The sequence below is a fragment of the Monodelphis domestica genome, chromosome 4 (genome assembly GCF_027887165.1).
Source record: "Monodelphis domestica isolate mMonDom1 chromosome 4, mMonDom1.pri, whole genome shotgun sequence".
NCBI lineage: Eukaryota > Metazoa > Chordata > Mammalia > Didelphimorphia > Didelphidae > Monodelphis > Monodelphis domestica.
Window position 1 is genome coordinate 440,312,739 of NC_077230.1, and position 67,500 is coordinate 440,380,238.

A 67,500-nucleotide genomic window follows, 5' to 3' on the forward strand; every position below is an offset into this window, starting at 1 on the left:
AAGGAAGGAAGGAAGGAAGGAAGGAAGGAAGGAAGGAAGGAAGGGAGGGAGGGAGGGAGGGAGGGAGGGAGAGAAAGGGAGGGAGGGAGGGAGGGAGGAAGGAAGGAAGGAAGGAAGGAAGGAAGGAAGGAAGGAAGGAAGGAGGAAGGAAGGAGAGGGAGGGAGGGAGGAAGGAAGGAAGGAAGGAAGGAAGGAAGGAAGGAGAGGGAGGGAGGGAGGAAGGAAGGAAGGAAGGAAGGAAGGAAGGAAGGAAGGAAGGAAGGAAGGAAGGAAGAAAGAAAGAAAGAAAGAAAGAAAGAAAGAAAGAAAGAAAGAAAGAAAGAAAGAAAGAAAGAAAGAAAGAAAGAAAGAAAGAAAGAAAGAAAGAAAGAAGAAAGAAAGAAAGAAAGAAAGAAAGAAAGAAAGAAAGAAAGAAAGAAAGAAAGAAAAGAAAGAAAGAAAGAAAGAAAGAAAGGAAGGAAGGAAGGAAGGAAGGAAGGAAGGAAGGAAGGAAGGAAGGAAGGAAGGAAGGAAGGAAGGAAGGAAGGAAGGAAGGAAGGAAGGAAGAAGGGAAGAAGGGAAGAAGGGAAGGAAGGAGGGAGGGAGGGAAGGAGGGAAGGAGGGAAGAAAGGTAGAAAAAGAGCAGAAAAAGAAATAAATTATATCATTCAGACTCACTGTATCTTAATTTGGACACGGCTACAAGGCTCCATGTTGTTAACTTATTTAATTTTAGTTTCTCAGAAATGCAATTATTCTTCGGGCATGGCAAAGAATTCAAGAATTTCTCTAGCTGAGGCTGTATCAGCAGACCAATATAAAAATTACATTGTTCAACGAACCTCCTAATTTTATTCTGCTTTTTTGGGAAGTAATCTTACCACTCATAATTATCCCTGTTTTTTGTAGCTTTGGTTAAATAGCACATTTAATATGGTAGCTCCAGTGGACAAACTTCACCTTTGTAGAAATTCCCTGAGTTGCCTTTGGGACAGAGTCCCTGATGTCCAGGAAAATTCAAAGAGCCAGAGATGATAGCACTGAGGCAATTATTTCTGGATTGGGAAGGACATGTTGCCAAGTTAAGTCCTTTTAGAAGAACTGCATTTGGAATTCAAGAGACATTAATTACTGTATATATGTGAAAATATATTTTTATGACTGTAAAAATCATCATCTCTGATTCCTTACAAGGAATCGAAGCCCCATTCACCCATTACTTAAAAGCTTCCAAATGAGAAATTCAAGGGTCTTGGGAAGTTGTTTGACTCATTAGCTCTGTTGGCACAAATAGCCAATGGCTCATGTATTAGGTCTGACTGACATAGAGATGAGAGAACTTGTGAAATGTTTTCAAATGTATTTTACTTTTTGGATCACATTTTTGCCTTCTCATAAAAAAGAGGGTTACTAAGGAAATCTACCAATAAAGTAAAGATATCTGACAGATTATATGACATTTTAAACCCTTCCTCCCCATTGTACCACTAAGAAGGAAGTATTATGTCTCAGAATGTTGGGTTTGTGTGGCCATTTAGGCTTATCTTTATTCATATCCATCACTTGATCTTAAAGCAAAATAATATTTTCTTACTTTAACATAACAGATTTTTAGCTACTTTTCTTGATTTTGATGATGACAAAAAGGGTTTCTATGAATATTTCAAATCTATGGTACCTTCATTTCTTTCATTGATCTCTTTGTTTATGAAATATCAAGAATCTAGCAATGTTACACATGATCTAATTATTTTTCCTGGAAATTCTAAAATAATTTTTAAATGATTGGTCACATTAGCATCTCCAACTAAGAATTTTCCTGCTTATATCTTTGATCACTAATTGATTGAGGAATAACTTTTCTTTTTAAAATTTGACTCAGATCTCTACATATCTGAGAAATGAGGCTTTTTTCAGAAACATTTGCTATCAAATTTTCCCTCAGGTTTCTATTTAATTTCTAATTTTGCTCACACTGGTTTTGTTTGAATGAAAACAGTTTAATGTAATGTAATCAAAATTGTCCATGTTACTTCTCATAATCTTCTCTATCTCTTGTTTATAGTTTTTCCCTTATACATAGATCTGACGGGTAAAGGATTTCTGGCTTCCTTAATTTGCTAATATCACACTTTATATCTAAATCATTACCCATTTTGACCTTATCTTGGTATACAGTATCAGATATACCTAATTCTTGCAATAAGGTTTTCCAGTTTTCCCAATAGTTATTTTGTCAAATAGTGAGTTTTTGCTCCAAAGCTTGGATCTGTGGGTTTATCAGTACTAGATTTCTATGATCATTTACTATTTTGTATTGTTTACCATCACTTTATTTCTTAGCCAGTACTATATTTTTTCAATAATTATTGCTCTATATAATTTGAGATCTGTTACAGCTAGTCGATCTTCCCTCTATAAAAGTTAAAATTAAATCTCAATAATACTATATTTTAAGAGATTCATTAATGAATATTAGAAATCAAAGAATAAAGAAGATACACAATAAAGGCGTCATGCCCATGGTTGGTTACCATTTTTTATTACACCCCACTCACCACCATCAATGCTGATTCTATGTCACAGAGAGGGAGCCTCCAAAGTCCACTCTCTTCATCCTCTGTCTACAGGAAGCATGTAATGACAGGTAGTCAGTGGGCTCTTGGGATATGTAGTTCTTTTTTAGGGTAACATTTTCAATCATACACTTCACACTGTTTCATTAATTCCTTTGATTTTCTTAATCTTTTGTCCTTCCAGATACATTTTTAAAGTTATCTTTTTCTACATGAAATAATTATTGGTAGCTGGATTATGAAATTGAATGAAGTTATTTTGGTATAATAATAATTTTATTACAATGGCTTTGCCAACATTTGAATAATGAAGGTTTTCCCAGTTGCTTAGATCTCACTTAATTTGTGTGAAAAGTGTTTTGTAGTTGTGTTCCTGAAATACGTAGATTTGTCATGGCAGGTAGAACCCCATGTCCTAGCCAGGAATTTTACTTGTCTAGAGTGATTTCCAATGAAATTTCTATTCTATTCCTGATGTGGACATTGTTGATAATGTTTTATGTTGATTTATTTTATATGTTGCAATTTGGCTAAAATCAATATTGAATGCAACTAAAGGTTTAGTTGATTTTCTTGACTTCTTTAAATATATCAACATATACTTTGCAAAGAGCAATAGTTTAGTTTCCTCATTGGCTATTCTAATTCCTTAAATTTCTTTTTATCTTATTGCTATAGTAAGCATTTCTAGGATAATATTGAATAATAGTGGGTTAATGGGTATCCTTGCTTCACCCCTAATCTTATTGAGAAGGCTTTTAGCTTATTAGATAATCAATACTTACAGCACAATAGTATTCAATCACCGTCATATGCCACAATTTGTTCAGCCATTTCCCAATCAAGGGACAGCCCTTTGTTTTCCAATATTTTATCACCACAAAGAACACTGTTAAGAATATTTTTATGCAAGTCTTTTTCCTAATTATCTCTTTGGGGTACAAACCCAGCAGAGGTGTGCCTGGATCAAAAATTAGGCAGTCTTTTCTGGCCCTTCATGTAAAATTCCAAATTGCATTCCAGAATTTCAGCCACTATTTCTTCTCTTTCCTTTTGGTTTTATTGACATATTTTTCTTAAACATTTGCATCTTCCGTTCCAAATCAAAGACCATAGTAGGATTTATCCTAAATACTTGCTTTGTCTTAATTTTTCCCTTTGAGTCTATTCCTTATTATCTTAACATTTATCCTTGATACTTTTTAAATTTTTTAAATTATTTTATTGGTCTTCAGAGCATTTAGATGTTTGAGATTATGAACTAGTTATATGGTCATATGAGGGAAGTGAAGATCTGCTACTCTCAGGTGCCAGAAAACCCCAGGAGGAAAAATTCAGTCATAGCAATAAAATTGAACATTTTCAGATTTGTTCATATAGGGAATAACCGGGGTTGGGAGGGCAAGAGAAATCAATTATTGCATCAGTCAGGCTATGCTACATGCAAAGACTATCAGACATTATTCATATGTATCTATTACAAGAGACTTTGAGAATCAGCATAGCTTCTATTATGATTGTCTATGAAATTTTTGGGCAAGATATGTTGCTTCTCAAGGAAACTCTTAAATCTTATATAGGTGATGCAGAATAGCACTTGTAAATGAAGTTACTGTTACTGAGAATCCCATGTATTAAAGCTACAGAGTCTTAAAACCAACTGCACAATGACTTCCTTTTTACCTATGATAAATTAATTACCGATATGGATTCATTAATAAAGACAATCTAACCTTGGTCAGAAGCATCCACTGGAAATCATGATCACTTATTTTTTAAAGTCCTCTGAGATGTGGTCTTAGGTTCTATTTGTATTACTTTCCATTGGCCATCTCATCTTTATTAATAATTGATCCTGTTACAGAAGAAAAATGTAAAGAACTTAATTTTTAAAATGCGGGTTTCTTTTGCTAGCAATGGAGAAGGGTCCTAATACATTGGTTTTTACTATTTGACTATTCACACTCTCCAACAAAATCAAAGGAATTGTAAGTGATCACTGGAGTTATATACAGTAGTATTTTTCCCCAATCCAGATGCAGGAGAGTGGTGAAGTCTGCTAATATTCTCTCTTCCTCTAAACATTTGCAGGGCTTCTAGTTTCCACTATTACCAGCACCATGATTCCATGATATATAACTCTTTACTCATAGTAAGATATGTTGACCTAAATTCAAGGATTCAACTGAGAAACATATTTGGTTTTGTGCCATTTATAGTCATCATTCTTGATGAATAAACTCCAACAAATAAGGACATTTTAGTGAAGAGAGAAAATAACCTCTCTGATCCATTTAATACCAATAGGAATTACTCGTTGTTTGATATAGTAAATTATAATGGTATTTTTAAACAGGAAGATATTTCTTTGGACTATCCTGCTCTTTCAATTAGCCAAGAACAGAGACCATGATGTTGTTACTCTTTCAGTCTTTCAGCTCACGATTACAAATGTCATTTTTAGATCACTCAATGGTGAAAAGACCTTGAAGCTGAATACAACCCATACCTCACTAATTTTCTCACTGAAATAGAGCCTGTATTTCTCCTTCCTATTGATCATTCCATCATTTTCTCTAAGTCCAAGGAACAATCAGATAGTTTTGATTTTTCCCTTTGATTTTAGTCTCATATTTTGGGCTAAAATTTGTGCCATGTGTCCCTAAAAAAATCACTGAGTCATTATTGACCTTATTCATATATCATAAGCATTGAAGGCCAAGGCTTTAGACTAAGAAAATGCATGACCTGGAAGTCTGAAATATGGTCCAAATGATAATAATTCTGCTAATATCGATGACAGTAAAGCCAATTTCAAAGGATTTTTAACAATTATGAATAGTCATTCATTTGTAACCACCAAAACACAAATAGTACACCACAAACCCACAAAAACACCAAAATATACTTCTTCATGTGAGTTTTTTCCTTAATGGACCAACTAGATTAAAAAACACTGAGAAAGATCTTCCATTTATGCTTCAATTCTCAATTAAAGGGTTCTCTTCATTAGTATTCTTATAGCACCTTTTATCTGCTTATTCCGTAGACTGTATATAATGGGGTTCAGAAAGGGTGGAATTACAGTATAAAATACAGAAAGAATTATATCCTTAAGAGACCCAGAATCTGAAGGTGGATGGAAATATACATAAGTGCCAGATATAATAAATAAAGAAACCACAGTGATGTGGGGGATGCAGGTCGAGAAGGCTTTTTTCTGGTCTTCTTTCACTGGAAATTTGAGCACGGTGGAAAATATACAAACATAAGATGCAATGATGAAGGCATAACAGCCAGCACCAACCACCACGTCAGAAACAATTAAGGATAAGTTATTGCTAAAAGTATCTGAGCAAGAGATCCTTAGCAGAGAGGGGATGTCACAGAAGAACTGATGGACCACATTGGAATGGCAGAAGGACAAGCGAAACGTGTAACCAGTGTGAAAAGCTGCATACACGAGGCCAGTCAACAAGCAGGTTATTGTCATCTGCAGGCAGACTCGGGGACTCATGATCACTGGGTAGTGGAGAGGGTGGCAGATGGCCACATAACGGTCACGAGCCATGACAGTGAGCAAAGTTAACTCTACATATACCATGAACATCACAAGGAAGACCTGAGCTGCACAGCCTGTAACTGAAATAATCCTGTTGTTCACCAGAGAGTTAAAAAATGCCTGAGGAACAGTTATTGAGAGGTAGCAGGCATCCAGCATGGACAGATTCCTCAGGAAAAAGTACATGGGGGTGTGGAGTCTCCTGTCAAAGGTGGTGATGATGACAATGAGGAGATTCCCCATCAGGCCTGCAGAGTAGATGAGAAACAGAAGGAAAGAATACAAGATCTGGAGCTCTCGGATGTCAGAAAACCCCATGAGCAGAAACTCAGTCGCAGTGGTATAATTGGACATTTTCAGACTTGTTCATCTAGGGACTGACCTATGAAGGACAAGGAGCAATCAGTCACTTCATCAATTAGCAGTTATTGAGGACATCCTTGAGATTTTGACAGTCAGCATGACCTGTGCTATGTTTTGGTTGTTTACCCTTGAACAAGTTAAATGACTTCTCAAGGAAAATCTCTAAGACTTATAGAGGAAATGCAGAAATGACCTGTTTAAGGAAGTTTCTATTCCTGAGAATTCAATCTATTAAACCTATAAGTAAAGTAATCTTATTAAGGACCTTATATTAATTTCCTCTTTTCTTATATTATATTGATTACTTATGAGTGAATGATCATTGCAGATAATTTGACCTGGGTCAGAAACCAACAATGAAAATCAGTCATTTTTATTTTTTTTTTATTCCTTCAGGAGTAGTCTTTGCCTCTCCCCATATTCCTTTCCTGACCATTTCATCTTCTTTTAATAGGTAAGAACATTATAGAAGAGAAAGTCAGAAACTTATTAAGACTTAGTTTCAAATCTTCTGGTGCTGATAGTGGAGAAGGGGATTAATCTTTTCCTTCTCCCACTGTCCTCTATAAATGCTCCCAATGATTGCAAGAAAAAATTAGAAGTAAACGGTTGTGATATATTCAATAGCATTTTCCTTTATCCAGGGGCAGGAGAATGATGAAGGCTGCTGTCCCATCCTGATATCTCTCTGCTCCTCTGAATACTCTCACTTCATCTAATTTGCACCATAGCTGATTATCAACTCTTCTAATCTTATCAGCTCAATTGTCCTCCATTAATAGCTATCAAATAATCAGCACAAGTGGATATCATGCCCAACTCAACCCTTGACTGGGTGGAATACTGTCCTCATCAAAGATTCAAGTTTAAACAATCATACTTTTCAGACAGTCCAACCTGATACTTCTGGGCCACTAATTCTCCAGTGTACCACTCTGAAAGGGAAGCAAGCTAGTTTTGACACAGAAGGAATGGTTGAGCGCTTATAGATATAGATATGAAAATACATTTATATATAGATGTCATTTATTAAAATTACAGCCCTAAACTATGTCCCACGTTCTTCCTCCTCTACCATACACTGAGGTGAGAGAAACAAAATCAATTATTGTTTGTATAGTCATGCAAAATATATTTCCATATTAGTTAGAAAAGATATAAATAGAGAGAGAAAGAGTGAAAGAGAGAAACAAGAAAGGAGATTGAGAGTGAAAGAGACAGGAAGGAAGGAAGGAAGGAAGGAAGGAAGGAAGGAAGGAAGGAAGGAAGGAAGGAAGGAAGGAAGGAAGGAAGGAAGGAAGGAAGGAAGGAAGGAAGGAAGGAAGGAAGGAAGGAAGGAAGGAAGGAAGGAAGGAAGGAAGAAGGAAAGAAGGAAGGAAGGAAGGAAGGAAGGAAGGAAGGAAGGAAGGAAGGAAGGAAGGAAGGAAGGAAGGAAGGAAGGAAGAAAAAGAGGAGGGAAAAGAAAAGAAATTATATCATTCAAACTCACTTTATCTTATTTTGGACACGGCTACAGGGTTCCATGCTGTTAAATTATCTAATTTTAGTTTCTCAGGAATTCTATTATTTAATTCCTCGGGCATGGCAAAGAATTCAAGAATTTCTCTAGCTGAGGCTGTATCAACAGACCAATATAAAAATTACATTGTACAATGGACCTCTTAATTCAGTTCTGCTTGTTTGGGAAGTAATCTTACCACTCACGATTATCCCTGTTTTTTTGTAGCTTTGGTTAAATAGCATATTTAATATGGTAGCCCCAGTGGACAAACTTCACCTTTGTAGAAATTCCCTGAGTTGCCTTTGGGACAATGTCCCTGATGTCCAGGAAAATTCAGAGAGCCAGAGATGATAGAACTGAGGCAATTATTTCTGGATTGGAAAGGGCATGTTGCCAAGTTAAGTCCTTTTAGAAGAACTGCGTTTGGAATTCTAGAGACATTAATTATTGTATATATGTGTAAATATATTTCATGACTCATGAAATCCTCATCTCCCTGAATCCTTCCAAAGACTAGAAGTCCCATTTACCCATTACTTAAAAGCTTACAAATGAGAAATCCAAGAGTCTTGGGCAGTTGTTTGACTCATTAGCTCTGCTGGCACAAATAGCTAATGGCTCATGTATTAGGTCTGACTGACATAGAGATGAGAGAACTTGTGAAATGTTTTCAAATGTATTTTACTTTTTGGATCACATTTTTGCCTTCTCACAAAAAAAGAAAATTATTGAAGGAAATCTACCAACAAAGTAAAGATATCTGACAGATTACATGACATTTTGAACCCACACCCCCCATTGTACCACTAAGAAGACAATGTTATGTCTCAGAATATTTGGTTAGTGTGGTCATTTAGCCTTATCTTTGTTCATATCCATCACTTGATCTTAAAGCAAAATAATATTTTCTTACATTAACATAACATCTCATTCAGCTACTTTTCTCAATTTTTATGATGACAAAAAGGGTTTCTATGAATATTTAAATCTATGGTACCTTCATTTCTGTTATTTGTTTTATGTACTTATTAAGAATCTAGCAATGTTGCACATAACCTAATTATTTTTCCTGGAAATTTTAAAATAATTTAGAAAAAGATTGGTTACATTAGAATCTTCAACTAAGATTTTTTAAAAACCCAGACTTTCCAGTATTAATTGTTATCATCTTTTATAAAACATAATATTTCATGTCCTGTTAATTATCCATATATGTATGTGTGATTCTGGGAAATTTGCTTTAACTCTCAGTAACCGAGGAAGATCTCTTAAGAGTGCAAATTGTAAGGAAGAAGCTGACTAGCATTAGTAGAAGGAATTTCCATAAATCAGCATTCTCTCACTCAATAAAATCAACGATGCATTCTATTACTATCCTTATCTCTGCTCTTGTAGAAGATCACAAAGGGTAGTTATTCTTAATAGAAGTGCTTCATCTACGCAGCTGTGATAAAAAATCACATTCAGTTTTTGGAGTCAGCCCAATTTACACTAGTCTATCCCATACATAGGCAAAAATAATGTCTTCAAATGCACTTGCTGATCTTGGAGTAGTCACAAATACTGAGACTTAATGCAGAATCATCTTTTATTTTCTTCAATGGGTGTCAGTGGATATGCCAGTTGGCTCTATAGGATGATATAGAAACTCTCAAAGGTTACAACCAAAGGCACATCAAACAATAAATTCATTTCTTTGACTCCATCAACATATTCCCCTTAACATGTAAAATACCTTTTATAGAAATTTTAAAAATCTCATTTTGTTCGAGAGAATCAAGCATTTGTTTCTAGTCAATCAATAATAAATATAAAGATAGTATCTTATGTATACTATTATTTTTCTTTTTAGTATATATGTTATACATACTGTATATATACTATTATACCTATTCAACAATTGTGCTATTTTAAATATGTAATTCACTGTGAAGCCCCATTTGGCATATCCTTTCTGTCACTTTCTAATATCTTTATTATGGATGCCCTGGAAGTTTGAGGGATAATTCCCATTAAATTGTAATATGCTTGACTTCGCTTACATATGAGTTCACAGTTAATGATATGACATAATGGATTTTGTTTAATAACAATACAATGAGAAGTTATATTCCTCATGACATTTTTTTCCTTTTTTTAATACTTACATAATAAATCTATCCATACTTTCAGAAAGACTGACTGTCTTTCTACTAACATCCTCTGTGTGCATGTACTATCCATCCCTAAAACAAATGTTGTATAACTCTTAGGCTTTATTGTTTCCAAAAAACAACAAATATTGGCCAAGACTATATATGTCAAATCTTGTGCCCCTAACTTCTTTCCACTTCACATGTGTGAATCTTAAAAATTATCAGACTCTACTTCAGAACACTTGGTTAAGACCATTCCCCATTTTAAACAATGAAGGGACTTAGTCAGGGATGTGAGAACTCTGCTCCACCCATACTTAAGCATACTTTAGGGGAAGATAAAGTAGTAAACTCTTTACTGAATAATGAAAAAGTATTTAACTCATACTTATAGTGAAGCAAAAGCCTTAAGCTAAGTCTATTTTTAGGAAGGTGCTAAGTACCTATGAAGATCAGGCAACTTGCAAACTAGCAAGGGTCAAGCTTAACAAAAGTGGTGTGAGGTTTTAGTCTACTCAGGTGTGAATTACTCAAAAGTTTAGTGTACTCAGGAGTGAATTAAGAATGGTCTGTCCTTTGGAAAACGTCTACTGTGATTGGTAGATGTGAGAACTTAGGGGAGGTGACATAGGAGAAAATTATCTTTAAAAGGAGCTGTCTGAACCAGTTCAGGAAAAGTTCAGAAGAATTCAGCCTTGGAAGCTGAAGTGGAGCTCAGGAGCTGAACAGGTGGGTCTCTCTGAACACTAGAATCTTGCTTGGACAAATCTTGTGGTGAGTGGATTAAAGACTGACTGATCTCTCTTAAGGCTTAAAAGCCTAGGCTGGCCTAGGCTGGCCTAGCCCTTTTTCCCATTATTTCCTCTTACTCTCTCTCTCCCTTTCATTAATTCCTTAATTTTTATTAGTTAAAATCTCTATAAAACTGAGCTGACTTGGGTATATTTCATATTTGGGAATTTTGTCTAGAGACGACTTTATTTTTAATATAAAATCAAGACACTGTCTTGAAACCATATTTTTGTGGTCACAGTTTAAGGCAACCACTCTTTTATCTGTAACAGTTTATGGCAATCACTACTTTAATTATCACAAATGAGACAATTTAGTGCTAAAAGAGACTAAGTATTTTATACAAAGTAAAAGAAGTAAATCAAAGATATAAAGCATTATTTTTTAAATGGAGGGTTTAATATGTAGAAGAAGGTGAAAAGGACTTTGTTTTCATTGAAAAAACCTTTCTAACATATATTTACAGAAAGACATATTAGATGAGATGTGATCAACATAAGGCAGAAAAGCAAGTACAGAATTGATATAAAAAGCTTAAATGAGTTTGCAAAGGATGTAAGATGACCCTCAATTTGCATGGGAAGAATTTAGTGGTTTGCTGGGACAAAGAAAAATATATTGTTGATTAAGAAAGGAAAATGTCAGTGTGAAGAAAACGTTTCAAGTATTCAGAATGTAATTTTGTTCCATGATGAGAATGAAAAGTAGCAGGTCATTGTACTCTCTTAGCTTGTTTGGGGGTAACTACTTAAAATACTTAAAGTGATAAAACTAAAAGCAATGGAGAAGTCATAAGACCACATGGCAACTGAGGGAAGTTAATTCCACAGGACAAATTTAGTGAGTTATTACCTTTTAAGTAAAAAGCAATTCACTTAAGGTCTGTAGAGCTTGATTTAAGTCAATGATAATAGAGAAAACTGAGGCTGAAGCTGGTGTGATAAAGAGATTAAAATGGTATCAAGAAGAAGATTCTGAATGGGTTCTAGGTACAAAAAGCAGATTTGTTGGAGCTGTTTGAAGAAAACAGAAGTAGAATAATCAGATGAGAGGTCCACTTTGGCATCTATTTCCTTTTTGAATGAATAAAGATTAGATATCCAACTTGTTCCTCTCATTTCCACCTAGAGTTCAAGAAAAGTGAAACCTCTCACAGACACATTTCTTCTTTACTGAACTCTCTGATTTGAATGAGAAAAAAAATAAGACAGGGAAAAATAGTTATTGGTCTGTTATCTAGGAAGAAATAATGTGATTAAGCTGATTAAGAGCCAAATCTTTGTGAGTGATGACATGGTTTGGCTTGGTTCTATAAGGATAAGTGATAAGGAACACAGGAAAATGGAATATTTGTCTCTATGAGGGAAAGAGGAGAATTTAGCCACAAACACTGGGAAAAGATTCTAGAAGGAGAAGATATTGCAGGGGAGGATCTTGGGAGCTAGCTGAGATGAACTGTCATTATACAACTGCCCTTTCCCTGAGCTGGAAGAGATAAAACCTGCTCCATGAGGTCCTGGACCCTGACTAGTTTTGTGGAGAAACTAGGAGGGTTGGAGTTTGGGGTATAGTTAGGAGGTGATCTGAGTTTCCTGCAGTGCTGTGGACAATTTGGCTGTGATAATTTGACTAAGGTAAATCAAAGGGTTTAATATTTGGGATTTGAGGTTTTTACCTAAGAAGCCAACCCCAGGCTTGGGATAGGACTCAGTCCAATTTTGAGTCCATTCTCACTAGCCCTTTTAGAGACAATTAAGGATAGTGATTTACAATCCATGATACTTAGTCTAGAGAGTAGTCAGATAGATTTTGGGGTTTAGAAAGATCAGGGAGCTGGTAAGAAGAGTTTAAGAAGACCAGAAGGGCATCCTCATGAGAGTAGCATAGGAAGTGGGTAGAGATTGAGCTTTATATAGATAGGGACCCTTTAGATCTTGCCTATCACTTTCCTAACCTTAATAAGCAAAATAAACTTGTTTTTATTCATATAGTCTTAAGGGTTTTGTGCTTCACTGGCCCTGGGAAAGTCCCTAAGTGAATTTTTCTAATCCATCTAGGTCCTTCCCTACAAAAATATCTCTTCATGGAGATACATTTCTTTTTCAGTTCCTTGTTCAGAGAATCAGCTTGAGCTATTTTATTATGAGTACCTTTTGCTACAGATTCTCTTTGTGCTTGAATTCATGAATTTTTGAATACATGAATGCATAAATTCTTACCAGGCCCACCATTTTGAGAAAGGGCTCAGGCTGCTCACACTTCATTCTCCTCTCAGCTCTTATTGTAAAAGATATTTTAGAGTTGTGACCTACACTAAATTAATTTGGTCACCAAGGAAATCCCATATAAAATACCTAAGTCATCTGGAAATTTATGGTGATTTTAATTAATATAGAAGAAAGAAATTAAGAGAGAGAGAGAGAGAGAGAGAGAGAGAGAGAGAGAGAGAGAGAGAGAGAGAGAGAGAGAGGAAAAGAGTTAATTTAAACTGCTCCAGCTCAGGGTGAGCCAGGTAGGAGTTCAAGGCCTTGGCCAAGGAGGCCTCCCCTGAGAGCCAAAGGAAAAGGTAGTCAGTCTTATCATCCACCACTTGACCATCTCAAGGAAGCCATCTAAGGGAGCTCCTCCAGGCTCGAGGTCCAGGATCAAACTGGTGCCCAGGCCTGCTCACAGGAAGTGACCAGCCAGATCCACCTCTCTGGGGAAAGAGACTGAAGAGAGGAAGTGACGCGTCCTATAGATGGTTTTACATAACTCTCCTGCTTTTCATCTGTACCAAAGGTAACTTAAGCTTGACTTAGGACAGCCCAGGCATCTGCCAGCTATTTCTGCACATGTCTGTTGAAGGCCATCCTTCTAAATACTTAATCCTTAAGTATGGGTATAGACATTCCTGATTTTGTTAGACTAAGTATCTTCATTGTTACAATCAGGAGATAGCTAAATCCAATCTTCACATTATGACTTTCAGACTATGACGGTGCCTACACTGCTGTCCCATCACAGAACCTCCAGCAGCACTTAGGACCTGCCTATCCTCAATTATCTCTTCTTCCCTGTGGACTTCTCACCTCAAAATATCATTGCATAAAGGAAGGCCCCCATGTCCCATTAATGAGTTCTTCCCTTTGGAAAGGATCTCAAGTAGGATTAGCTTCCTTCCCTTCCTGCTTCTGCTTCTGACCCTCCAGACTTTGAGCACACCATCTGAATGAATACCTTACTTCCCTCTTCCATTTTTTTGTTTGCATTTCTGAATGAGTTGTCCCTGGTATTTAGTACAGTGCCTACTGCATAGAAATCCTTAATATGTGTTTATTGCCTTGCTACAATTCAAAGATGTAGGAAATATACTGTGAAGAATAGATGAATGGTATCAATAAGAGAAAACTCCAGCAGGAGTCGTTAATAGTCAGACATAGCTCAGAAATTACTAAACAAGAACTCCAAAACTGCAACACTCTGTAGGAGTATGACCTCATTTCATTCCCACAATATAAAACTAGAAAATGAGTAAAGGGTAGAAAAGTGGCCTTTGTCATAAAGATATTTACCATAAATAAGGAAGCTCCTGCTTCCCGAGCATTGCCAGAGCAGCCTTCATGTTCTGGTTCCTCAGGCTTTAGATGGCATGGATTAGTGTGGGGGACACCGCAACTTAGAACTCAAACACCAACAGGCCAAGTGCAGGAGTGTCAGATGTAAGTTTTATATGAGCTCCAAAAGCAGTAGTGAAAAAATACAGTAGTCACAATGAGGTGGGGCATGTAGGTGAGGAATGCTTTGGAACCTTCCTTCTGTGGATGGCAAAAAATATGTAAACAATATAGATAAGAGATAACAATATAAAAAAATGGCTGAGACCCCAAATAGTAGCTATATCAGTGGATCCAATTTCAGCAAAATATGACTGAGAACAGGAGGTTTTAATCAAATACAACCAGAAAATTGGTTAAGCACTCGGGTTTTCTAAAAAGGTACAGAGAAATTGCTGACTGTGTGCATAATGCCTGAAAGGCTTCTACTTAGCCAAGAAAGAGTTGTATGAGAAGGAAAGAAAAGAAAGAAAAAAAAAGAAAAGAAAGGAAAGAAAGAAAGAGAAAGAAAGAAAGAAAGAAAGAGAAAGAAAGAAAGAAAGAAAGAAAGAAAGAAAGAAAGAAAGAAAGAAAGAAAGAAAGAAAGAAAGAAAGAAAGAAAGAAAGAAAGAAAGAAAGAAAGAAAGAAAGAAAGAAAGAAAGAAAGAAAGAAAGAAAGAAAGAAAGAAAGAAAGAAAGAAAGAAAGAAAGAAAGAAAGAAAGAAAGAAAGAAAGAAAGAAAGAGAGAGAGAGAGAGAGAGAAAGAGAGAGAGAAAGAAAGAGAGAGAGAAAGAGAGAGAGAAAGAAAGAAAGAGAGAGAGAGGGAGGGAGGGAGGGAGGGAGGAAGGAAGGAAGGAAGGAAGGAAGGAAGGAAGGAAGGAAGGAAGGAAGGAAGGAAGGAAGGAAGGAAGGAAGGAAGGAAGGAAGGAAGGAAGGAAGGAAAGGAGGAAGGAAGGAAGGAAGGAAGGAAGGAAGGAAGGAAGGAAGGAAGGAAGGAAGGAAGGAAGGAAGGAAGGAAGGAAGGAAGGAAGGAAGGAAGGAAGGAAGGAAGGAAGGAAGGAAGGAAGGAAGGAAGGAAGGAAGGAAGGAAGGAAATTATATCATTCAAACTTACTGGATGTTAATTTGGACATGACTACAGGGCTCCATGCTGTTAACTCATCTAACTTGATTTTGTCAGAAATGACATTATTGAATTCCTCTGGCATGGTAAAGAACTCAAGAATTTCTCTACCTGAGGATGCATCAGCAGACCATTATAAAAAATACATTGTTCTGTGGACCTCATAATTCTATTCAGCTGGTTTGGGAAGTAATCCTCTCACTTGCAATCATCCCTATTATATTTGTAGTTCCCATTAAATAACAAGTTTAATGTAGTAGCCCCAATAGACATACTTTACCTTTGTAGAAATTCCCTGATTTGCCTTTGGGACAGAGTCCCAGATGTCCAGGAAAATTCAGAGCCAGAGATGATAGCACTGAGGCAATTATTTCTGGATGGAAGGACATTTGCTGAATTAAGTCCTTTTTGTAGAACTGGGTTTGGAATTCAAGAGACATTAATTACTGTATATATGTGTAAATATATTTCATGACTGAGGAAATCATCATCTCTGATTCCTTACAAGGAAGAGGAGTCCCATTCACCCATTATTTAAAAGCTTCCAAATGAGAAATTCAAGGATCTTGGACAGTTGTTTGACTCATTAGCTCTGCTGGCACAAATGCATAATGGCTCAGGTCTGACTGACATAGAGATGAGAGAACTTGTGAAATGTTTGCAAGTGTATTTTACTTTTTTACCACATTTTTGCCTTCTCATAAAAAAGAGGGTTACTAAGGAAATCTACCAATAAAGTAAAGATATATGACAGATTATATGACATTTTAACCCCTTCCTCCCCATTGTACCAGAAGAAGGAATTGTTATTTCTCAGAATATTTACTTTGTGTGTTCATTTTGGCTTGTCTTTATTCATATCCATCACTTGATCTTAAAGCAAAATAATATTTTCTTATATTAACATAACAGATTTTCAGTTACTTTTCTTGATTTTGATGATGACAAAAAGGGTTCCTATGAATATTTCAAATCTATGGTACCTTCATTTTTTTGATTGATCTTTTTGTTTATGTACGTATTAAGAATCTAGCAATGTTACACATAACCTAATTATTTTTTCCTGGAAATTCTAAAATAATTTAAAAAAAGATTGGTTACATTAGCATCTCCATCTAAGATTTTTTAAAAGCACAGACTTGCCAGAATTAATTGTGATCATCTTTTATAAAACTTAACATTTCATATCTTGTTAATTAACTATAAGATTTGTGTGATTCTGGGAAATTTCTAAATTTTAAATCTCTTATAATCAGAGAGATGCAAATCAAAACAACTCTGAGGTATCACCTCACACCTAGCAGATTGGCTAACATGACAGCTATGGAAAGTAATGAATGCTGGAGGGGATGTGGCAAAGTGGGGACATTAATTCATTGCTGGTGGAGTGGTGAACTGATCCAGCCATTCTGAAGGGCAATCTGGAACTATGCCCAAAGGGCGACAAAAGACTGTCTGCCCTTTGATCCAGCCATAGCACTGCTGGGTTTGTACCCCAAAGAGATAATAAGGAAAAAACCTTGTACAAGAATATTCATAGCTGCAGTCTTTGTGGTGGCCAAAAATTGGAAAACGAGGGGATGCCCATCAATTGGGAAATGGCTGAACAAACTGTGGTATATGTTGGTGATGGAATACTATTGTGCTAAAAGGAATAATAAAGTGGAGGAATTCCATGGGGACTGGAACAACCTCCAGGAAGTGATTCAGAGTGAGAGGAGCAGAACCAGGAGAACATTGTACACAGAGACTGATAACACTGTGGTACAATCGAAGGTGATGGACTTCTCCATTAGGGTCAATGCAGTAATCCTGAACAACTTGAAGAAATCTATGAGAAAAACCACTATCCACATTCCAGGAAACACTGTGGGAGTAAAAACACGGAAGAAAAACAACTGCTTGAATACATGGATTGAAGGATATGGTTGGGGATGAAGACTCTAAATGATCATCCTAGTACGAACATCAACAATATGGAAATAGGTTCTGATCAAGGACACAAGTAATACTCAATGAAATTGCACTTTGGCTGTGGGGTCAGTGGAGGTGAGGAAGGGAAATAATGTGATTATTGTAACCAAGTAATAATGTTCTAAATTGACTGAATAAACTAATTCAAATAAAAAATATATAAACACATGAAAAAATAAAAATAAAATAGACAGCTATTTCTTTGTATTTGTTATTAATGAGTCATCCTAATAATGTAAGTTTAAAAGGTTTTTCCAGGAATAGTTTCCCAATTACATATAAGAACAATATACTACTTGCTTTTTTATTTTACTTTTTTAAACCCTTACCTTCTGTCTTGGAGTCAATACTGTGTATTGACTCCAAGGCAGAAGACTGGTAAGGGCTAGGCAATGGGGGTCAAGTGACTTGCCCAGGGTCACACAGCTGGGAAGTGTCTGAGGTCAAATTTGAACTCAGGACCCCCTGTCTCTAAGTCTGGCTCTCAATCCACTGAGCAACCCAGCTGCACCTTATTACTTTCTTTTTTAAAACATTTTCAGTTCTAAATTCACTCTCTACTTACCCACCTTCTCCTCATTTCATAAAAATGACAAGCAATTTGTTAGAAGCTGTACCTATACTTATGTGATTGTACAAAACATTTATTTCCGTATTATTGATTTTCAGACTTGTTCTTCTAGGGAATAACCCGGGGTGGGGGCCAAGCAGAAATCAATTGTTGTATCAATCAGACTATGCTCCATGCAAAGACTAAAAGACGTTATTCATATGTATCTTTATTACATGAGACTTTGAAAGGCAGCATAGCTTCTATTATGACTGTCTAGGAAATTCTTGGGCAAGTCATGTTGCTTCTCAAGGAAACTCTCTAGATCTTCAATAGCTCATGCAGAACAGCACTTGTAAAGGAAGTTACTGTTACTGAGAATCCCATGTATTAAAGCTCTAGATTCTTAAAACAATAATTAATATTACCTACTGCATGACTTCCTTTTTACTTATAATAAATTAATTACCTACATGGATACATTAATACAGACAATCTACCCTTGGTCAGAAGCATCCACTGGAAATCATGATCACCTATTTTTTTAAGTCCTCTGAGATGTGGTCTTAGGTTCTATTTGTAATACTTTCCATTGGCCATCCCATCTTTATTAATAATTGATAATGGAATGGAAGAAAAATTTAAAGAACTTAATTTCAAATATGCTGGTTTCTTTTGCTAGCAATTGAGAAGGGTTCTAATATATTGCTTTTTAATATTTGACTGTACACCCTCTTGACAGAATCAAAGAAATTGTAAGTGATCCCTGGAGTTATGTACAGTAGTATTTTTCCGCAATCCAGATGCAGGACGATGGTGAAATCTGCTCAATTGGCCTAATATTCTCTCTTCCTCTAAACATTTGCAGGTCTTCTAGTTTTAACTATAACCAGCACCATGATTCCATGGTAGATAATTCTTCATTTAGAGTAAAACATGTTGACCTAAATACAAGGATTCAACTGAGAATCATATTTGATTTTATGCCATTTATAGCCATTCTTTTTAATGAATAAACTTCAAAAAATAAGGGCATTTTAGTGAATTTAGAGAATTTAGAGAAAATAATTTCTCTGATCCATCTAATACCAGGAGGAATTACTCATTTGTGTGATATGGTAAATTATAATGGTATTTTTAAACAGGAAGTCATTTATTTGGACTATTCTGCTCTTTCAATTAGCCAAGAACAGAGCTCTTGATGTCATTCTTTCAGTCTTTCCTCTCATGATTACAAATATCATCTTTAGATCACTGGATGGTGAAAAGCCATTGGACCTTGAAGGTCAATACAAACCATACCTGACTAATTTTTTCACTGAAATAGATCCTGCATTTCTGATTTCTGTTGATCATTCCATCATTTTCTCTAAGTCCAAGGAACAATCAGAGAGCTTTGATATTTCCCTTTGATTTTATTTTGATATTTTGGGCTCAAATTTGTGCCATATGTCTCTAAAAATTCACTGAATCATTATTGACCTTATTTATATATCATAAGCAGTGCAGGCCAAGGCTTTAGAATAAACAATTACATTACCTGGAACTCACAAATATTCTCTAAATGATAATAATTCTGCTGATATCAATAAGAATAAAGTCAATTTTAAAGGATTTTTAACAATTTTGAATAGGCATTCATTTGTAACCACCAACACGCAAATAGCAAACCACAAACACACAAAAACATGAAAAAATACATCTTGATGTGAGTTTTTGCCTTAATGGATCAAATAGGTTAAAAAGCACTGAGAAAGATCTACCATTTAGGCTTTATTTCTTAATAAATATGGTTCTCTTCATTAATATTCACATAGCATCTTTTATCTGCTTATTCTTCAGACTGGAGTTTATGGGGTGCTCAGGGAGGAGTAGTATCTTTGGTAAGGATGGCTTGTCGTGCCCTCCTAGGGCAGCTCTCCAGCCTCTGACCCTCACCTGACACCCAGCTCTCTCTTGCGGCTCCCAGTAGCTGCTAGCATGCGGCAGCGGCGGCAGCCACACTCCAGACAACGGCTTCGACAGGCTGGCTAAACCTTGTGAGGGTAGCCATCGGGTCGTTGACCCCTGGTGAACCAGGGCTTTGCTCACCCAGCATGTGAAGACTGCTTCGGCGGAACAGATGGAAGAAAACAATAAGAAGGTTCAACAGCTGAGATGGCGACGCAGCAAGGCACTGTGGAGTGCTCAGGGCGTGATGGAGCACAAAGGACAACACGGCCATCCAATGCAGCTGAGGAAGTCTCCAGGTGTAACGACTTTTCGTGCCAATGGACCCAGGCTTCCAGCGCCAGAGAGTGGGACTGTCTCTGTGCATTGACTTTTCCACTTAAATCTCCTTCACGCACAAGTGTCTTTATGATTTATACACAAAGACAATCATCATTCTTGGCTTTCGAGAGACTAATACTACCTCAGACTGCATATAATGGGGTTCAGAAAGGGTGGTATTATAGTATAAAATACAGAAGAAATTATATGCTCAAAAGACCCAGAATCTGAAGGTGGTTGGAAGTATACATAAGCTCCTGAAATAACAAATAAAGAAACCACACTGATGTGGGGGATGCAGGTCGAGAAGGCTTTTTTCTGGTCTTCTTTTACAGGAAACTTGAGCACGGTGGAAAATATACGAACGTAAGATGCAGTGATGAAGGTATAACAGCCAGTACCAACCACCAGTACAGAAACAAATAGGGATAACTTATTGCTAAAAGTGTCTGAGCAAGAGATCCTTAGGAGAGAGGGGATGTCACAGAAGAATTGATGGACCACATTGGAATGGCAGAAGGACAAGCGAAACATGTAGCCAGTGTGAAAAGCTGCATACACAAGGCCAGTCAACAAGCAGGTTAAGGTCATCTGCATGCAGACTCGGGGACTCATGATCACTGGGTAGTGGAGAGGGTGGCAGATGGCCACATAACGGTCACGAGCCATGACAGTGAGCAAAGCAAACTCTACATATCCCATGAAAACCATTAGGAATACCTGAGCTGCACAGCCTGTAACTGAAATAATCCTGTTGTTCACCAGAGAGTTAACAGAAGCCTGAGGAGCAGTTATTGAGAGGTAGCAGGCATCCACCATGGACAGATTCCTCAGGAAAAAGTACATGGGGGTGTGGAGTCTCCTGTCAAAGGTGGTGATCATGACAATGAGGAGATTCCCCATCAGGCCTGCACAGTAGATGAGAAACAGAAGGAAAGAATACAAAATCTGGAGCTCTCGGATGTCAGAAAATCCCATGAGCAGAAACTCAGCCACAACAGTATAATTGGATATTTTCAGACTTGTTCATCTAGGAGGTAACCTAGGTAGGACAAGGAGCAATCAGTCACTCCATCGATCAGCAGTTATTAAGGACATTCTTGAGATTTTGACAGTCAGCATGACCTGTGCTCTGTTTTGGTTGTTTAACCTTGAGCAAGTTAAATCACTTCTCAAGGAAAATCTCTAAGTCTGATAGAGGTGATGCAGACCTGAACTGGTAAAGGAAGTTTCTATTCCTGAGAATCCAATCTAATAAACCTATAAGCAAAGTAATCTTACTGAGGACCTTATATTGGTTTCCTTTTTTCTTATATGGTATTGATTACTTATGAGTAAATAATCATAGCAGATTATTTTACCTGGGCCAGAAACCAACAATGAAAATAAGTCAATTTTTTTTATTTATTTAATTCTTCAGGAGTAGTCTTTGCCTCTCCCCATGTTCTTTTCCTGACCATTTCATCTTTTTTTTTAATAAATAAGAAGAATACAGAAAATAAAGTCAGAAACTTATTAAGGCTTAGTTTCAAATAATCGAGACTAAATCTTTTCCTCCTCCCACTGTCCTCTATAAATGCTCCCAATGATTGGTGGAAAAAATTAGAAGTAAACGGTTGTGATATATTCAATAGCATTTTCCTTTATCCAGGGGCAGGAGGATGATGAAGGCTGCTGTCCCATTCTGATATCTCTCTGCTCCTCTGAATACTTTCACTTCATCTAATTTGCACCATAGCTGATCATCAGCTCTTCTAATCTTGGCAGCTCAATTGTCTTCCATTAACAGCCATCAGGTAACCAGCATGAGTGGATATCATGCCCAGCTAGACACTTGCTTGGGGGAAACTGTCCTAGAACCCCATTCCTCAATCTCAAACAAACATAAATGACTCTTTCAATTTTAAACAATCAGACTTTTCAGACAGTCTAACCTGATACTTCTTGGCCACTAATTCTCCAGTGTACCACTATGAAAGGGAAGCAAGCTGGTTTTGAGAAAGGAAGGATAGTTGAACACTTATACATACAGGTACGACAATACAGGTACAACAATACATTTAGATATAGATATTTTTTTAAATGACAGCTCTAAACTTTGTCCCACTTTTTTCCTCCTCTGCCATCTACTGAGGTGACAGAAACATAATCAATTATTGTATGTATATTCATGCAAAACATATTCCCATATTAGTTAGAAGAGATATAAATAGAAAAAGAAAGAGTGAATGAGTGAAAAAGAGAAAGAAAGAAAGAGAGAGAGAGAGAGAGAGAGAGAGAGAGAGAGAGAGAGAGAGAGAGAGAACAAGAGATGGAGGGAGGAATGAAGGAAGGAATAAAGGAAAGGAGAAAAGAAGGAAAAGAGGGGGGAAGAAATTATATCATTCAAACTCACTGTATCTTAATTTGGACAAGGCTACAGGACTCCATGCTGTTAACTTATCTAATTTGAGTTTCTCAGAAATGCTATTATTATTGAATTCCTCTGGCATGGCAACAAAGTCAAGAATTTTTCTAGGTGAAGCTGCATCAGCAGACCATTATAAAAATTAGATTGTTCTATAGACCTCATAATTCCGTTCTGCTTGTTTGGGAAGCAATCCTCCCATTCACAATTATCCCTGATTTTGTGGCTTTTGTTAAATAGCACATTTAATGTGGTAGCTCCAGTGGACAAATTTCACTTGGTAGAAATTCCCTGAGTTGCCTTTGGGGCAGAGTCCCTGATGTCCAGGACAATTCAGAGAGCCAGAGATGATAGCCCTGAGGCAATTATTTCTGGATTGGGAAGGACATGTTGCCAAGTTAAGTCCTTTTAGAAGAACTGTGTTTGGAATTCTAGAGACATTAATTATTGTATATATGTGTAAATATATTTCATGACTGAGGACATCATTATCTCTCTGACTCCTTCCAAAGAATAGAAGCCCCCCACACACATAATTTAAAAGCTTCCAAATGAGAAATTCCAATATCTTGGGCAGTTGTTTGTCTCATTAGCTCTACTGGACCAAATACACATGGCTCAAGTGTTAGGTCTCACTGACATAGAGGTGAGATAAGTTGCTGTAAAATGTTTTCAAGTATATTTTACTTTTGCATCACATTTTTACCTTCTCAAAAAGAAAAGATTACTAAGGAAATATACCAATAAGAATATCTGACCGATTATATGACATTTTAAACCCACAGTCCTAATTTTACTATTAAGAAGAAAATTTTATGACCCAAAATTTTTGGTTAGTGTGGTCATTTAGGCTTATCCTTGTTTATATCCATCACTTGATATTAAAGCAAAATAATATTTTCTTACTTTAACATAACAGCTTTTCAGCTACTTTTCTCCATTTTGATGATGACAAAAAAGTTTTCTATGAATATTTTAAATCTATTGTGCCTTCATTTCTGTAATTGATCTCTTTGTTGTATGTACCTATTAAGAATATAGCAATGTTACACATAATCTAATTCTTTTTCCTGGAAATTCTAAAATAATTTAGAAAAAGATTGATTACATAAGGATCTCCAAATAAGATTTTTTAAAAACCCAGATTTTCCAGTATTAACTGTTATCATCTTTTCTGAAACATAACATTTCATGTCTTCTTAATTATCCATATGGTATACATGATTCCTTAAATGAGATGACAGACCAGCAGCATGCAATAACATCAAACTCTAATATACCTAAAGATATTCCACGGGGTGTATGGGCTAATCAGTAACACTAGTCAAAATAAAATTTAAAGATGGCATACCTCCCAAAATACCTCAATACAAACTCAGAAAAGAGGTAATCCAAGGCATAACCCTAATAATCAAAAGCTTGCTAGAGCAGGGCATACTAAGACCTATAGTATCAGAGTACAATAGTTCAATATTAGCCATAAAAAAGAGCAAGAGAAGCACTGACATATCAATAAATTGGCAATTTGTTCAGGATATCAGGGTTATCAATAATTTCATCAAGAAAACACACACAATAACTCCATGCCCAAATGACATAATTACAGAGACCCCAAGCATAGCGTGCTGGTACATGGTCATTGATCTGAGTAACACCTATTTCACAATCCCCTTGTACCTCAACAGCCAGAATTTTTTTTAAAATATATTTTATTTGATCATTTCCAAGCATTATTCGTTAAAGACATAGATCATTTTCTTTTCCTCCCCCCACCCCCATAGCCGACACGTAAGTCCACTGGGCATTAGATGTTTTCTTGATTTGAACCCATTGCTTTGTTGATAGTATTTGCATTAGAGTGTTCATTTAGAGTCTATCCTCTGTCATGTCCCCTCAACCTCTGTATTCAGGCAGTTGCTTTTCCTCGGTGTTTCCACTCCCATAGTTTATCCTTTGCTTATGAATGGTGTTTTTTTCTCCTGGATCCCTGCAAGTTGTTCAGGGACATTACACCGCCACTAATGGAGAAGTCCATTACGTTCGATTATACCACAGTATATTAGTCTCTGTGTACAATGTTCTCCTGGTTCTGCTCCTCTCGCTCTGCATCACTTCCTGGAGGTTGTTCCAGTCTCCATGGAATTTCTCCACTTTATTATTCCTTTTAGCACAATAGTACTCCATCACCAACATATACCACAGTTTGTTCAGCCATTCCCCAATTGATGGGCATCCCCTCGTTTTCCAGTTTTGGGCCACCACAAAGAGCGCAGCTATGAATATTTTTGTACAAGTCTTTGTGTCCATTATCTCTTTGGGGTACAGACCCAGCAGTGCTATGGCTGGGTCAAAGGGTAGATATTCTTTTGTCGCCCTTTGGGCATAGTTCCAAATTCCCCTCCAGAATGGTTGGATCAATTCACAACTCCACCAGCAATGAATTAATGTCCCTACTTTGCCACATCCTCTCCAGCATTCATTACTTTCCCCTGCTGTAATGTTAGCCAATCTGCTAGGTGTGAGGTGATACCTCAGAGTTGTTTTGATTTGCATCTCTCTGATTATAAGAGATGTAGAGCACTTCCTCATGTGCTTGTTAATAGTTTTGATTTCTTTATCTGAGAACTGCCTATCCATTTCCCTTGCCCATTTATCAATTGGAGAATGGCTTGATTTTTTGTACAATTGATTTAGCTCATTATAAATATGAGTAATTAAACCTTTGTCAGAGGTTTCTATGAAGATTTTTTCCCAATTTGTTGTTTCCCTTCTGATTTTAGTTACATTGGTTTTGTTTCTACAAAAGCTTTTTAGTTTGATGTAGTCAAAATTATTTATTTTACATTTTGTGATTCTTTCTATATCTTGCTTGGTTTTAAAGCCTTTCCCCTCCCAAAGGTCTGACATGTATACAATTCTGTGTTTACCCAATTTACTTATGGTTTCCTTCTTTATGTTTAAGTCACTCACCCATTTTGAATTTATCTTGGTGTAGGGTGTGAGGTGTTGATCTATTCCTAGTCTCTCCCACACTGTCTTCCAATTTTCCCAGCAGTTTTTATCGAATAGTGGATTTTTGTCCCAAAAGCTGGGATCTTTGGGTTTATCGTATACTGTCTTGCTGAGGTCGCTTTCCCCCAGTCTGTTCCACTGATCTTCCTTTCTGTTTCTTAGCCAGTACCAAATTGTTTTGATGACTGCTGCTTTGTAATATAGTTTTAGGTGAGGGACTGCAAGGCCCCCATCATATGTGTTTTTTTTTTCATTATTTCCCTGGATATCCTTGATCTTTTGTTCTTCCAAATGAACTTTGTTATGGTTTTTTCTAAATCAGTGAAGAAGTATTTTGGTAGTTCAATGGGTATGGCACTAAATAGATAAATAAGTTTGGGTAGGACGGTCATTTTTATTATATTGGCTCGTCCTATCCATGAGCAGTTAATGTTTTTCCATTTGCTCAAGTCTAGTTTTAGTTGTGTGGCGAGTGTTTTGTAGTTGTGTTCATATAGTTCCTATGTTTGTCTTGAGAGGTAGATTCCTAGGTATTTTATTTTGTCTAAGGTGATTTTGAATGGGATTTCTCTTTCTAGTTCTTGCTGCTGAGCTGTGTTGGAGATATATAGAAAAGCTGATGATTTATGTGGGTTTATTTTGTATCCTGCAACTTTGCTAAAGTTGTTGATTATTTCAATTAGCTTTTTGGTTGAATCTCTAGGATTCTTTAAGTAGACCATCATGTCATCCGCAAAGAGTGATAACTTGGTCTCCTCCTTGCCTATTTTGATGCCTTCAGTTCCTTTATCTTCTCTAATTGCTACTGCTAGTGTTTCTAGTACAATGTCAAATAGTAGAGGTGATAATGGGCATCCTTGTTTCACTCCTGATCTTATTGGGAATGCATCTAGTTTATCCCCATTGCAGATGATATTAGCTGTTGGTTTTAGATATATACTGTTTATTATTTTTAGGAATGACCCTTCTATTCCTATGCTTTCTAGTGTTTTTAATAGGAATGGGTGTTGTATTTTATCAAAGGCTTTTTCTGCATCTATTGAGATAATCATGTGGTTCTTGCTAGTTTGCTTGTTGATGTGGTCAATTGTGTGGATGGTTTTCCTAATGTTGAACCAGCCCTGCATCCCTGGTATGAATCCTACTTGATCATGGTGAATGATCCTTCTGATCACTTGCTGGAGTCTTTTTGCTAGTATCCTATTTAAGATTTTTGCATCTATATTCATTAGGGAGATTGGTCTATAGTTTTCGTTCTCTGTTTTTGACCTGCCTGGTTTTGGAATCAGTACCATGTTTGTGTCGTAAAAGGAGTTTGGTAGAACTCCCTCTTTGCTTATTATGTCAAATAGTTTGTATAGTATTGGGATTAACTGTTTTCTGAATGTTTGATAGAATTCACAGGTGAATCCATCAGGCCCTGGGGATTTTTTCTTAGGAAGTTCGTTGATGGCTTGTTGGATTTCAATTTCTGATATGGGATTATTTAAGGATTCTATTTCCTCTTCTGTTAGTCTAGGCAGTTTGTATTTTTGTATATATTCATCCATTTCTCCTAAATTGGTGTATTTATTGCCATATAATTGGGCAAAGTAATTTCTAATGATTGCCTTAATTTCATCTTCATTGGAGGTGCTGTCCCCCTTTTCATCTTTAATGCTGTGAATTTGCTTTTCTTCCTTCCTTTTTTTAATTAGATTGACCAGTACTTTGTCTATTTTGTTTGTTTTTTCAAAGTACCAGCTTCTTGTCTTATTTATTAAATCAATAGTTCTATCACTTTCGATTTTATTAATTTCTCCCTTAATTTTTAGGATTTCTAATTTGGTTTTCTGCTGGGGGTTTTTAATTTGATCGCTTTCGAGTTTTTTCATTTGCATTTCCAATTGATTGATCTCTGCTCTCCCTTGTTTGTTAATATAAGCATTCAGGGATATGAATTTACCTCTGATTACCGCTTTGGCTGCACCCCAAAAGGTTTGAAAGGATGTTTCGCCATTGTCATTTTCCTCGATGAAATTATTAATTGTTTCTATGATTTCTTCTTTAACTAAACGGTTTTGGAGTATCATATTGTTTAATTTCCAATTGGTTTTAGATTTGGTTTTCCATGTACCATTACTAATCATTATTTTTATTGCCTTGTGATCTGAGAAGGCCGCATTCATTATTTCTGCTTTTTTGCATTTGTGTGCTATGTTTCTGTGACCTAATGTATGGTCAATTTTTGTGAATGTGTCATGTGGTGCTGAGAAGAAGGTGTATTCCTTTTTATCCCTATTTATTTTTCTCCATATGTCTATTAATTCTAATTTTTCTAAGATTTCATTCACTTCTTTTACCTCTTTCTTATTTATTTTTTGATTTGATTTATCTAAATTTGATAATGGTTGGTTTAAGTCTCCCACTAGTATGGTTTTATTGTCTATTTCTTCCTTCAATTCGCCTAGTTTCTCCATTAGAAATTTGGGTGCTATATTATTTGGTGCATACATGTTGATTAATGATATTTCCTCATTGTCTAGAGTCCCTTTTAACAAAATATAATTACCTTCCCTATCCCTTTTGATCAGGTCTATTTTTGCATTGGCTTTATCAGATATCATGATTACCACTCCTGCCTTCTTTCTATCAGTTGAGGCCCAGAAGGTCTTACTCCATCCTTTAATTCTGACCTTGTGGGTGTCAACCCGCCTCATGTGTGTTTCTTGAAGACAACATATGGTAGGGTTTTGGATTCTAATCCATTCTGCTATTCGTCTACGTTTTATGGGTGAGTTCATCCCATTCACGTTCAAAGTTATGATTGTCATTTGTGGACTCCCTGGCATTTTGATTGCCTTCCCTAATTCTAACCTTTTCTTCTTCGGCTCTACCTTTTAGTCCAGTGATTTACTTTGAATCAGTGCCCCTTGTCCCCTCCCTTGATGTTTCCCTTTTTAGTCCCTCCCTTTTTCTTCCCTCCCCCTCCCCTCTCTCTTTCCCTCCCTTTTTGTTCTCCCTCTCCCCCTCCCCCCCTTGGTTTTCCCTTCTCCTTACCCTTGTTGGGTAAGATAGAATTCAAGATCCCAATGGATCTGGATGTTTTTCCCTCTCAGAGTTGATTTCCCTGAGATTGAGGTTTAAGTAAACGCCCCCCCCCCCCTCTTCCTCTCCTTCTTATAGGAGTTTTCTTCCTCTCCCCTTCCCATGTGAATCTTTGTGTGAGAACCATTATTCTATTTGGTCTTTCTTTACCCCCTATTTATACATTACATTTTCCCCACATGTTAGTATACATAGATTGATATAAATGTAGTCCTTATAGAAGAGAGTTTGAGTAAAAGAAGAAGATAACATTTTTCCCCTTTCCTTAATATTTACCTTTTCAGGTATTCCTTGCTCTTTGATTTTCGGTATCAAACTTTCCACAGAGCTCTGGTCTTTTCTTTGCAAAAAGTTGGAAGTCTTCTATTTTGTTGAATGCCCATACTTTCCCTTGGAAGTATATAGTCAGTTTTGCTGGGTAGCTGATTCTTGGTTGGAGACCCAGCTCTCTTGCCTTTCTGAAGATCATGTTCCATGCCTTACGATCATTCAGAGTAGAACTTGCAAGGTCTTGTGTGACCCTGATTGGCATTCCTTTATATCTAAATTGTCTTTTTCTGGCTTCCTGTAGGATTTTTTCTTTTGTTTGATAGCTTTGGAATTTGGCAATTACATTCCTGGGAGTTGTCTTTTGGGGGTTTAGTGTAGAAGGTGTTCTGTGAGCTCTGTCAGTGGCTGTATTGCCCCCTTGTTCTAGAATCTCTGGGCAATTTTCTTTGATTATATCTTGTATCACCATGTCCAGTTTGGTGTTTATTTCTGGCTTTTCTGGGAGTCCAATTATTCTTAAATTTTCTCTTCTCCCTCTATTTTCCAGATCTATCACTTTGTCGGTGAGATATTTTATGTTCTCTTCTAATTTCTTGGTGTTTTGGCTTTGCTTTATTAGTTCTTGCTTTAAAGCCTGGTTTTCTTTTACAGTTTGGTCAAACTGGTTTTGTAGATGCATGAATTTCTTTTGCATTATTTCCCACTTTTCCTCCCAGAGGGCTTCCATCTTTTTGGTCATTTCTGATTCAAATTCTTCATGGGTTTGTGGAGAGTTTCTATTTCCTTTGGAAGATTTTGGAGAATTTTCTTGTATATCTTCTTCTATATGCTCTGTATTTTGTATTTTGGCTCCATAGAATGTGTCCAAAGTTGCCCCTTTATTCTTATTTTTCTTGGTATTTTGGGGCTTCTGTGCTTCTGTGGAGTTTGTCATCTCTGAATGTGGAGGATTAGCTTTTCTTATCTCTGTCTGGTGATCAGAGGCTTTAGTCCTGGGCAGATGTTGGTTCTATGAGCTTTCCCTGGGTTAAACTGAATATGCCTCACTGGAACTGGAATGGAAGGGTCAGACCACGAGGCCACACTCTCCCCCGGCTCGCTTTCTGGAAGTTGCCTTCAGAATCGCTGGCAGTGAGGCTGTTTCGTTGGCCTGCAGGGGGATGGGCTGCAGCTTCCCCAAGCTCCGAGGGTGAGGACTTTCACTGAGACTTGGATAGCAGGATCCAGCCCTTGAGGCTGTCTTGCCCACCCTGAGGGTTGCTGTTGTTTCGACCAGCTCTCTGCAGCGGAAGCCCCAGGCAGTAACTTTCACCGGGACTCGGGTAGAAGGCCCTGGGGGTTGTTGTTCCGAGGACCCTGCTCTCTGAACCCGGCCGGGCTGCGGCTTCCGGGAGCCTTGGACTCTGCGCTCCTACCCCTGAGGTCCGAGTGATCTCGGGTTCTGGCTTTTGAGGGGAGCCGTACCTTTTGAACCGGGTCCAGGTTCAGGAGGAGGGTTCCCAGGGTCTGTGCTGTTGATCGTTTTGAATTTCGGCGCCTTAGGAGCTTATAGTTTGAGATCGGTGGGAAGGATTTTCCGGAGATCTGAGCTTTAGCTTTCTCTAAGCCGCCATCTTAACCGGAAGTCCTCCCAGCCAGAATATTTTTGCATTTCAGTGGGAAAAAATCAAGTTCTGCTGGACACATTTAGTTCAGAATTGTTGCAAAAGTACATCAATATTCTGTCAGCTGTTAAAAAGAGACCTGGAATCCATAGAGGTCAAACATAGTAAACTAGTGAGCTATGTGGATGATGTGCTCCTTGCTTCACCAGATCCTAAAAAATATTTAGAAGACTCAAAAAGATTGCTAATAGAGCTATATAAAAGAGAGCATAAGGTCTCAAAGAAAAAGCCACAGTGGGTCCTTCCAAAAGTTGAATATCTAGGCTTTATCTCTGAAAATAGCACCAGAAAAATCTCTAACTATAGAATAGCCAGTATACAAAAGCTAGGAATCCCAAGAACCAAGAAACAACTTAGGGCATTCCTAGGGATGGCAGAGTTCTCTCAAAAATATGTCATAGGAAATTCCAACATCTCTAAATGCCTCAACAGGTCTGACAAAAAATGATGTTGAAGAGCCATTAAAACTTACAAAAGAATACCTACACCTTTGTCTCAACTAAAGTAAACTATTCTACCAGCTCCAGCTCCAGGAATTCCAAACTATGATAAAGATTTTCACCTCTATGTCCATGAGGCAAAAGGAATAGCTTCTGTTGTGCTAGCCTAATATTTAGGATTACAGATAAGACCAACATTTTACTATAGCACAATCCTAGATCCTAAAGCTCAAGGTATTGATTCCCTGTCAATTTCCATTGTCTAACTTTCATCCAGTGGCCAATCTATTGCTGATCTTAGTCCAGCTATATTGACTTCATTTATAAGCAAAGGCAGAACTATTTGAATAAATCATATGTCACCCTGCCACACATAATGTAACAGCTAAGATCTTCTGATAACTTAATATAATTAAAATTTCGATGAAAAAAATCTCAATCAATAAGTTGCAGTTTAAGTCATTCCATCAAGCCTATTCTTTTGACTAAAGATGAAAGTCTTCAAAACTGGTGTGACTTTGAACAAGAATGGATACTGTGAAGATTAAATTAACTCTCCCTTGCCCATTTTTTAGATTTAATCATCAAAAGCATATACACCCAACTCTGACTTGAGTGGGGGAGGTCTATGACTCATGTGTGCAATAGTGGGTGATGAATCAGAATTCAGGAATCAGGTTGATTCCTTCCTCCTTCACCCTTTCCTTCTCCCTTCTTCTTAAAATCTCCTCTACTATATCAATTAAATCACCATAAATTTTGGAAGCTGACTTGAGTATTTTATTATTGGGGATTTCCCTTGGTGACCACTTAAATTTAGATTTTTTTTCAGTCTCAACCATAATTTCACCCTTTACAAAAAGGCATATCTCAAATAAAGTCCAATAATTAGAATTAGAACTGGAAAAAGATCTAAAAATTTACTGAAGAAAATAACACTTTAAAAATTAGAATTTGGGGGGTGGTTGGGTGGATCAGTAGATTGAGAGCCACAGTTACAGATGAAAAGTCTGTTAGATACTTCCTAGTTATTACCCTGGGAAAGTCACTTAACTCCCATTGCCTAGCCCTTATCACTCTTCTGACTGGGAACCAATACACAATAATGATTTCAAGATAGAAGGTAAGGATTTAAAGGTTTAAAAAAATAGAATTAGTCAAGGGGAAGCTAATGACTTCTTAAGATAATAAGAAAAACTTCTTAAGAAAAAATAAAACAAAATAAAAAGAAGAAAATGTAAAACACCTTATTATAAAAATAACTGCCTTAGAAAACAGATTGGAGAGACTATGAGAATTGTTGGACAATCTGTAAGACATTATCAAAAAGTCTAGACATTATATTTCAAGAAATTATTAAGGAAATTTACTTGAAGTTTTAGAACTAAAAGGCAAAATAGAAATTAAAGAATCCACTAATTACCATCAGAAAGAGATCTTAAGATGAAAATGTATGGACATTAGTTACATTTCATAGTTCCTTGGTTAAGGAGAAAATACCATAAGCAATTAGAAAGGATTTCAATCCTGTGGAGCTTCAGTCAAGATAACACCAGACTTAGCAACTTCTATATACAAATAATAAAGGATATGAACTATAATATTTCAAAGAACAAAGGAGCTGGGCTTACAACCAAGAATAAACTACCTAGCAAATCTGCATATAATTGTAGAATATCTATAAATAATTAAAGGATTTTCATGTATTCTTGGTGAAAAGATAAAAACCAATCAGACCACTTAATCTACACGAATCAGACAAAACATAAGAAAGTACTTGAAAGATCAATTATAAGAAATTTAATGAGGTCAAACTGTTGACTTCTCATATGGGGAAATATTATTTGTAATCCTTAAGAATGACATACATACTAAGGAAGTTTTAATGAGCATATATAGATAGAAGTCTTAGGGTAAAGTTGAATAAAGTGGAATGAGCCAAAAAAATGGTTAATAGGTAAAATTAAATAATTATCTCATACAAAAGAAGCATGAGACTTGGGGAACTCCTTAAAATGGGGGGGGGGAGGCACAGGTTCTCCCAGGGGGATTAATGTGCTCCCACCACTGGCTGAGGTCACTATTTTTTGGAGTCCCTGAGGAGAAGCCACCGCCCACAGGTGGCCTGGACCTGAACAGTCAGGACCCCCACCTGGAGTGGAGCTAGCTGCTCTGGGCTGTGAAGATTGGATTTAGCTATCTCCTGATTTGTAACAATGAAGATGCTTAGTCTAACAAAATCAAGGATGTTTTAGGAACTTTGTATTTTTCCACCCTACTTTATCTAAAAAATAGGGAATATCTGTAACCATGCTTGAAGATTGTGTGTTTAGGAGGATGGCCTTTGATAGAGAAATTAACAAATCAGAAAAAGCTGACAGACCCCTGGGCTGTCCTAAGTCAAGCTTAGGCTATGATAGGTGCAGAGGAGACACAGGAAAGGGAGGTAAAATCATCTAGGTTTCTTTTTTGTGGGGCTTCCTCTTGTCTGTCTCTTTTTCCCCTGAGAGGTGGCTCTGGCTGGCAGCGTGCTAAGCATTCCAACATCTTGGCATGGTGACAGTTATTTGTCTGGGTTTTGGCGGTGAGTTAGCCCTTGAGTTAATTCAGGTTCAGGTATCTTGGCTGAGCCCTCTTGGAGTTCAAGCTGATTGCTTCCTCCTTTACTCTCCAAAGCCTTGCCTTTCTATGTGAATCTTAAAAACTACTCAAACTGTACTTTAGAAGATTTGATTTAGCTATTTCCTTATTTAACAATGGATACTTGGTCTAAGAAGAATCAGGAATGTCTTAGGAACTTTACATTACTCCACCCATACTTAGACATACTTTAGGGTAAGATAAATTTGTAAACTCCTGATTGAACAATGAAGGTACTTAACTCATACCTTACAGTGAAGCCAGAACCATAAGCTAGGTCTATTTTTAGATCTAATACAAAAAGGTGTTAAGTACCTGTAAAGGTTAAATTAATCTCAAAAAGGTCAAGTAACTCGCAAAAGGTAAGCTTAACAAAGAAGTGTGAAGTACCTTAGAAGATATAATCTAACCAGAGAAGGTGAGAACTAAAGAGTGGTGAGAACTAAGAATGCGCAGTCCTGGAAAAAATGTCTACTCTCATTGGTAGATGTGAAAATTTAGGGGAGGTGACAGAAGAGAAAATTTCTTTAAAAGGAGGGGTAAAAAGTCAGTTTAGGGAATTCAGTTCAGAGATGGTTGATTCTGAACTCAGTTCAGGAGACTGAGTTCAATGGAGGACTGGAACCCAGCTTGGAGACGGTCTCATGGTAAGTGATAAGACTGACTCCCTTACCCTTATGCTCAGGGACACCACTTTGGCCAAGGCCTTTAACTACTGCCTGACTCAGTCTGAACCAGAGCAATTTAAATTAATTCTCTCTCTCTCTCTCTCTCTCTCTCTCTCTCTCTCTCTCTCTCTCTCTCTCTCTCTCTCTCTCTCTCTCTCTCTCTCTCTCTCTCTCTCTCTCTCTCTCTCTCTCTCTCTCTCTCTCTCTCTTTCTCTCTCTCTCTCTCTCTCTCTCTCTCTCTCTCTCTCTCTCTCTCTCTCTCACCCCCTTCTCTCTCTCTCTATCTCTCTCTGTCTCTCTCTCTTTTCTCTCCCTCTCTCTCTCTTTAATTCCTTCTCTCTATATTAATTAAATTCTCCATAATTCCTAGCTGACTTGGGTATTTTATTATTTGGGAATTTTCCCTGGTGACCAATCATTTTTAGATTTAAGTCAAAACACTAAAATTGTCTTTACACCTAAAGCCTCTAATCTTCCCCCTGGCACAAGCTGGGCGGGAGAAATCCTACACCCTATCCTTCTCCCTTCTTCTTAATTTTCTTTGCACTATATTAATTAAATCACCATAAATTTCCAGACTGACTTGGGTATTTTATTTGGGATTTCCCCTGGTGACCAATTAAATCTAGATTTTAAGTCACAAGTCTAAATTCATCTTTACAGGGCCCAGTATCTTCTTGCTCCCCACCCCACCACTTGTGCCATTGCCTCTTTGGACTCATTAGTCATGACCTTGGCTGCTACCACCAGCAAAAGAAGATGCTAAGTTTTTTATAACAAACACTTGGGCACCGGTCAATGCAAAAGCATGATGAGAAGGAACATCTAAGAGAAACCTAGCAAGCTGCTACACACATTCCTGCAGCTGGAGACGCCAAATCTATTATTACCTGTAGGGTGTCACTGCTACATGGAACTGATGTTAGTGTGGATCTTCTGAAAAAAGCCAAAGGATGGGCTCTCTTTGACCAGATCATCTACCATCTGGACTTGATTGAAAGTGACTACTTTGGACTGAGATTCATGGATTCAGTGCAAGTGACACATTGGTTGGGCAGTACAAAAAGCATTAAAAACAAGTAAAAATTGGTTCACCATATTGTCTTCACCTCCATATTAAGTTTTACTCCTCAGAACCAAACAATGTTCATGAAGAGCTGACAAGGTGTTTATTTGTTCTTCAGTTCAAACAAGATATTCTCAGTGGAAAATTGGAATGTCCCTTTCACACAGCAGTCCAATTGGCATCTTATACATTACAAGCTGAACTTTGTGACTAGGATCCTTCTGAGCATGGCCCTGACCTCATGTCTGAATTCAGACAAGTGTCTGGCCCATTCAAACAGAAGAGATGGAACTAGCCATTTTTGAGAAATGGAAGGAGTACAGGGGTCAAACACCAGCAGAGGCTGAGACCAACTACCAAATGGCTAGAAATGTATGGAGTGGAAATGCACATAGTAAAGGCTTGAGAGAAAAATGATTATAGTTTAGGACTCACCCCAACATGAATCCTAGTATTTGAAGGAAAAAAACAAAATTTGGTCCAAAATTACTAGATTGGACTTCAAGAAAAAGAAATTAACTTCGTTCATTGTGGAAGATGATGAACAGGGCAAATAACAGGAGCACACATTTGTCTTTAGACTAGAACACCCAAAAGCTTGCAAACCTTTATGGAAATGTGCTATGGAGCATCATGCCTTCTTCTGTCTCAGAGCACCCATACAAAAGGGGTCCAATTGATCAGGATTTATTTGTTTAGGTTCACAATTCAGATACAGTGGGAAAACCGAGTATCAGAACACACAAAAAATAAAGCAAGAAGGTCAACGTCCTTTGAAAGATGACCCAGCAAACATTATTCCCAACGAACACTGCAGATGAAAGCAAATGCAATAAAACCTGAAGAACCCAGCCTCCAGAATAATGTTTCAACCCAGAATAATGGATCTCAACAAGTTAGGGGTACAAGATTGCCTGTAATCTCTTCGATTCATTCTGGTTCTGTTCTGGTGGAGATAGAGACTCTTCCAAGGAGTCCAGTAAAAAGCCACCATGACAGAGATGGCTATCTGGTGCCAGTGATCACTGTCAACATGGTGAAACTGTTAAATTTTATGGTTTGACTGAATATTTAATTGGTAGTCACCAGGGATTAATTTCTAAATCCCAAAATGAATTACTCCAGTAAATGGAATTAATGGTAGTTTATTTTTTACAATAGAGGAAGATATTAAGAAAGAGAGAAAAGGAGAGAGAAAGAGGGAGAAAGCTCCAGCTTCCTCTGAGCCAGGTAGAAATTCTAAGGCATCAGTCAGGGGAAAGGAGTCTCAAGATAATGAGTGTTTCTCGGAGGTTCACACCTCCAGAAAGGGCATGTAAACTGAAAGGGATGTTCTAGAGCTTGGGGAAGAGTTAAAACTGGACATACTGAGACAGTTGAGGAGTTGTTGTTCCTGTCCTTCAGGGAGATCTGAGAGGTAACTTCCTGTGGCTTGATCTGTCTGAGCCTTGTGGGAGTTCACTTACCTCCTCTCTGAGAGCCAAATGTTCCTGCTTTGCTGTTGTCCAGCTATCCTGAGATCATGATAACGTGGTGGGAGATCCTGTCAATCCTTGTCTTCACATTTCCATCTACCTGTGTTCCTGTGAGATCTTGTGTCCTAAGTATTTCTTGACAGCTGAGAGAAAACTGTCAGAATTCAGTGAAACCTGTCTGTGGGAAAGGCCCAAGGGTGAACTCACCAAGAGTTCAAGCTATCTTCTTTTGGCAGGCTTTAAACAGTCTACCAGTAATTTTGAGGACCAATTAGGTCAGATAAGCTAGAGAGCATGGGTTTTATCAACAGAGGGAATAAAGGAAGGCAGCCAGAAGAACTTTGAAGACGGTCTCTTGTGAGATTTTAAAGCTTAGGGACTCCTTGTTCCTGGTCCTCCTCCCTTCCACTTTACTTGATTATTAATAAACCTCAATTAATGTTTTGACTATTTTGTAAACTAGTGAGATAGCATTTGGGGCCTACAAGCTGTGTTTCAGGCCTACCCTCTGAGTGGTGTATCCAAACTTGATAGATCACTTAGACAAATGTTACCGTCTATAATGCCCACCTATTTCAGTTGCCCTCTGCCCACAGGCTCCTCTGCTCATCAGGGCCTCATGGTGGAGGAGGTGACAGATGGTTGCCTATCAATCATAGGACATGACTGTGAACCAAACCAGAAGCTCAGAACCAGCTAATAAAACAAAGCAATAAATCTGGATAATACTTTCAGGGACAGAAATGGAATTGCTATGGGTCAAAGAAGTAAGACTAGACTTGGGCACTGTGATAGAGATGTAGCAAAGGTCCATGAAAGACAAATGCCTCAGGAGGAAGTACAAGGCAGTGGGGTGGTGCTGGTCAATGATGCTGACAAGAATAATGAGCAGATTGCCCATCAAGACTATGAAAAAATCACTGCATGTAAGATCTACAGCTCCCAAACATTAGAGAACCTCATGGGAAGAATGTCGGTGACGACCATATAATGACTCTTGTCTTCCTTGAGGCACATAAAGAAAACTAAGAAGGTAGGTGGGAGACATTGAGAAATACCTGAGACTTACAGCAGTCAGAAGCTTTGTTTGAAACCTCAAAGTAGTGAAAAGAAGAATAGCCTCCTGGGGCATCTTTGATGACTTTTCCCATTCTTTGAGGTTCTGCTTGAATGGAGGAGTCAGTCTTCCTCAGAGTCAACCCCTTGCCTAAGAGGTGCACTGCACACAGAACAGTATTTGAGTGGCTGTGCTTAATTCCTGCCAGCACAGCCCAATCCTCACTTTATATGCCTTAACATAAGAGAAAAATGCACAATAACCCTGGCAGCCATCATGTCACAGAGTCTGCGTGGTCAGATCTTTTATTGGAAAAAAGAAAGAGATGGAAGTACAGAGATGTTGTACTCTAGACCCCAGAAGTCATTTATAGAGAATATTAGGACGGGAAAATAGAGGGGGAGTGAGTGTCCAGAAACAGAAGGTCTCCAAACTTGATAAAAATCCATCACTGGGGGGCAGCTGGGTAGCTCAGTGGATTGAGAACCAGTCCTAGAGATGGGAGGTCCTAGGTTCAAATCTGGCTTCAGCCACTTCCCAGCTGTGTGACCCTGGGCAAGTCACTTGACCCCCATTGCCTAGCCCTTACCACTCTTCTGCCTTGGAGCCAATACACAGTATTGACTCCAAGACGGAAGGTAAGGGTTTATTAAAAAAAAAAAAATCCATCACTGAAGTATGAGTTCAGCTCACGGAACCCCAATACAGGAAAGGCTAGAAAAATGTCAAGGTAATCAGGAGAACCACAATGAATTCAAAATCATTTTATAATAGCAAAGACATTTAAAAGGCACTTTGAAAAAAATTTATTTACCTTCCTTACCTTCCATCTTGGGATTAATACTGTGTATTGGCTCCAAGACAGAAGAGTGGTAAGGGCTAGGCAATGGGAGTCAAATGACTTGCCCAGGGTCACACAGCTGGGAAGTGTCTGAGGCCAGATTTGAACTCCCATCTCTAGGCCTGTCTCTCAATCCACTGAACTACCCAGCTGCCTCTGGTACTTAAAAAGAATGTATTAAATTAAGAAAATAAGCATTTATATAGTACCTACTATGTGCCAAGCAATGTGCAAAGTGATGCTTTTAAAAATCAATATTTATCTCATTTATTCTTTATAATAACTGTAAGGTTATTAACTGAGTAGAAATGAAGGCAAACAGAGGATAAAAAGTCTAGGTTCTGTGGCAAAAATTGAGCTTGGGTCTTCCTGATTTCAAGTCCAGCTGCCACCAACTGTGTCAAATTCTTACTATGTTCCAAGGCACTACTAAGTACTAAAAATGCAATAGAAAAGCCCCAACATAGTTCCTGTTCTCAAGGAGCACCCTGAGTTCTCCTGCAGGCCAGAAGGAAGGACCTGAAAATTCAGAGTATAGCAATACAGCTGATGTCAAGAGCTAAGTGGTTAGTTACCCTGCTTTCATAGCCACACAATTTGTTGTGGTGAAAATCTGGAAACAGGTTGTATCCTCGATGGTTAAGGCAATGATCCTGGAAACTTTGTAATCGTGTAATAATCTCTTATACCGAAAGGACTGAGAAATAAGAAACATTTTAAAAGGGGAGCAAGTTGCCAGATTTGATACACAGTAAAAAGCAAGAGACACTTTGGAACAACATGGAAGAGTCTGCAGCCATTAAATGAAAGAGAATTCTACAAGTCAGCAGAAGTCTGGTCCAGTGCAGTGACCCGTGTTGATCTGAGATGATTGAGGCTATAACGCACTTCCTTCCTTTCACACACAAAGTCGTACACTCTAAAGGGGGCAGATGCATTTCCAGACAGCAGCAATCACTAGATCAGTCAGTTTCTGGTATTTATTCTGGGCATCAAACGTTTGCTGGGAAATGGATGATGTGTCAAACCACAACGTAGCACTAAGAGACGTTTTGAGATCAGACTTTACGAGGATAAAAAGAGGAAGTCTGGTGTGGAGTGTCTATTTCAAATATGAAAACGAGTCATTGTGAGACGCAGTGCTGGTGTCTAGTGAACCTTGATTTTTCACCTCAGTGTCCCACTGGCTCCTTAGATATATCAAAATGATCATTGTTTTATCGAGTCGGATAATCAGTTATTCAGTGTCCATTAATTACGTACATCTTGTGTTCCAAACACTGATCTAAGAATAATTCTCTTAATGGAAACATCTGGTGTTCATCCTTTTTTTTCTCTAATATTTCTCAGATACATTCTGAGGTGTAGACATGTTTTCAGAGTAGACCTAACGAGCAAGCAGAGAGCTGTCAACAAATGATCTGTCTCTGTGCCTCAACTACCTAGATTGTCCTTGTGAAATGAATAAACTTACATTTCAGATTCATTTATCCTTTCTCCTGCTTCTTCAGGTGTCTATCTAAATTCACTCTGATAAAAAAAAAATACCATTTTGTTCATGGACTTTAAGGAACAGGAAAGTGTGATTCAGTGAAGAGTATGGTAGATTTAGACTCTAAAGATCTGAGTTCAAGTACATGTTACACTGTGTATGTAACCCTGGACAAGTCATATCATTTCCCTGAGTCTCTGCCTTCCAAAATATGAAGGAATTGGACTAGACAAAATGGTGTCAAATATTTAGCCTGGTAACACTCCCACATGTGGCAGAGCCAGATTAAAAGTGAAGTGGGAAATCTATTTTATTTTAATAAAAAATACAACAAAACATAGATATTATTAAGCTGTGTATTTATAAGTTAATATGCAGTCTGCAGCTATCCTTATACAAATGTAGTGCCTGTATTTCTATTTGAGTTTGTCACAGAGGACATAGATCTTTCAAGCCAATTAAAACTCTACATTTCTAATATTCTCTTTTCCTGAAATTAATTAGCCTTCTAGGACCTCAGTTATCTCATCTGTAAAATGAAAGGGGTTGACTGTATAATCTCTAACCTTCTTCCTTGATCTAATCTAGAGCTGAAACAGACAATGAGTCTCCAAACATAACAGCCATTATTAAAGCTCAGAGATGTCAGTTATTAGTCTTTTGTTTCCAAAACATAGTACTAGGACCAGGAGTATATTCATCAACTCTTCCAGATCCACAGGGGCTAATTAGAGCTAGTTCTCTTCTATCTTGTATTCCACAGAGCCCTCTTTCAGATGCTGGATGACCTGCTTTGAGTCTAACTATATCAAGAAATACCCAGGTTTCCCCTTTAACTCCCAATTCCTTTCAATCTCTGGAAATTAGAAAAAGGGAGATAATCAGCTAATTGATCAGACTAAGATGAAGAGAACTGGGGTATAATGAGAAAGAAAGGGTTTGCAGATTTGTCAGATTTCTGTGTAGCCTCTGCTGCCCTGAGCTACTCCACCTGTTCTCCAAAACCCACTATCCCTTTTTAGTTCAGAAAACAGAGATCTTCAAGGAGCAGAGACTTTCCTGTAATCATCCGGTTTAAAAGGGAAAAACCTGGGATAAGTGCAGAAGGGATCTGACTGGCAATCATGCAAGAGTCATTTGACTGAACTCAAAGACCATCAATCCAGGCATCACATTTTGTCTCCAGGAAGGTGAGATGATCAGGACCCAACATTCTGCTGTAAGTGAGCTAATTGTGACTGTCAGATGCCTAAACATACATACACAAGAGTTGAGAGTTCCCTTTTCATCCTTAAATTCTTTATTTTTTTAACCAATCTTCACTAGGTTTCATCATTTTTCTTTGCATCCCCCAGGCTAAATATGAAATAGATGTGTAAAATTTGCTCATTCTTGTAAGATCATCTTTCTTCCTTACTATACTGTAACTATTCAGTACTATTCATGCGAATGCTATAAAATAGTAACATGCTATATTATCACCATTATCTTAAAATACTAGATTAAGAGACTTCATTCATTGAAAATATTGGAAAGCTTTCTTTTTCTCCATTGTCAGCTTTTTTGCTTTTCCTTGATCGCCTACTAAATGGAGGAATTATCTCAGATTCTAGCTATAGCCCTCATTCCCATGATATCCTTTGGTCAACTGAGACAATCTGATTCTTTAACTCTTACCTCTAGGAAAATTACTCCATACATACATCCATGCACATGTTGAGAAAGAGAGAGAGAGAGAGAGAGAGAGGGAGAGAGAGAGAGAGAGAGGGAGAGAGAGAGAGAGAGAGAGAGAGAGAGAGAGAGAGAGAGAGAGAGAGAGAGAGAGAGAGAGAGAGAGAGAGAGAGAGAGAGAGAGAGAGAGAGAGAGAGAGAGAGAGAGAGAGAGAGAGAGAGAGAGAGAGAGAGAGAGAGAGAGAGAGAGAGAGAGAGAGGGAGAGAGAGAGAGAGATGCATGGATGAATGGATGGATAGATAGATAGATAAATAGATAGATAGATAGATAGATGATTGAACTAGATCTGAAAAGAACTTTAGAAGTCATCTTGCATAATCCATCCCTTCATTTTACATATAAGGAAACTGAGGCATGGGGAGAGGAAATGACAATCAAATAAGTCACATAGGAATAAAGGGACAATGTGGGGACTTAAATGTAGATCCTTTAATTCTTAACCCAGTGTAATTTTTCCCATTATAATCTGATTCTTTAATTATGTTTAAAGCCCTTTTTGATCTGACTCCAATCAAAAGGCTTGCTAGATTACTTCATTCACAGACTCTATAGTCCAGCCAAACTGACTTTCCTGCTGTTTCTAACACATGACACACCACCTCTCATCTCCGGTCCTTTGTGTCAATTATGTCCCCAGTGCCTGTAATTCACTCCTGTTTTACATCCACCTTATAGATTTCTTCCTTTTCTTCAAAGCTTAGCTCAAACTCAAACTCATATTATTCTGATTCCTTATCTATTAGCCCCCAACATTGTTTTCTTGATCATATCTATATTGAATATACTTAGATGTGACCATGCTATCTCTACCTATACAATGTAAGATTCTCAAGGACATGGGCATTCATATTTCTGTTTGTGTTTTCAATTCTTTTTGTAGTGCCTGGAACATAGTTACTTTTTTAATTAAATTTTATTTTTTTCAATTATATGTAGAAAAAATTTTGACAATTGTTTTCTGATATTTTGTGATTCAAATCCTCTTACTCTGTCCCTCCTCCACAAGGTGATAGTCTGATATAGTTACATAGGTACTTTATGTATTTACATATTCTCCATGTCATGATTAAAGACATATATCACATATACAATAAAAAACTCATGAAGGTGAAGGGTGACTTTCTTTTATCTGAAATCATATTCTGCCAGCTTCTTCTTTAGCTATTTATAGCATTTTTTAAAAAATCATAATCCATTGAAATTGTCTTAGAACCTTGCTTTGCTTATAATAACTAATTCCTGATAGTTGATCATTGTACAATATTTCTGTTACTGTATACACTGTTCTCCTGATTCTGCTTACTCTACTTTGTATCAGTTCATGGAGGTCTTTTCAGGTTTTTTTCTGAATTCATTCTGTTTATCATTTCTTATAGTGATATATATTTTCCATTACAATTGTATATCACAGCTTATTCAGCCATTCCCCAATTGATGGACAACCTCTCAGTTTACAATTCTTTGCCACTATAAAAAGAACTGCTAAGATATTTTTCTACAAATAGCTCCTTTTCCCCTATCTCTGATCTCTTTGGGATACACACCCAGTAGTGGTATTGGTGGGTCAAATGGTATACCTAGTATTATGGTCCCTTGGACATGGTTCCATATTTATCTCCATAATGGCTGTATCAGTACACAGTTCCATCAAAAGTGTTTTAGTGTCTCATATTTCCAATATCCCTTCCGGATTTTGTCATTTTTCATTTTTAGTCATATTAGTCCCTCTGATGGGTGTATAGTGGTATCTCAGATTTTTAAAATTTACATTTCTCTATAGTATAGTGGTAGTCTCTCGGTGACCGAGAATGACTATTGTCTTTGTGCAGTTTCATCTACGGTGTACCCTCATGTGGCTTTGGAGTCCAGAGGCTGAGGTGCACAGTTTGTGGCACATGGGGCATGGGACGCCAGTTGTTACGGGAGGTGCAGTTGTGGCCTGGTGCTGGTGTTCACGCGCAGCGGCAAGACATCGATATCGCTCATCTTCAAAGGTGGTGGCGGCATGGTTAATGTGGGCTCGCCAGCTGCTTCTGTCAGAGGCAGCGAGTTCTAGTTGCTTTGGTGTCATGCCAGCCCACTTCATGTTGGTCTTTAGCTGATCCTTGAATCTTTTCTTTGGTCGGCCTTGTTTCCTGAGTCCAGCTGACAGTTCACCATAGAATACCTGTCTTGGTATTTGCTGTGGGTCCATGCGGATGACGTGTCCAGACCATCGTAGCTGGGTTTTGAGGACCAGGACTTCGATGCTGGTGGAGTTGGCTCTGTCGAGGACTTCCTGGTTGATGATTCGGTCCTGCCATCGGATCCTCATGATTGACCGGAGAGAGCTTTGGTGGAATTGCTCCAGCTGTTTCATGTGCTTTCGGTACAGTGTCCATGTCTTACAACCTACAGGAGCGAGCTGAGGACCACTGTGTTATACACTTTGAGCTTCGTTGTAGTGCTTACACCTCTGTGTTGGAGGACTTTGCAGCGCAGCTACCCAAGTGCCTGGCTGGCCTTTTGGATCCTGGCATTAATCTCGTGGTCTAGGGACCCGTCGTTGGCGATGGTGCTGCCCAGGTACTTGAAAGTGTTGACATTAGAAAGCTGCGTGCTATTGATTGTAATGCACGGCTGGTTAGTTGGCCTCCCTGGTGCAGGTTGGAACAGCACCTCTATTTTGCTGAGGCTGATAGTCAGGCCAAACAGTTTTGTTGCGGTGGAGAACCTGTCCACAATGGTTTGGAGATGATTTTCTTGGTGGGCCATGAGAGCACAGTCATCTGCAAAGAGAGCTTCCAGGATGAGTCTCTCTGTTGTCTTTGTTTTTGCAGTCAGGCTGCAAAGGTCAAATAGTGAGCCATCCAGTCTGTATTTGATGTAGACAACCAGGTCTATATCCATCACAGCATGTCGTAATACTTGGGTGAAGGATAGGTTGAATAGTACCAGAGCAAGGTCACAGCCTTGTTTCACGCCATTGGAGATATTGAAGCGATCGCAAGTCTCTCCACCAGATAGGACTTCCCCTGTCATGTCGACATGAAAGAGCTGGATCAGTTTGACGAATTTTTATGGGCAACTGAGCTTGCTGAGGATCACCCACAATGTGTCCCTGTTTGCTGTGTCAAACGCCTTTGTCAGGTCTATGAAGACAATGTAGAGACTCAGGTTCTGCTCAAGGCATTTTTCCTGCATTTGCCTCACTGTGAAGACCATGTCAATGGTGCTGCAATCTGGTTGGAAGCCACATTTTGATTCAGGCAGGTTCTGCTCTGAAACAGATGACAAGAGTCTGTTGAGTATAACACGGGCGAGGATCTTTCCAGCAGTGGAGAGTAGTGAGATGCCTCTGTAGTTGTCACAGGCTGCTCGTGAGCCTTTGTTCTTGTATAGGGCTACGATGGAGGCATCTCTGAGTTCTGCGGGTATGTCTTCCTCTTCCCATATACTGGTCAGTACTATGTGGAATGCCTGGAGCGCCTTTCCATTTAAGGCCTTGTACACCTTGGTTGGGATCCCGTCTTTACTGGGTGCCTTGCCTGTACTCATTTGTTTAATGGCTTTTTGGACTTCCTCTATTGAAGGAGGGACATCAAGTTGTTCAATGGAGTGGTTTTGGGGGATCTGGTCAAGGGTGCTTTGGTCGACTGAAGAGGGTTGGTTGAGAAGCTGATTGAAGTGTTCTTTCCACCTGTTGCTGATGCCTTTTTTATCGTTTATGAGAGTGTCACCATCAGAGGATAGCAAGGGAGTGGTGGTGGGTTTTGATGGTCCATAGACAGTCTTGAGGGCATTGAAAAATTGTTTGTAGTTTTTCATATCAGCAAACCACTGGATTTCTTCTGCCTTTTTTTCCCACCATCGGTCTTGCAACTTCCTGATCTCACGCTGCACCGTGGCTTGGAGAGACTTGAATCTGTCCTTTTTAGGAGCAGAGTTTGGGTTATTTTGCCACTTCATAAAGGCTTTGTTCTTCTTACTCAATAGGTCTTCAATAGCAGTATTGTTCTCGTCGAACCAGTCCTGGTGGTTGCGTTGTTTTGGGCCTAGGACTGCCTTTGATGTTTCCTTCACTGCATCTCTGAACTGGTTCCATTTCTAGGTTGAGCTTCCAGTGAGTGGTCCCTTGGCAGACAGCTTGTTGTCCAGGCAGGACTGGAATGTTTGCAAATAAGATGGATCTCTAAGATGACTCACATTGTAAAATGTGCAAACTGTCTGGGTGCGTTTTGGATGGCGAGGTGCAATGCACATTTAAAGAGTTGCTCTAACCATTCGGTGGTCTGTCCAGCATTCAGCTCCTCTCATGGCTCTGGTGATCTGTACATCCTGGATGTCTTGCCGGCATACAATGATGTAGTCAATGAGATGCCACTGTTTTGATCGTGGGTGCATCCACGTTCTTTTATATTTGTTCGCCATTCTGAACACAGTGTTTGTGATAGTGAGTTCGAACTCTGAGCATTTGCTGAGTAGCAGTAGGCCGTGGTTTGTTCATTTTGCCCACGCCGTGTTTGCCGAGCACTCCTTTCCATCTTTCAGGGTCCTGGCCAATGTGGGCATTGAAGTCTCCCAGTAGTATCAGCTTGTCATTTGTGGGCACTGAGTGCAGGATGGCACTCAGGTCAGAGTAGAACTGCTCGATGGTCTCCTCTGTGCTGGTCAGTGTTGGGGCATATGCACTGATGATGGTGGCATACCGGTCTTTGCTGAGAGGCAAACGGGGATCTTCATGAGCCTCTCGCTAATGCCCACAGGCAAGTCTAATCAAGGGAGAGGACTAGAAAAGGTGTCCCAAACATTGCCTGCCCTACAAACACACGGTCAGCACACCGTGGCTGGTGGGTCATCCCCTTTAAGCGGTCGAAATCAAAGAAAAAATACCACTACTGGGCGTGTGTCCCAAAGAGATCAGAGATAGGGGAAAAGGAGCTATTTGTAGAAAAATATCTTAGCAGTTCTTTTAATAGTGGCAAAGAATTGTAAACTGAGAGGTTGTCCATCAAGAAAGAGAAAAGAGGGGGGATACCAGGTGGAGGTGACCACTGGCATTTGTAGTCATGATCCTGCATGTAGGAGGCCCACGGACCAGTGGTCGCTCTGCCCTGTGGGCAGCAGGGACGTTCGGCAGCATCCTGGGTGACTGAGCAGCCCTCTCTAGGACAGCACTGCTCACCCTAATCAAGGGAGGGGATTAGAAAAGGTGTCCCAAACATTGCCTGCCCTACAAACACCTGGTCAGCATACCGCAGCTGGTGGGTCATCCCTTTAAGCAGTCGAAATCAAAGAAAAAATACATTTCTCTAATCAATAGTAATTTAGAGCATTCCCTCACATGACAATACACAGTTCTAATTTTTACATCTAGGAACTGCCTGTTCATTTCCTTTGACTATTGTTCTTTTGGGGAATGCTTTGTGTTCTTATAAATTTGGCTCAGTTCTCTCTATATACTCAAAAAATGAGACTTTTGTCAGATATTTGCTATAAAATATTTTGCTAATTTGTTGTTTCCCTTCTAATCTTGGTTCCATTGAATTTATTTGTACAAAAACATTTTAATTTAATGTTATCAAAATTATCCACTTAATTTTTCATAATATTCTCTATATCTTGTGTTATGATTTGGGATAAGAATAGATTTATTGGTTATATCATGTTTATTGGCTAGGCCAGCATCATAACCAACAAAGTAATATAGGTCTCCATGGCTCTCTCATGACGATGGATGACTCCAGCTGGGCCTGGCAACTTAATAAATAGATTTTTAGGAACCCATTATTCAGTCCTTCGCTTAACCATCCCAAGACATATTTAATTCATGACCATTAATTAAAAAATGATTGATTAACCTACCTACCCCTCCCTATCTCCACAGGTGGACAAGTCATGTATACATGAAAAGAACCCTTTGCTTGATTTATTAACCAAAAAAGGATTATTAACCAAAAAACATTTCCTGATGATTGCCAAGGACAAAGAAAATGCAAAAAGCAGCAGACTGGATAGTATCTCTGAATTAGATCCCAAACACAGTAATACACAGTAATCATTTCCAGTATATAAGAATTAACATAGTTTATGAAAAATCAATTTTCACATTGTTTGGTCATAAATTCTTGCCTTTTTCTAAAAGTCTCACAGGTAAGCTTTTCCATCCCTAATTAGTTTATGGTGCTTCCCCTTATTTCTAGATCAAGTATCCATTTTATCTTTATCTTAAATTGGATCTTAGTGGCTCCATCTACAGTACTTACAGAAAAAATCTACCAGATCAAATTACTGTTGTGGCCAGGATGTAAGTAGGGCCAGTGGTCTGTAATACTCTTGAACTTAACTGCTCATCAGTGGGATTAATAACACATTTCCCCCTTTTTCCTTCACTAGGCCAAGAATGACCAATGCTACTTTAGTGACTGAATTCATCCTCATGGGGTTCTCTGAGGTCCGAGAGCTACAGATCTTGCATGCTGTGCTATTCCTATTGATCTATCTGGTAGCCCTGCTGGGAAATCTGCTCATCATTGCCCTTACCCTTCTTGATAAAGAGCTCCACACACCCATGTATTTCTTCCTGAAGCATTTGTCTTTTTTAGATCTCTGCTACATCTCTGTCACTGTTCCCAAATTCATCAGCAATACCCTAGCCAATATCAGTTCCATCTCTTTCCTAGGATGCATCACCCAAGTATTTTTAGTGGTTTCCTTAGCTTGTGCAGAATTAGCCTTGCTAACAGGGATGGCCTATGACCGTTATGTGGCCATATGTCATCCTCTGCACTATGCAGTCACTATGAACAGAAGAACCTGTGTGAAGATGGCAGCTTCCTCCTGGCTCAGTGGGGGACTTTCTGGTCTTTTGCACACAGCCACAAGCTTTTCCTTGCCTTTCTGTGAATCTACCAGGATTCATCAGTTCTTTTGTGAGATCCCTCAGATCCTCAGACTCTCTTGCTCAGAGAGTTACTCAGCTGAAATTGGAGCCCTTGCCATCACTTCCTCTTTGAGTTTTATCTGTTTCCTCTCCATTTCTGTGTCATATATTCACATATTCTCAACTGTCCTGAAGATTCCCTCTGTGGTGGGTCGGTCCAAAGCTTTCTCTACCTGCATGCCTCATCTTATAGTTGTCACTATCTTTCTTCATAGTGCAGCAGTTGCCTACCTGAAGCCAACTTCAGCTTGTCCCTCTTTTGTGGACCTATTGATGTCTGTCTTCTATACTGTCTTGCCCCCTACTCTGAACCCTATTATCTACAGCCTGAGGAACAAGGACATGAAATCTGCCCTGAGGAAGCTGGTGAAAAATCATCTTAATGGTCCCTTTGAATTTTGAGTCAGACTGTTGTGTGTTGAGCAATTCAGAATAATGGAGGACATCCCATTGAAAGTAAATGGACAGGACTACTGGCTCATGTCATTTCTTTTACATTTTTGTCTTGTCTTTCTCATCGTCTTCTCTGCTGTTCTTCCATATGCTCCTGTCTTCTCCAATATTTATGCCTCAGAGGTAGGTAATGCACTGGTAAAAACACTCAATTATAACCAAAAGACCTGTTTCTGAGTATTGACTCCTCCATTTATTTCTTGTGTAATATCAGTCAAATCATTTAATTTCTATGACTCTTACGTATGTCACCTGTAAAATGGAAATAATACTTACACTACTTAAAGGTCCCACCTCCACACAACCAACCAAAATTATTATAATATAAGCAGTATAAGATCATGATGATATTTTAAATATGTGAATAGATTGGTTCACACCTTGCAAAATATGCCTTTCTTTGATTGAATCAAGAAAAGACAAGTATAATTAACTGGAAAACCAACCAAGCTGATTATGCTTCTGGATCTTCAAATACTGGAGGAATTTCCATAGGTAATTTAATCCAGGAGCAAAAGTGTCAAGTGCCAGCAGCTTCCAGGCCCAGAAGGACATTGAATAGGCAATTTCTTTCACCTATACTAGAAGTCAGGAAGAGGGGGATGGTAACCAATTCCATAAAAAAACTAAAATTTCTACCTCCACAATGAGCATGTCATCAAAGAAACTGTAGCAGTAAGAGAATGTGTCCACCTCGGATTAGATAGATATGTAGATAGATAGATAGATAGATAGATAGATAGATAGATAGATAGATAGATAGATAGATAGATAGATAATAGCAATTTACTAAGCTCTTACTATGTACCAGGCACCAGCGCTACATTCTAGGGATACAAACAAAACAGTCAAAACAATATTTGCCTTCACATTATCACTGAAGAAAGACCATACAAAGGGAATCTAGAGATAGATGTGAAGCATGCATTGTGTTGAGGTAAAAAGAAAGTAGCACAGAAGCCTAGTCCTAAACTGTCACAGGTTGATAACCCTGGATACATCTAAGAAAAGGATCTGGGAGCCCTCATCAGAGGTTGAGATTTCACAGTCTGTCTGAGAACAGTTCTGAGTGCCCTTGCCTCCACCTTCTTTTAGCTTCCCATAACAAGATTGCTGACCATTCCATGAACCCTGGATGATTTCTAAAATTATTATCTTACCCCAACCATTATCCTACCAACTGCCCTATCTACATTCTTGTTACAATTTCCCATGGCCTTTTCTCACAGGTGATTGTTTTTAATTCCTGTGGTTCTTAACTTTAAAAGATCTATTAGCCTGCAATAAACTCTTACCCATTGCCATCAGCATAGGTCCCTTCTGATCCCACACTATGACTGTGTCTGTGATTCTTATCTTTTCCCCTCACCCTTATCTACAGGTGAGGCCCTTCTCATTTCAACCTTTCTAATTTCTCTTATTATTTTTCCCCAAGCTTACATGTGGAACTCTGGTCCCAGTCATGCCCCTCCAGGGGGGCTTTAACACTAATTGGGTTCCATAGGAGTTGGGATTGTTGATTTGGAGGAGAGGATGAGGATCATGCCTGGAGTAAAGGTTGTATGGTGAAGAGATAGCTGACAAGTGGCAAGAAGTCTCAGCACTAGGTAATATAATTTGAAAATGCAGCTATTAGAGTCGGAGGACCCAAGATAGAAATGCATACTTGTGGTGGGGGGTGAGTTTGATACTACACATTAAGTAGCATAATGAGGAGTTGGCTGGGAAGAAAGATGTTCAAAGGATGAACATAGAAATATGGACTTAGTTGGATGAAGAAAAAATAACAATTTGATGAAGAAAGTACTTTCAAGATGTATAACTCCTTGAACTTGAAAAAAATGGCAGACTCAAGAAAGAGATTCCAGTAATCAGGAGTTATAATTTCTACTTTGGCCATACATATTCTTTATTCTTATGCCTCACAACTCTTTTGCTATAAGTTTAACTCGGTCTCTCCTGACCTCTGTATATACACACATATGTATGCATATATTTATATGTATGTATAGACATATATAATTGTATGTCTACATATATATACATACATATCTATATATGTCTATATGTGTCTGTATGAGTGTGCCAAGCCTTTGAGTTGTGAGATACTTTGGGACAAGGATAAACAGAAATAGAGTACATTAATATACGTAGAAGCCAAAAAGTCTTTTGTTAATATGGTCTACTTTTCTTCTCCTATAACTACAGAATCTTCAAGAGATCCTTGTCCATTCATTCTTTCCCCATTGCCTTCCAATATGCTTAGCTCTCATATCCTTTAAAAATGTACTTGATATTGGCACCATTTTTCATTGGAGACTTCACAGGTCTACATACCCTCATCATTTATTCTGATTTTTACTTGATATTCACTCTGCTCCCATTACTGGATTAATTTTTCCGTAGTCTCCACTTTGAGGAATTTATGTTCCACCAAGGAATGCAACATGTACATAAATAAGTAAGTGCAAGATAATTTGAATTAATGAAATAGCTAATACCTAGAGAGTACTTAAATGCTTGCAAAAAGCTTTACAAAGATTTTCTCATTTCATCTTCATAACAACTTAATAGGTAAGTGTTACCTTAATTCCTGTTTTATAGTTTAAGAAACAGGCAAATAGAGTTAATGACTTGCTGAGAGTCAGACAGCTGAGCTGGAACAAAAAAACAGCTTTAAATGAAGATCTTTTTGCCTCTGACTCAGCATTCTATTTGCTATATCACTACAAAGCAAAATGGTCACTGAATGACTACTATGTGTGAATAGTCTCTCTGAATCATTAACTTTGGGTACTTTCCAACACTTTATTCTTGTTTATTCCATGATGGCTGATCACTTATATTCTCTCTTTTCTGTTTCTTTTTACTCCTGTGTTTATATTTCCAAGAGTGTATTCAGCTGTTCTTTCCATCAGGAATGCTTGGAAATCCTTCTTTTATTAATGATCTATGCTCACCATATCTCCCCCCAGTAGGATTATTAGTTTTGCTGAAAATATTATTCTTGTTTTCTAACCATTAAATTTTATTGGTAGTTTTGGCTTTGATGTATAAATTTATCCCTGTGTTACATTTCCTTCTCCCTCACTGGGGGTCATCCCACATAACAAAGGATGGTTTTTAATAAAAAGAGAAGAGAAAAATCATCAAAACCAATCAATATATTGGGAAAAGTCTGAAAAGATATGCAATGTTATATACACAAGGATCATTTATCTATTTATAAGAATGTGAATTGAGATCTTATATCTTTTCTTTGAGACCATGCTTTCTTTTTGTAATTCTGTAATATTAATTTTTCATTCATTATATGATAGTTTCTTTTTACATCTAAATTATATGAGACCTTGTATATGACATTGTTTTCTTGACTCAGTTTATTTCACTGGGTTGATGTAAGTCTTTCCCTGCTTCTCTGTGTTCATAATAGCAAACATGTTTACAGCATAATATTCTACTATATTCAAATTCCACAACTTTTTAAATCATTCTTCAATTGATGGATACTTTCTCTGTTTTCAGTTCCTTACTCTCACACAAAGGGGTCCAATATACACATGTTGGTGTGTATGGAATAGTTCTTCAAAGCTATCATGTTTCTAGGTAATATGACTAGTAGTGAAATCTCTAGGTAAAAAAGAAATGAGTTTCAATCTCTTTATTTGCATAATTCTAAATTGCTCTCCAAAATTCTTCTGCAGATTCACAGCTTCTATAACAATACACTAGAATTCATATATTCCCCAAACCCATACAACATTGATTTTATATTTTTTCATCATTTCTAACTGGCTGGGTGTGATGTGAAAACTCAAGTTTTGATTGCATTTATCTAATTATTTGTGATTTGAAACCAGCTTTCAAAAGATTGTTGAAAGTTGGCAAATCTTCCTTTGAAAAAGTAGTTCATCTCCTTTGATCATTATCAATTTTGGAATGGATTTTGGTTACATACACGCATACACACATACTTATATGTATATACCTATATTTACATGTTCATGTACTGTGAATTTCAAAACTACTCTACCCTAATCAGACCATTCTTTAGAAGTTCTGATTTAGCTATTTCCTAATCAATAACAATAGAGATATTTGGAATAACAGAATCAGGTCTTGGAAATTACATCTCTCCTCCCTTCTTAGTTTAACAAGATTAGGAAGGGCTGCATCAAACTCAAGATTTAATTATTTGAGAAAATAGCCTTCAATAGACCTGTACAAAAAAAAAAGGACAGACCTCTGGGTGGTCCTAAGTCAAGCTTGAGCCACCATTGGCACATGTGAGATGCAGGAAGTGAGGTAGTGAACAGCCTCTGGAGTTCTCAGGACTTCCTGTGGAGAGGGCTAGAGTTCAGTTTGATCCTGGAGCTTGAGGTTAGAGGAGCTCCACAGACTGCTTTCCTTCAGATTGGTAACATGAGTGATAAGGACTGACCCATTTCCCTGCCTTGGCTCTCCAAGGCCTTAATGTCCGCGTTGGTTCAGCCTGAGCCAGAGTGGTTTTGAGTTAAACTCCTTTCCTTCTCTTCCTCTTTCCTTCTCTCACTCTTTCCCTCTCTCCCTCTCTCTCTCTCTCTCTCTCTCCATCTAATATTTTCTTCCTCCTGTTGTAATTAAATCACCATAAAAATTTGTCAGCTGACTTGGGTATTTTATTATTTGGGATTTCCCTAGGCAACCATTTAAATTTAGATTTTTTTCAGTCTCAACTATAATTTTAACTGTTACAGAACATACATACATGTTTGAGGACACACACACACACACACACACACAAACTCATGCTGAGGGTCAATTTCATTGAACTTTTTCCTCTTTCATAGAGATCAGTTCTCTCTGCCTATATGGGGGTTAGCAGAGTTAGTGAGAACAAGATGGCAAGGAGAACCTGCGTCTTTTGGGTGCCAGAATCAAAGAAATAAAGATATATTTCCAATAGTTCTTCAGTTCCACAAAGGGAAAAAGACTTTGGGAACAAGTCTACATGGAAAACTTAAATTATGTCCCTATTTCCAGGCTGCTTCCTTAGAGATTTTGTGAAACTTCCCTTTGGGTAATAACTGGGAATCTCTCATTCAGGTGAGCTAAATTATCTCTCTCCCATTGGAAGCATTCTTTCATTATGTATTACATTATATATTTACATTATCCTGAGTATACATTCTTTGACTTCTGTTTTGTCATTGACTTGGATAAGTGAGTTTCTTTGCTCTTCACTGTGTGTTCATTGTGAAGCGAGTATCTGTTGGGAAAGTGGTCAAGTCTCAAATAAATAACTTGTAAATTCCTTCCTCGTTAAGGAACTGTAACCAAAAATCTCTCTTGAACCTAAAAATTACTTCCCCAAGACTAATAATATATAAGGGATCAGACTGAAATAATCCTTTCCCAGAACATCCCTCACCCTATCTCTGAGGCAGGAATGGCCAGCTTCTGGTCACAACCTCCTGCTTCCATTCCTTACCAGAATCAAAGTCTCCCTAGGAGAAAGGTGTAGGGCAGAAACAGCTAGAGATGTCTATTCCTGCCTCCTTGCTAGCCATATCTAAATAGACCCATGTGTACATGCATATCTACACAGGCAAAAGCTGTGGATACTTCCATTTCTTCTCTCGTTTTCTTCTTAACTCTCCACTATCTTGCTTCCAACCACATCAATTAACTGACAGCTCCATTCAAAATTTCCCACTAGCCTAATTGCCAAACCAAATGACCTTTTCCCAGTCTTCATCCTTTTTTTTACTTTTCTGTAGCCTTTTACCCTATCAGTGTCTTCTGAGCTACCGTAATTCTGTTTTGCTCATAGAGTATATTTAAGTCCTGAGCCAGTGTCTCCCATATCTCACAGTAGATACTAAAATTCTTCAGAAAGACCTTCATAGTGTCCTTATATCACTTCTTTTGACCTTCATGGGATCACCTGCCATGTGTGGGTTTTAAAATTAATAATTAATAACTACATATTATATATTAAAAGGTTTTATTAATAATAACTAGTGCAAAAGAACTGCCTGAATTCAGCCCAGTTGCAGATCCAAAAATTACAATCACGCAAAATATGGGGATGCAGAAAAAGGGAATTTGGGGAAATCCTAAGGGGCTTCTGGGGGATGAAGTCCAAAGGCTCAGAATCTCCATTTATACATGTCTGAGTTCTCCACAAAATAATCTTTTAAGCAAACAAACATTTGGCATTTGAACAACATGGCCAGTTCATCTGAGTTGTTCTCTCTGCAGTGGAATTCAAATGTTTGGCAGTTCAGCTCCAGAAAGGACCTCAGTGTCCAGTAACTTCTCTTGCCAGGTGATCTTCAGAATTTTCCTAAGACAACTCAAATAAAAGCGATTCACTTTCCTGGCATGGCACTGGTAGACTGTCTAGGGTTCAGAGGTATACAACGATGATATTGGCACAACAAGAACTGTTGGAGTAGGAAAGCAAATGAAAGCATATGATTTATTATTTATTTATTTGGGCATATGTTCTGGAGTTCAGGGTTTTATAAGATTATTCATTCATAAAAAATGAATAATATGGAAATGTGTTTTGCATGATAATACATGTATAACGCAGATTGAATTGCTTGCCAGCTCTGGGAAGAGGGAGGGAAGAAGGGAAGGAGAGAGTTTGGATCATGACTTCATAAAACTAATGTGGAAATTTGTTATTAGAATAAAATAAAACCAAACTCCTATAATCAGTGATTTCACATGGAGATGATGTGGAGAACCTCTGTTTTCTTGGCATGTTAGTTGTCAGGCCAAAATCAGCACAAGCAGCAAAGAATCAGTCCATGCTCTCTTGCATCTCAGTCTCAGAAGCTGCATTGAGTGCCTCATCATTTGCAAGCAGAAAGCTGTGCACCAACTGACCTTCCACTTTAGTATTGCTCCATATTTTTTGAATGAAATAACTTACCATCATGAGGTAGCTGATCTTGGTGCCATTATTATCCTTATTGGAAATGTCTGGCTATATCACTGAAAACCTCATGCTTAAAAGCATGAGAGTGTATGAAGTAACAGAAATATTATACATGATCAGTTATGAAGGAATAAACCATCATCAGCAAAGCAAGTTTCCAAAATAACCCCATGATGAAAAATGCTACCCACAGACAAAGAAGTGACCATTGGAGTCTGATCAAAGCATGTCATCTTCCACTTCATCTCCTTCATCAGTATTTTGTTGCAGGGATGATATGTGTCTTCTATCACATTGTGGGTAATATGGAAATATGGATTGCATGAAAGTCCTGGTATAACCTATATTGGACTATTCACTGCCTTAGGGAGGAGGAAAAAGAAGGAGGGAGGAAAACCTGAATCAAAAATGTCAGAAAATAATTGTCAAGAATTGTTTCTAACTGTAACTGAAAAAATAATGAATGAATGAATAAAATTAAATGGATTATTTAAATAAATAAAAACCATGGGAGCAAGCACACAGTCCTATTTTCCTGGTGACTGGGAAAGCATGAGACCATTACCCCTGATCTAGAACCCATGCAAGCATGCTGCCTTCTTTGGTATGGTACTTTCCCCAGAGTTCTTATGAGTCACAGTCCTAAATATACACCTAAACAGAAAAGTATAAAGTAAGGAAATAGAACTGTAGACCTATCCATTACGGAATATCATTTCACAATATTAAGTAAAATCCTGTCAAACAGATTATAGCAATTCATCCAAGTAACCATCCATTAGGTCCAAGACATATTTATACAGGGGATTCAATGATGATTTAACATTAGGAAAACAATCAACACAATTAATCATATTCAATATAAAAACATCCAAAAGTCTGATGATCCTCATAAGAGCAGAAAAAAAGACCTTTGATAAAGCACAGTCCTCAAATATAGGTGTATTTGTGTGAAAATATAGGAATATTTTGTGTGAATGCCCCTCTGGGGGGCAGAACTGGGACCAGGAATTCCCCAGGTAAGGGTGAGGGAAAATATAAGAAATCAGAAACAGTTTGGAGTCAGAAAGACCTCATCTGCTGGTGGCAAATGAAAGCAGTTTAATACAAGTTAGTTGCATCTTTTAAAGGCAAAAACCACAGAAAGTAAAAACAATCCTTGCAGAAACATCAAAGAGAAAGTGTAGCAGATAAGGCTCCAAGTGTCATCTGGGTTCATGCAGCAGTCAAATCAGCAATAATATGTGTCAAGATTGGATTTAGCTATCTCCTGATTGTAACAATCAAGGTACTTCACTCTTCCTTGATAGTGAAGATTGAATTGTAATCCCCAGTCCATTTTTAGATTTTAATCCCCAAAGTGTTAACTCAGTATTTAAAGTAGATCTACCCATTTTAAACTACTGAGTTAACACTTTGGGGATTAAAATCTAAAGATAGACATGGGGATTATAATTCAATCTTCACACTCTTCGTACATCTTTTGCCAGCAATAACATGTTTCTCTAGACTAAGCATAGAGGTGAATGTGAGGGCACTCAGACCTTCTCTTTTATTTACCTCTGACAATTTTGAATATGTAATTTTAGTTTATAAATATATTTGTGGTATATTTTAATATAATTTCCATGTTACATTTCAATATATTCATTCATACACATATAATATAATATACTCTCAGTGTAATATTGTAATATATATAACCTAATAAATGTGATATATAGTAGTATTTTAATATATCACATTTAATATTTTATATATAGTATTTAATAGAATATATTTAACATAATTATATAACATAATTGTAACATAATAAATGCACTTTTAATGTAACATAATACAAATATCTATTTAAATTCAAAAGCAATCACTGTATGCATTGGGAAATGTGAATGTTAAAAACTATAAATGCCAAACTATAAAGGTTTTGGCCAAACTGTAAAGGATAATTTTAGTGTTTTGACTTAAAATCTAAATAAGTGGTCACCATGGGAAATCCCTAAATATGAAAAATACCCAAGTCAGCTGGGATTTATGGAGATTTTAATTAGTATAAATGAAGGAATTAAGGGAAGAGAGAGAAAGAGAGAAAGAGAAAGAGAGAATAGTCAAGCAGTAGAAAAGGGCCTAGGCCAAAATGTCCTAAGCCTGAGCCAAAGGAGAGCGTGAGTCAGTCTTTATCAATCACCACAAGATCATCTACAAGCTGGGTCCAATTGCGAACTACATTCATAATGTCCCTACTTCAACTCAGAACTCCAACTAGCTCCAAACTGAATTCCAATCCAAACTGAATTACCTGAACTGACTTCTCCTTTTAAAGAAATTTTCTCTTGTGTCACCTTCCCTAAATTTTCACGTGTACCAATCACAGTAGATACTTTTTCCCAGGGCTGCCCATTCTTAGTTTTCACCTTCTTTGGTTTTTACCTTCTCTGGTTAGATTAAATCCTCTGAGTACTTCACATCTATTTTGTTAAGCTTGCCTCTTGTAAGTTGCTTGACCTTTTAGTGATTAATTTAACCTCTATAGGTACTTAGCACCTTTTTGTATTAGATCTAAAAATAGACAACCTAGATTAAGGTTCTAGCTTTACTATAAGGTATGAGTTGGGGACTTTTATTGTTCAATCTGGAGTTTTACAACTTTATCTTCCCCTAAAGCACTGTCTGAGCAGGGTGGAGTAATTTTAAAAGTTCTCAATACATTCCTGATCAAGTACCTCCATTCTTAAAAATGGGGAATAGCTTAACCAAATCTTCTAAGGAATAGTCTGAGCAGTTTTAAAATTCACAGAAACCACTATAATCTCTGTCAATACATATAAAAGTACAGCAAGAATGCCCTTTCTCCCCACTGTCATTTGGTAGAGTTCTGGGAAATATTAGAAATAAGACAAGAGAAAAAAATTCAAGACAAATATTGATAAAGAGGAGAAAAAATGGCTGCCATTTCATGATGAGATGATAGTTTACTTAGGGAGTTCAAGGGAATCAGCAATGATACTAATGGAACAATAGCTTTAGTAAATGTACAGAGTATAAAATAAACCCTTTAAATCACCAGTATTTCTATATAATAGTTACCACATCCAAGAGGCAATTAGAGAAGAGAAAGAATGAGCAAGAATGATATAAACAATTATAAAAGATAATTTCTTATTATCTGTAGCTTGGCTCAAAGATATTTGTGCAAATAAGCTCGGGCTATCTACGAAACCCTGTGGCAAATGACTCCAGGAGTATTTTCAGTCCTGCCAGTTGAAAGCAAAGATATGCTTGGAGTTCTCACATATGGGTATGGAAAAGAAGACTGAGCACAAGTCCACTATTGTAAAGTATGTAGCTGTGCTAGGAATACAGGAAATAATAGTATTGATGTTGGAAACTACGTAGTGTCTCTTTATAACATGATTGTTCACAGCCCTCAAATCCTGTACGAATCTATAGAGGTGCTTGCCATCAGGGCCCCTTTTTGATTTTTTAACAGGCAGGATGGGTGTGTTGTATTCAGATTTAAAAGGCATTATTATTCCCTGTGCAATTAATGAGTTTATTCCTGGGATAATACCCTCTATTGCCTCTTTTGAAAGGGGATACTGATGAATGGAAAGAGGTGGGCTAGATTTGGTTTTTATCTGTACAGGAACAGCCAACATAAGTAAGCCTACATCGGGAGAAGATGTGGCCCAAAGAGACTCCGGTATATCTTCAGGTATTACAAAGGTGGGATGCTCTTTCCCCTCCTGACTCTCTGAGAGAATTACAGGGAGTAAATTTAAAGATTCCTCAGGTACTTCCAATGATAAGGAACCACCTGGGGAGCAAGTTTTTGTGTCTCTGAGTTTGCATAGAAGGTCCCTCCCCAGCAAATTTAAAGGGGAGTCAGGCATAAAAAGGAAGGAATGTTGTACCTCTAGTGTACTGGTGTTCTATAGACACCATTCTAGGGAAAAGTTTTTTAACCCTTTGAGGTATTCCTGACACTCCCATTACATTCTCTGAGCCAACAGAATAACAATGTAAATTAGGTGTACTCTTTAATACAGACCTGGAAGCTCCAGTGTCTAAAAAACAATCATAATAGGTATTACCCACCTTTAAGGTAACATGGGGTTGATTTGTATGGAGGGTTAGTGGATAGGGACAACAGGTAGTAGGACATCGGGGTCTGGAAAATCAAAGGTTGTATCCTCTGATTCCTGTGCCCCAGATCTCCCCAGACACCTTCATTGTTTTTGGGAAGTTCCTTGGGCACCCCCCTGAAGGGCACCCCCCTAAGGGGCATTAGCACCTTGAGTATTTTTTGGACAAGCACCACTTAAGTTATATTGTTATCGATCTATTCCTATAGTTATCATTCCTAAAGTTGTGGTTTCCATTATCATTATTATAATTATTTCTATAATTATCACTTCTATAGTTGTTATTAAACTGCAGATTCCTTCTGAGTGTCTTGAGAAAAGCTCTACACTCTCCCATTCTATGGACCTTCTTCTCACAGAATTGGCAGGTAATGGATCAATAATTACATTCCTGGAGAGGGGCAAGTGCCATTGGTTGTCCTCTTTCCAGTTTGGCAATCTTATCTGTTAAATATGTCAATTGTTTCTCCATTTTTCCCATGAGATCATTATTCTCTTCCTCCTTTTCTTTGTTTCCCTTTGAAACATATAGAGCTTTTTTCTGCAATTCTTCAAGGTCCATCTCTGGCCATCTTGGGCAATGCGTTCTAAAATAATCCCTAATCACTTTGCAAGAGTCATTGACAAAGTGCCTTCTAATTTCTCTTATGCTATTTTCTTTAGATAGGTCAAAATCCAGATATTTACCACCAAACTAAATTTCTCCAGAATATATTAGGACCATACAATAAAGACTTGGAAACAAATGAATATAGAATTTTAGTGGTTAGTAAATCCACAAAGAGACTCCTTATTCAATTTTAAAAACTCTAAAAAAAACACTATAAGCCAATTTGTCAGAAAAGAGATTCAGACCAGAAAAGGTCACTATATCTCACTACAGTTTAATGTGCAACATAAGTATGACCTTTAACATCATTAAAGAAAAATAAGGGGAAAAGGAGAGGAAAATACATGAAGGTATCTTTCATAACATTTTATTGTAATTTTTATTGGGGTTTTTTTATATCTAACTCTTCATGACCCCATTTGAGGTTTGCTTGGCAAGGATACCAAAGTTGATTGCCATTTTCTTATCTACCTAAATTTACAGATGTGGAAACTGAGGGTTAAATGACTTTTCCAGGGTCACACATCTATTAAGTGTCTGAAGTAAAATTTGAACTCAGTTCTTCCTGATTCCAGAGTTGGCATTCCAGTCACTGCACAGCAAGAACAATTTCTAAGCAAAGATGGGAGAGAATTGCTCATAGAACAGAAAACAGACCATTTAAATTATATCAATTAAAAAGGTATTACACAAAGTAGTTATAATATGAACAAAATATGTTAAGTAGGAAAAATAATCTTTTCATTAACAATTATTGAAAAAATATTTACCAAAATGAGGAAGGGAGAGTTTAACAAAAACTACTATAAACAATATCAAATGCTTCATAGAGCTCAAGGAAAATGAATGATGTTAATTATCATAGAAAGAGCAATTTCAACATGTTTTTGTGGATTGGAATATTTATTGCAAGGGGTTGAAGAACAAAGTAGTGGTGAGAAAATGAGGGCAGTAAATCAAAACCCAATTTTCTATAATGGAAGTAGTGGAGGGGAGTTAGTGTTGAAGGAACCATTGATAAGAATACAGTTCATGGGTGGATAGACAGACAATAGGACCAAGAGAAGTCATTTTACCTACAGGGGAAAGTAGTATTTATGGGAAGCATGGTCAGTGATTAAACTCTAATTTATGATGCATGAAAGAAAGTTTCCTAAGAATGAAAAGCATTAAAAATAGTCCAGAATACTCGTGAAGAAAGTGGATTTCCTGTCTTTAATCACAACTTGAAAGTGTTTTTACAGGACAGGAAGGTACAACTGAATGAGAATTGGCTTTGATGGCAGTGGTGTGAATCTTAAAAACTTCTCAGACTCTACCTTGGAATATTTGGTTAAGGCTATTCCCCATTTACACACTGGAGGTACTTGATCAGGAATGTATTGGGAACTTTAACATGACTCCACCCATACTTAGGAATACTTTAGGGGAAGGTAAAGTTGTAAACTCCTGATGGAACAATGAAAAAGTCCCTTACTCATACGTATAGTAAAGCTAGAACCTTAAGCTAGGTCTATTTTTAGATCTAATACAAAAGGGTGCTAAGTACCTATAAAGGTTAAATTAATCACTAAAAGGTCAAGCAACTTACAAAGGGCAAGCTTAGCAAGAGGTGTGAAGTTTTAATCTACTCAGAGAAGGTGATAACAAAGAAGATGTGAATTAAGGATGGTCAGTCCTGTGGAAAGCATCTACTGTGATTGGTAGATGTGAAAATTTAGGGGAGGTGACATAGCAGAGAATTCTCTTTAAAAGGAAGTCAGGAGCTCAGAGCTGGATGCTCTGAACTTATTTGAGTTTGGAAGCTGAATTGGGGGGTCTCTCTGAACACTAGAGTTTTGCTTGGGACAAAATCTTGTGGTGAGTAGATAAAAGACTGACTAGTCTCTCTTAAGGCTTAGGCCTAGGTCAAATGGCCTAGGCCATTACCTTCTATTTCCTCTTACTCTGTCTCTCTCCTTTCCCTTAATTCATTCATTTGTATTAATTAAAATCTCCATAAAACTCAGCTGATGTGGATATTTTCATATTTGGGAATTTTTCCCATGGCGACCACTTATTTTTTATTTAAAACAAGACACTAAAAATTATCTTTTACAGTTTGGCTGAAACCTTTACAGTTTTGACAATTCAAAGTCTTGAAACCCACATTTTCACGGTCACAGTGGGTTGTGTTTTATTTTATACCTGTGTATCTCTGAGCAAGTTTATCAGCCTCTAAGATTTATTCTTCAACTGAAAAACAAAGGACTTTGGATAAATGACTTCTGATATCCATTCCTGCTCTGAACTGATTAGCTTTTGACTACTCAAAATACATGCTGTAAATGCTCTTTTGAGCATGGATTGGACAAAATGACCACTGAAATAGCATCCTCCTGACATTCTTTGAATCTCTGAAAGTCAACAAAGAGAATGGAGAGGGTGAGATCAAGGGCATAGATGAAAGGGTAGTGTTGACCAAGAGAAAGGATTAATTCCATTCTCTTTGCCAGGTGGTCATTGACAAAATATCTGGCAATATACATTATTTTTAAAGGTTTTGAGGAGAAAAGTGGAAAAAGATTAAATTGGAAAGCCTCTATCTTCTCAGTGTAGCAATAAATGATAGCTGAGTTCTGATTCATGTGATAAATAAGAGAGAGAACTAGAAATTTTCTCTGATCCCCATGGCCTCTTAGTCACTTGATAAACAACTGCAGTTGTCTCCATGGTCTGGGACACTAATATAAAATAAGTAGTTAAATACCAAATTACTTCATTAACTGATATCCATTTACCCTGAGCTCACTCACCACCTCTCTCTCATTTCCTAATCTACCAGAAGTAAGGCTTCACTGGAAGATCCAAAGACATAACAGAAAGCTTAGAACAAAACCCATTCTACACCCTATTGACCCCTCTCTTTTTTGCAGTATAATGAGAACCCAGATCCAGGATGTAGAAAATTGCCTGACTATGATTGACAGACAGCATGGCCATAGCACTTCAGGACCAAAAAAGTGCGGTAGGGGCCAGAGCTTCATAACACTAGTGCTGCAAAGCTCCAAACTTCTAGTACCAAGCAAAGAACAAAGAAGAAAAAATGGGATAGGACACCAGGACAAGACACCCAAGAGGTGGAATGCAGCATTTTACTAAGCCTGGGGGAGCATCCATTAGGTGCTCAAAAGTAACTTAAGGAAGAGAGCTAGGCTGGTGAACTGTGAATTGCCCCCAGTTGGAGGTGGTAATAGGTTTGAGGTCTAGACCCCAAGGAAACCATAATCAGAGGGTGGAGATCGTCAGAAAGTAAGCAATAAGAAAAAAATAAGTGGCAAGTATGGGTGTGGGTGTGACTGGAATTACTAAAGATTTCAGGAAGAATAAACTTTGAACATAAACAGATAAATCAGTAGGAAAAACAGTATAACAGAAATAAATATGGCCTCTAGATCCAGTGAATCCAACCACCTATGAATAAATCCTACAAAATAAATGAAAACAAACAAGCAAAAGGCCCTGCAGAATATAAGAAGAAAAATAGAACACAATACAATGTTCCCAAGTAGTTAGAGAAATGATAATTATGAGAGCAGAATTTATGTCTTGCCAAGCAAACATAATGGGCAGAGTAGATAGATTGAAATTGGTGATGGCAGGTTGCACTATAGATGAAAAAGAGAAAACAGTAGCTTAGGACTATAAATACATAGAAGTAAAGGACAATCTAGAAGAGAAGTAAAAATCAATAGCATTCAAAGAAAATTTGTTCACAATGTAAACAAAAAAAAAACTTATCTGAAAAACAGAATGTACAGAGAAAGCCTAAGGATCACAATTCTCCCAGAAGTACATGATAGGACAAAAAATCTTAACCCTGTAATGAAAGAAATAAAAGAACAGACCTGTCCCAAACTTCTGAACAGAAACATTAACTATGAATTTGAAGATATTACAGATATTCTCCAGGGAAAAAATAGGCCAAGCTTGCAAATTCCAATATACATAGTAGTTAAATTCAACAATTCATTTCAGAAACAAGTTCTGCAAGTGTTTGGGAGAAGGCTTTTAAATGTAAAGGAAGGGAAATTCAAAACCCACAATACTTTTTAGCCCCCATTAGAAACTGTAGGAACAGGATTAGGGGTACAATGTGTTTTAAAGTGCAATGAAGCTAAAAAGGGGCCCAAGGTGACCTACTCTGCAAAACTGAGATTAAGTAAGCACTAAAAATGGATTTCAATAATAAAGAGATGTTTAAAACCATTTTAGAAAGAAAACTAGAAGAGTTTATTTGCTTCTCAAATACCTCTAAACAATAGAAATGCATAAAAAGTGAATAAATGCAGCAAACTAGAATAGCAATAGCAACAGAGTGGCAACAGACCAGTAGGAGACTTAAAGTCTCAATGTACTAAGGAGGCAGGTGTGAAGAGGGAAATCTTATAGAGGTAATAGTGAAGAAGTAATTAGGGAGCTTTATGGACAGAACCTGGCAACATCCTCTCTACAGGTGAATCAGTATTTTTAATGGGACTATATTACAATATGAGAGGGTCTGAGAAAGAGGGGGGGAGAGCAAGAAAATAGAAAGGATCATGTGATGTGTTGGGGGGTCAAATCTAGGGCTAATAATAAGGGGAAAGTGATCTCTGTCGTCTCAGAAACCTAAAAGCCCACCAGGGAAAAGGAGAAGAGGAGGGAGGACATATTGTAAAGAAGAGGAAAGGAAGAAGACCTTACTTTGGAAATGGAAAAAGGTTCCACTGAAGAATGCTCCCATGTGTAAAGAGAGGTGGTCTGAGAAAGGAATGAGGACTTAATAGTGGGTATTGGGGGGGGGGCAGAGGAGTCACTGCTTAAAAAGTCTTTTCCTCCTGCCCTAAGAGGAGGATGTGAAATCCCTTAAAGGAACTAACATCTAAGAAGTGAAAAAGCATGAACCTAGGGTAAAGATATAGAGGCACATTGGGTAAAAAACCATGGGAGAGTATAGAGCAGTGATGAGACGCCATGGACCACAGAGCAATGTCCTTTTCATCATCTGCAGTAAGTCACAGCAATCTGAGGGGAAAGGACAATGAAAAAGGCATCTATTTTTAAAGACAGTAGCAGAGATCACTTAGAGGAGAGAGCCTAGATTGAATACTTCAAAAGTTTTGTTTGCAAGAGAAATGCAGAGACAAGAGGAACCAGATAATTATAAAAGTCAGGAATTGGAGAATGGGAGTTTCAGGTAGACCAAAAGATATGACAAATGAAGGGCATGAAATAAATCGTTTTTGGAAAAGAATGTAAAAATTAAATAAAAGAAAACCAATGAATAGGATTAGTTGAAAGGGAGGAAATGGAGGTAGGATCTACTTAAGTCACAGAGGAAAAAAGGGGGATATAATTATATATTCAGATAAAAGCAGGAGAAAAAAGGAAGTAATATGAAAAACCTCAAAAAGAAAAAGGTAACAAATGAGAGACTAGCATCAGCAGTGAGGGAAAGAGAGCCAATGGGAATAGATATGCTTTAAAGTTTAACTGAAGGAATGTAATATTTAGAGTACAACAGAAGAGGGGAAACATCATAACTTGTAAAATGCATTATTATATATTGAGGATGAGGGTGTGGACTTTGGGATTTCAGGAGAATAGCCACTGTAAACATAAGGGTAGAGAATAAAGCCATGATGAAGGTTTAGATTTTCCTGTCTTTGTGTGTCCATGTTTTGTATTTCTCACTTATTTGTAAGCTTCCTGAGGGTATGGGTGATACCTTATATATCTGATGGCTGCTGAAAAAAATTAATTAAAAAGGAAGTAAATTGATATATACCCAACAGCATTGTATTTGGAGTTACAAGACCTGAGTTCCAAATTAGACTGTCTTTAATTAGTTATTTGACCTCACCTCTCTAACCCTAGTGACTCTGCTCTAAAACTGGGATCAAAATATTTCTGTATGCCCTGTGACTTGACTGGCCTTCATTCACCATCTCTTAGGGCTAATAGAGACTCAAATATACTCATAAAATATGAATAATGAGGTTTGTAAAAGTTTATACCATTCATTTTCATACCAAAAGGTTTATACCATTCATGATCTCAAAAAAGTAAGATGAAACATGCTTTCCAACTCTTAGAAAACAAGTGAAACACTAGATGAACAGAATGAGACACATTTGCTCAGACATGGACAATTGATGGATTTGGT

At 37.7% G+C, this 67,500-nt stretch overlaps 3 protein-coding genes and 1 pseudogene across 3 annotated transcripts; 2 read left to right on the forward strand and 2 right to left on the reverse strand.

The window, feature by feature from the left end:
- Positions 1–5,547: 5,547 nt before the first annotated feature.
- LOC100027183 (olfactory receptor 14C36-like) lies at positions 5,548–6,471 on the reverse strand. Its single transcript, XM_001377516.3, has one exon. It carries the CDS (start codon positions 6,469–6,471, stop codon positions 5,548–5,550), a length of 924 nt encoding a protein of 307 aa, XP_001377553.3.
- Positions 6,472–20,539: 14,068 nt separating this feature from the next.
- Positions 20,540–21,379, reverse strand: LOC100619434 (olfactory receptor 14C36-like). Its single transcript, XM_007492518.2, has one exon. The coding sequence runs from the start codon at positions 21,377–21,379 to the stop codon at positions 20,540–20,542; it is 840 nt and encodes a 279-aa protein (XP_007492580.2).
- Positions 21,380–35,348: 13,969 nt separating this feature from the next.
- LOC100027153 (band 4.1-like protein 5) lies at positions 35,349–37,830 on the forward strand (annotated as a pseudogene).
- Positions 37,831–48,634: 10,804 nt separating this feature from the next.
- On the forward strand, positions 48,635–49,576 carry LOC100027122 (olfactory receptor 14A16). Its single transcript, XM_001377474.3, has one exon. It carries the CDS (start codon positions 48,635–48,637, stop codon positions 49,574–49,576), a length of 942 nt encoding a protein of 313 aa, XP_001377511.2.
- Positions 49,577–67,500: the final 17,924 nt, after the last annotated feature.

Coding starts and splice junctions, on each gene's coding strand:
- LOC100027183 (XM_001377516.3), bottom strand. CDS start 6,471: ATGTCCAATTATACCACTGCGACTGAGTTTCTGCTCATGGGGTTTTCT.
- LOC100619434 (XM_007492518.2), bottom strand. CDS start 21,379: ATGGGATTTTCTGACATCCGAGAGCTCCAGATTTTGTATTCTTTCCTT.
- LOC100027122 (XM_001377474.3), top strand. CDS start 48,635: ATGACCAATGCTACTTTAGTGACTGAATTCATCCTCATGGGGTTCTCT.